The sequence below is a fragment of the Alligator mississippiensis genome, chromosome 1 (assembly GCF_030867095.1).
Source record: "Alligator mississippiensis isolate rAllMis1 chromosome 1, rAllMis1, whole genome shotgun sequence".
Classification (NCBI taxonomy): Eukaryota; Metazoa; Chordata; order Crocodylia; family Alligatoridae; genus Alligator; species Alligator mississippiensis.
The window spans coordinates 457,906,456-457,978,544 of record NC_081824.1 but is presented as its reverse complement, the minus strand read 5'-3'; the positions used below and the strand labels follow the sequence as shown (position 1 = coordinate 457,978,544).

Here is a 72,089-nt window from a genome sequence, read left to right as displayed (position 1 = left end):
TCTTCCCTGTTGCAAGTTAGGTTCATTACTTTTTGTCCCATCCTCATTATCTATGTAAAAGTAATTGTAACTGTTGTCTTTGCGGTACCCTTTTATCTAGTATCTAGGGTATTGTGGTCACCACTCGCTGTTGTCTTCTCTAGTCTAAACAAACCAGTTTCTTTCACTCATTCCTCATAAGTCATGTTTTCTAGACATCTGATCATAGGCAGATCCAGGATTTTAAAAAGTGGGAAGTGGCAGGTGGGATCAGCCTGGGGGAGACGTGTTAAGTTGGATGGGGGTAGGCAAGACAGACCTTTGGGATAAGCCTGTGGAAGGGCAGGCAGGGAGTAGGCACAGGAAGGGGGGACCTCTCACCTCTGCTGTCCCTAGCTGAGCCCAGCACCTTGTGCAGCCACTTCCTACAGGCCCCAGCTGGAGTTGAGCAGGAATGGCCCTAGAGTCCCCCCCTGTACAGGTCAGCAGAGGTCAAGGGTGGCAGTGGGTGCCCCACACGCCCCCCCCCACCTTCCTGTGCCTGCTCCCAAGGGCTTCAGCTGTAGGTGCTAGTATCACTTGAGAGTGGTTGTAGTGTCACTGGTCCTTAGCTGCTTCCCCCTGGCCCGGGGCTCCAGCTGTGGGGACTGGCAGCTCAGCTGAGGATGGGAACAGCAGATGTCGCCCTGCTTCCTGCATCTTCTCCTGGCCGGACCCTACCCACCCCAGGTGTTCCTTACTGGCCTTTGTTACAATGTGGAAGGGGGTGTGACCACACCACTACATTTCCTTGGATCTCCCCTTCCTCTGATCACTTTTATTGCTGCTCCCTGCACTCTCTCCAGCTGCAGCTTTCTGGAAGTGTGATATCCAACACTGGACACAACAATAACGCTGGAAGTGTGATGTCCAGTGTTGAACACAACACTTCAGATTAGGCCTTCCCTCATGGACATAAAATCTTAGACTTAATTGTAGATTCTATCATGGGTTTCCTCTATGGGTCAGACAATTAAAGCTACCAAAATTGTGGGTGCTTTTAGTAAGACGTGTACATCACTCCAGAATAGTGTCACAGAATGCTATAGGCCCATTCCATGTTACTTTATGAACTAGATGCTGTGTAAGTGCCTTACTGTGGTGCTGTGCAAGCACCAATATGCTCTGCATTCATGAAGAACCATGCTAATGTGGCTACATCACTTCTGGTTTAGGAAATAGCTCATGACACATATGTGATATGCCAGGTGTAGTACACCACTGTCTCATGCTGTAGTGGCACATCTCAGGGAACTCAGTGGGGAAATGCATTTTTCCAAGACAAAAATTTAAAGTTTGACATAATCATGTTCTAAATTGCTTTAGGATGACAGAAGCAAGGGACGGGGGGAGAGGTGCGTGCGGGCCGGGAGCGGTCCGAGGCCCTCGAGGGTTTTTTCTCATGTGGCGGGCTGTGGCCAGCAGCCCGGACACGGCGGGTCAGGGAAGACAGGTGGCACGCTAGAATTAGGCACGGACGCTTAGTGGTTGATTTAAGATTATTTTACTTACACCGAAGATGGTCGTGGTGCAGGCAGGAAAACTTGCTTGAGTTGCGGTTACAAAACAAAACAAAAAAGTCGAACCTGCAGAACATGAGGGTACGTCGCAATGGGGTTTCGGCAACGGGAGATGAACAAAAACCTCAGGAGTACGTCGCAATGGGGGTTTCGGCGACGGGAAGAAAAAAACTGCAGGACTTGAACCCGGGTAGAGCTCTGGATTCACTCACACGAAGTTTGCTAGGCTCCGTGGAACTTGCGCGCAGGGAAGGGTACGTCGAGGGATCAGGTGGCAACGGGGAGAGGCGAGAGGCTGATCAGACCCCTATAGCCTTCTTGAGATACACGCTGGGTCCAATAGGCTCCGCAGCACTTAGAGATCTTCACGAGACATGAAGTTCTCCTCCTGATGGTCGTGGAGTCCTCCAACTTGGGCGGAAACCACTCAAGCCTCTTATACGGCTAGCAAGCCAATCGCTAGCTGCCATGTAGGAATAATTTAGAACTGGCCAATAGTGGGGCACAAATCTGAATACAAATGGCAGGAACTCCTTGCAACGTGCATTTCCTTTCTGCAGCTAAGAAATGCACCCTGCAAAGAAAGCTACGAGTGGCGGGAAATAATTCAGCAGTGCCGAAGCACACACAAACAAAAATCACACCCTTGGGTTGTGACAAGGTGTTTATTTTGTTTTGCTTTTTTGTGGTGATATCTCTTACTGGATCCACTGTGGAATCGGGAGACAGGGGCTTTTTGGGCACAAAATGCCCTTCTTCAGGTCTGGAAACCTGTTTTTCACATATGTCTTGCACCATCACATCTGCAACAGTACTGTGACCTCCCTTCAGGATACCAGGACAGCTTTTTTCCCAGCCAAGACAGTTTGGCCAAACCAGGAATTTGATAACTATACAAATAATATGTGATAGGACCAAAAGACTGAACTTCCTGGGTCACTGCCTGGGATACTCTTTGTACAGGCTGGAGCTCAGAAGCCAGACTCCTCTTAACAGTGCAATAAATTTGGTTGAACCACTGGGGTTGCAGGAATTCCCCTGCAGTGCAGTCAGACTTGCCTTTTTCACTCCAGATAAAAAGTTAAGAAAGACCCCAAAGTTTCAACTCAAGCTCCTCATGCTACACTCAGCCTTATATAAATTCAGTACAACACACAGCACTTCCTTTTGGCCTCCTCTTATCTACCTGTGGGGTATTCCCAGGTTCTGATCCTGTCACAGAAATCTTTAGATGGCAGGTGGCGGTCTCACTCTCCCACTAGACCTCTCACTTTCTCTTCTCCTGGCTCCCTTCTGTCTGACAAAGTCCTCCATTGTCTCTTTCCCAAATCCCAGGCTTTCCTCTCCAAAAACTTGCCCTCATTCACTTCATGCCCTTTCTCTCCCCTCAAACTCTACTATCTTTTCCCCTTTCTCTAAATTCTCCCCAATACCCAAATTGTACCTGTCTTCTCCCCCTACTCTATGCCTATTCCTGAGGGATGAAGAGAGGTTGCTACTCCAGCCACTGCTCCTCCTTCACATTCCCATTAAACCCTTCCACAAGGCAGGTAGCCAAGCTAGAAGGATCTGAACTGTCTGCAAGTGGTATCTAGAGCTGCCAGCATGTTGAGGGCTGGAGGCACAGGAGAAAGGGAAGTGTTGTTCCCCATATCCTGGATGTGGACCAAAGGAGGGGTCCTTATATATTTTTTTTCCATACCTACACTCATGCTGGGAATGGGGATGCTGTCAGGTGGATCCTTATTAGTTCTCACTAGGAGGACCAGGTTACATTTCTGTGAAAAGCAATTAAAGGCATGAGTTCTTGAAATAACAAGGTTTTATACTGGTGAGCCTCCACGGGTGTGAGTGGTGTAACCTTTGGATTTAACATCAGAGCAAGTGATGTGTGAATAAGGTCTTTTTTTTTACCTTCTTTCAGGCCAACCAGTTGCTCATTGGCTTCAACTGCCTAATTTCAAATGCCCCTAAATCAACACGGGCTATTTTGTCCCTGCTGGTTGAGAGCTAAATTGGAACTGTTCAGCTAGATTCTTTGGTGCAGATCATTAGAGACATGTCTTCCAATTATCTAGCACTGTGGAAAGGAAGTGTTTTACTATGGGGCTCCTGGGAAGATACTGTTGCATATAGAACTAGAGACCTGGCTGAGAAGGCACTTTGCTATATTAATATCCTTGAATTTGAGAAAAGTTAAAAGGAAAATCACTTGTTCATTGAATTCCCATTCCCTACCCCTTGCAGTTGCTAATTCTTTTCAAAGTCTGAGAGTTCACTGGTGGGCCAGGCTGTACTTTGGTAAAAGGAATTAGTTTTTAATTTAACTGGTTGAAGTAGTTTTTTCTTATTTTATTGAAGGGGAAAAAGGCCATATGCTATATATCCTGCTGAATCATGCTGTATGTAGCATGACAAGTAACAAGTAGGGGTGCACTGATAGAAATTGCTTGGGCTGATACCGATGGCCATTTTTTAATGAACCATATTGGCTGATGCTGATCTGATTGCCGATATGCAGCTGGGAAGCTTGGAGTGCAGCATCAGGCTAGTAAGTCTGTTGTGGGTGAAAGGACGTTGGGGAGCAGATCAAGGCCCCCACAGAAAGGGAGGGAATGGGGTAGGGGCAGAGACAGGTGCTGCACAGCCAGGGTAGTATGTGGGATGGAGCCATGAGTGGCTCATCTAGAGGGCACAGGGAAGCAGCTCCCACTGCTACAAGCTCCCCAGGAGGGCATGGGGGGTATGTGCCTCCGACCTGCATGTGGGGTGAGGTTGGGTTGCCACTGTGACTTGGGACCTGGGGGTACCAGGCTCTTCCCAGTGGGGGGCTGGGTTGCACTCAGAGCAGGTGGTGGTAGAACTGGAGGAGGCTATGGGGGAGGGGGTTGCAGCTACTCTAAAATTTGCTGTAACCCCCCAACCTCTCCTCCCAGCACCTCCGCCACCTGCCCTGAGTTCATCTTGCCCCAGCCCCCTGCAAGGAAGAGCTCAGCGCAATCCCTGGCCCCAGCCTGTAGCAGCAGCCCGTAACAGCAGCCCACCCTCGCCCTGTAAATATCCAGGGGCACATGCCCCCCCATGTCATCCCAGGGTGTGCGCAGCAGTGGGAGCCACCATTTTCTCTCCATGAAGCTCTGTCCTGCACCCCACCCTGGCTATGCAGCACCTGCCCCTGCCCCTGCCCCAGACCCACTCCCTCCCTTACCACTGAGGCTTCAAATGACCCCAGCCAGGTAGGCATCGAGCCACTTCTTAAAGACCCCCAGGGTAGGAGCCAGCACCACTTCCCTTGGAAGTTGGTTCCAGATCCTAGCCGCCCTGACTGTGAAGTAGTTCTTACAGATGTCTAATCTAAATTTACTCTCCAACAACTTGTGGCCGTTATTCCTTGTTATCCCGGGGGGCGCTAGGGGAAACAAGGTCTCCCCCAAACCCTTCTGGTCCCCCCTAGTGAGTTTATAGTCGGTCACCAGGTCCCCCCTCAGCCTTCTCTTGTGAAGGCTGAACAGGTTCAGGTCCCGTAGCCTCTCATTGTAGGGCCTGCCCTGCTGTCCCTGGATCATGTGGGTGGCCCTCCTCTGGACCCTCTCAATGTTGTCCACATCCCCCTTGAAGTGGGGTGCCCAGAACTGGACACAGTACTCCAGCTGTGGTCTGACCAGTGTCGTGTAGAGGGGGAGGATCACTTCCTTGGCCCTACTTGAGATGCACCTGTGGATGCACGATAACGTCCGGTTAGCCCTGCTGACCGTGACCTCGCATTGTTGGCCCATGTTCATCTTGGAGTCAATAATGACTCCAAGATCCCTTTCTGCCTCCGTGCTCTCAAGAAGGGAATTTCGCATCTTATAAGTGTGCTGCTGGTTACTACTGCCCAAGTGCAGCACCCTGCACCTGTCAGTATTGAAACGCATCCTGTTTTTGTTAGCCCACCCCTGCAACCTATCCAGGTCTTGCTGCAGTCTTTCCCTCCCTACTAACATGCCCACCTCACCCCAAATTTTGGTATCATCAGCAAATTTGAACAGGTTGCTTTTCACCCCATTGTCCAAATCGCTGATAAAGAAATTGAACAGTGCGGGCCCAAGGAGCGAGCCCCGGGGGACTCCGCTGCCCACTTCCCCCCAGGTCGAATATGACTCATCCATCACCACCCTCTAAGTACGACTCTTCAGCCAATTTGCAATCCATCTCTCTGTGTAGACATTAATGCCACAGTCGCCTACTTTTTTAATGAGGATGGGGTGGTCAACAGTGTCAAAGGCCTTGCTTAAGTCCAGAAAGACTACATCCACGGCGACACCTGCATCCAATGCTTTTGTGACCTGATTGTAACAGGCAATCAGGTTGGTCTGACATGACCTGCCCCTAATGAAACCGTGCTGGTTGCCCTTGAGCATTATCCCCGATGCCGGCCCATCACAGATGTGCTCCTTGATGATCTTCTCAAAGAGTTTCTCCAGGATTGAGGTAAGACTGATGGGCCTATATTTGCCTGGGTCCTCCCTCCTCCCTTTATTAAAGATGGGGACCACACTGGCTATCTTCCAATCATCTGGCACCTGACCCAAGCACCACGAGCACTTGTAAAGCCATGCCAAGGGCCCAGGAATAACCCCTGCTAGCTCCCTGAACACCCTGGGGTGGAGAGCATCTGGACCTGCTGACTTGAACATGTCCAGCCCCTCCAGAAACACTTTAATCCAGTCCTCCTCAACCTTAGGTCTGGAGGCGTTCCCCTTGAGTCCGTCTTGAAACACGGTGGGGGAGTCCCAGTCCGTGCACAAGAAAACGGAGGTGAAGAATTTGTTAAAGAGGTTGCTTTCTCCTCTGGCGCAACCACCAGATTGCCCTGCGTATCTTGCAGGGGCCCCATGTTTCCCAGTGCCTTCTTCATCCTCCCTATATATTTGAAAAAGGACTTTTTATTATCTTCGATCTTGGATGCTAGTCCTAGCTCTATGTCTGCCTTAGCTTTCCTAACAGCCCCCCTACAGGCCAGAGGTATACTCCTCTTTGGAGTGGAGGTATACTCCTCTTTGGAGATAGCTCCCCCTTCCACCGGGTATATGCTGCCTTTTTGGCAACCAGGTATTCCTGGACGTCCTTGGTGAGCCAGGGGGGCTTTTGGGCACTCTTGCCCTCCTTGCTTCTTGTTGGGATTGTCACCCCTTGGGTCCTGAGTATCGTCTCCTTAAGGAATGACTACTCATCTTGGGCACTGAGTTCCCCTGCACTCAAGAATCCCAGCACATCTCCCACCAATCTCCTCAATTCTTTGAAGTTGGCCCTCTTGAAGTCTAGGGCTACCGCCTTGCTGCAGGCCCTTGACACCCTGCACTGGATGATGAATTCCAGCAAGCAATGATTGCTATCACCCAGGTGGTCAAGGACCTGGAGTCCCCTTACCAGATCATCGCTGTGGCCAGGACCAGGTCCAACAGGGTATTTCCTCTGGTGGGGCTGTGCACCTCCTGGGTTAAGTGGAGGTCCTGTATCTCGGCCAGGAACCTCCTGGAATGGTCCAACCTGGCTGACTGCTCCTTTCAGCAGATGGCTGGGTAATTTAGATCACCCATGACAACTACATCCCTTGCCTTAAGTGCCTCTGCAAGCTGGCCCGAAAATTCCTGGTCCAGCTCCTCCCCTCGGTTGGGGGGTCTGTAGTAGACCCCCACCGTTAAATCCCTCTCCCCATGACCCCCTTGTATCTTTACCCAGAGCACTTCAGCTTGCCCCTCCTCTGACCCCATTTTGCTGGCAGAGGATGTGTATTGCTCTTTGACATAGAGTGCCACACCCCCTCCCTTCCTTCCTTCTCTATCCTGCCTGTAGAGCCTATAGCCCCTAATGCTAACTGCCCAGTTGTGGGATTAATTCCACCATGTTTCTGTAAGCCCCACTATGTCTGGGTTTGAACTGGCTATTCTGAGAGTGAGTTCCTCCTGTTTGTTCTCTTCCAGGTGGCTCATAAAAAGGTTGGCACATTGTGGGGCTATTTGGGGGCCAATAGCTGGGTCCATGTTCTGGAGGAAGTGTTGGTTATTGAAAGTGAAGTTGTTGTTGTGTGTGGATGAAGTGTATAAGTTCAGTAATATCTTTAGGTCTCCACTCTGAGTTGTAATCTTGCTCTTGTAGGTACGTAAGGCAGGCATGGATGCCATCCTGGTGTGGGATGTTGTTATATAAGCTGATAACATCCATGGTGGCTAGGAGGGTGTTGCTGGGAAGGTGGTTTATGTTTTAAGTTTTCCTGGAAAGTCTGTTGTGTCTTGGACAAAACTAACTCTTTGGGTGACAAGAAGTTTTAGGATGGATTCAATGAAACCTGATATTTCCTCAGCTAGGGTTCAATGGTTGGATATTATAGATCTGCCTGGGGTCCCTTTGTGGATTTTAGAGAGCATGTAAAAAGTCTGTGGGTTGGGAGTGGGGGGTTAAAGTTCTATAGATTTTCTTGTAGTTCAGATGGAAATGATTTGATGGTAGTTTTGAGTTTTATGGGGGAAAATGAAGTAGGATCTTTCTCTAGTTTTTTGTAGTAGGTGATTCATAGATTCATAGATGTTAGGGTCGGAAGGGACCTCAATAGATCATCGAGTCCGACCCCCTGCATAGGCAGGAAAGAGTGCTGGGTCTAGATGACCCCAGCTAGATGCTTATCTAACCTCCTCTTGAAGACCCCCAGGGTAGGGGAGAGCACCACCTCCCTTGGGAGCCCGTTCCAGACCTTGGCCACTCGAACTGTGAAGAAGTTCTTCCTAATGTCCAGTCTAAATCTGCTCTCTGCTAGCTTGTGGCCATTATTTCTTGTAACCCCCGGGGGCGCCTTGGTGAATAAATACTCACCTCATTTTCTATGAAAAAATCATAGAAAATGAGGGTGGGAAGGGACGTTGGGATGTCACGTCTAGTCCAACCCCCTGCTCCAAGCAGGACCAGCCCCAACTACATCATCCCAGCCAAGGCTTTGTCTAGTTAGAGCTTCAAAACCTCCAAGGATGGAAAGTCCATAATCTCCCCAGGTAGCCTGTTCCAGTGCTTTACTACCCTCCTCAGGAGAAACTTTTCCCCTTATAGCTAACCTAAACTTCCCTTGCTGCAACTTGACCAGTTAGTTAGGAGTTAACTTTAAGCAGTTAGTTTCTTTCCCCCCAGTAAGAAAAAAGCTGTTGCTGAACCATGCTGCCGTCATGGTTAGAGATCTAATTTCTAGTTTAAACTTATGCCAACACTCCTTTACTTAAACAGCCCATCTCAGAATTGGGTTCAGAGTTTCCTTATACAGTAGCACTAATGCTTTCCTATCTACTACAAATACTTCCCCTTATTCATCCTAAGACCACATTGGCCTTTCTTATGGCTGCATCATGCCGGTGGCTCACAGTCATCTTGCGATCAGCTCTTACACTCAGGCCCTTCTCTTCAGCTATTTCCAGCCGTCAAACTCCCAGCTTTTAGCAGAAGCTCTTTTAAATCCCTGCGTGCATGATCTTACTGTTGAATTGCATCCCGTTTCTCTTACTCCCATCTGAAGTGTCATCCAGTTCTTGCATAAGATTGATCATGCCTCCAGACTTCGTGTCATCAGCAGATTGCATGAGCTCACTCCCACGCTCTGTGCCAAGTTCATTAACAAAAATTCTAAATAAGACGAGCACGGAGACCAATCTTTGATGAGCTCCTCTAGCAACCTCATTCCCGCCAGGCACTTCCCCTTGTAGAGCTGCCTGTTGTTCTTTCTCCTGCTCATCTTTATGGTTTTTGTACTTGCCCCCATCTCTGCCAGCTTAACTAATCATGTCCCAAGTGGCGCTGCCTCAGCTACTTTACTGAAGTATAGAGAGATGAGAACTCCTCGGTTTCCTTTGATAGGCCTGTCCACCTTAGAGAAATTCCCATTATTCATAAGATTGGCGTATCTGATGATGATAGTAATGTTCAGAGCCCTGACACAGATGTTCAAGTGAAACGTGTCCTGCCCAAGGGAGCTGAAAAGCAACATGTAGAGCATTTTCTTTTCCGGTGTTGAGTGCTTTTTTTGGAATTACTGGGCCAATGTCAGAGAGTTGTCTGTTGACTTATTTTATGTAGTCTTCACGGTTAAGGATAACTATAGCTCTTCTTTTATCTGCTGGTTTTATTTCTATTTGGTGGTTGGATCTTAGAGATTCTATAGCTCTTCTCTCTGAGAGGGAGAGGTTGTCAGCTACAATCAACACAAGCTACACAATAAAACAGGTGTCTCACAACTTTGCCAACCTCTCAAGTTGGCTTATGGCTCTGTCCCATTCTTCCTCAGGGTAACATTATGACTTTGTTAATTTTTATGTGATAATCATGCACAACAATGATAAGCATGACTGGGCAGAGCTCCCAGTCTCCTGCCATTACATAAACTCCTCATTAGCGACACATGTTCATTGGACCATGGCATTCTGTGTCTTGTCATTTGCTTGTGCCCCTTTGTTTCTAACTGTCCAATTTCCCTGATCAGAAATCTGACCCGCATCTGGTTTGCTAAACATGGATCTCTCTTTTCAGTGCCACTGCTGCAAGGTAGAACTTATCCCAGAATAGATATGTGGGTAAAGTGAAGCAGGTAGACAGTCCAGATTACTTCTTTCTTAGTCCTGTGTTTGAATGAAAGCCAATCCTTCATATTTTTTATGGTAGATGGATTTTGGCTAGGGTCCAATACTATTTTAACATGGGATTAAAAGATTTATAGATGCTAGGGTCAGAAGGGACCTCAATGGATCATCGAGTCCAACCCCCAGCCCATGGCAGGAAAAAGTGCTGGGGTCATGTGACCCCAGCCAGGTGCTTGTCTAGTCTCCTCTTGAAGACCCCCAAGGTAGGGGAGAGCAACACATCCCTTGGGAGCCTGTTCCAGATTCTGGCAACCCTAACTGTGAAGAAGTTCTTTCTGATGTTCAGCCTAAATCTACTCTCTATCAGCTTGTAGCTGCTGTTCCCGGTTATTCCAAGGGGTGCTCCGGTAAACAGAGCATCTCTTATTCCTGCTGCCCCCCCCAGTGAATTTCCATACTGCCACAAGTTCCCCCCTCAGTCTTCTCTTGCGGAGGCTGAAAAGGTCCAGGTCCCTCTTTCCTTACAGGGTCTTCCCTGCAGGCTTCTAACCATATGAGTGGCCCTCCTCTGGACTCTGTCAAGGTTGTCCACATCCCTCTTGAATTGAATCCACATGTATTGCAACTAGATGCGGTACTCCACCTGTGACCTGACCAGTGCCACATAGAGGGGAAGCATCACTACCCTGGACCTGTTTGTGATGCCCTACTAATGCATGACAAAGTGCAGGTAGCTCTGCTAATTACTTTGTCACATTGATGACTCATCTTCATCTTGGAGTCGACAACGACTCTGAGATCTCTTTCCACCGCTGTGCTGCTAAGAAGGTCATCCCCCAGCCTATAGGTGTCCTGGTGATTCCCTCTCCCTAGGCGAACCACCTTGCACTTGTCCTTGTTCAACTGCATCCTATTATTCCCTGCCCACTTCTCTAACCTGTCCAGGTCCGCCTGGATTCGGTTTCTTCCCATCAGTGTGTTTACTTTGTCCCATAGTTTTGTCATCAGCAAATTTGGACAGAGTGCTTTCCACGCCCTTATCCAGGTCATTGATGAAGATATTGAACAGCACTGGCCCAAGGATTGAGCCTTGCAGGACCCCACTGCCCACATCTTTCCAGGTCAATACTGACCTGCCCACCACTACTCTCTGTGTATGACTCTTAAGCCAATTTGCCATGCACATGACTGTGTAATCGTTTATGGTACAGCTGTTCAATTTGTTTATGAGAATAGGATGGGATACCATGTCAAAGGCCTTCTTAAAGTCAAAGTAGATTACATCTACCTCAACTACTGCATCTAAGCATTTAGTGACCTGGTCATAGAAAGAAACAAGGTTAGGCAGGCAGGATCTACCTGCTATGAACACATGCTGGTTGCCCTTCAGCATTATATTACCGGCTAGACTCCTACATATGCATTCTTTGATAATTTTTTCAAGGGTTTTCCCAAGGATAGAGGTGCGACTAACCAATCTATAGTTACTCAGATCCTCCTTCCTCCCCTTCTTGAAAATAGGGACCACACTGGCCCTTTTCCAGTCCTCTGGGACCTTACCTGAGCACCATGAGTGCTCAAACAGCCATGCCAGTGGCTCCCTTGGATGGAGCTCATCTGATTCCACTGACTTAAACACATCCAGCCCCTCCAAGTGTCTCTTTACCATGTCGGTGCTGACAGTAGGTGGGCTGGTGTTCCTCCTGCCTGTAATACATTTGGGAGATTTGTCCAGACCTGTGTTCAAGAATACAGAGGTAAAAAACTGATTGAAGAGCTCTGCTTTGTCCCTCCTATATGTCACCAACTGCCCTAGTTTATCTTGCAGGGGTTTTATGCTGCCCTGCACCTTCTTTTTCCTCCCTATATATTTGAAGATATAGGATGTTTTGTTGTCCTAAATTTCTGTTGCCAGCCTGAGTTTTAAACCTGCTTTGGCCTTCTTAACTGATTCCCTGCAAGTGTGAGCTAAGGAGGTATACTCCAGCTAACGCCTGTTTCCATAGCCTGTATGCCCCTTTTTTGCCCTTAGGCTTTCTTGGATTTCCTTGTTTAGCCAAGAGGGCTTCTTGGCCCCCTCAACCCCTTTTCTATGCAGTGGGATGATCTTCTGCTCCTGAAGGATTGCTTCTTTGAGGAATGACCATCTTCCTGGACCCTAATTTTGTCAATGCTCTTGAGCTTTAATGCCCCACTAACTAGTCTCCTAAATGCCCTGAAGTCAGCCTTTTTGAAGTCTAGTACTTCTGCCCTGCTGCTTACTTTTCCCACCCTTCACCAGATAGTGAATTCAATCAACGGTTACTTTGTACCTGCAGATCAGCTGTTTAAATCATCATTTATTAAACCACAACTTTTAAGTAAATCTTTCCACTTAGAATTCTTAATGAAACCATAATAAATAAACTTCATTAAAAAACAACTTTTATTGAGTGCTACCTTTTATGGAACGCTGACCCTTAGGCAAAATCCACTGCTGCAAAATCAATTTTAATGATTGAAAGCAAGCATGGACCAGCTGTTGACATTTGTGGACCACACATGTCAAGTTTTGACTTGTGGAAGATATTCTTCCTGAAGCCTGTTAGCTCTCAGAATGCTCCCCCCATTTGGCAGATTGTCCTGCCATCAGGATTGGGTAGTCAAGCTTCTGCAGAGGGATTTTTGTAGCTGTGAATGCCTTGCCAGACTGCTTTCAGTGATCTTTTTGAACATTGAGGACATGGTGGTTGTCACTTGCTCTACCCTTTACCCTCTGAAGCAGCCTCTCTCTTCCGGTGTACTTTTGACTCTAAATGGTGATTGATACTATTTTGTTTTGCAAGATCCAGAGTCACATTACATGAGGAGCAGAAGAGCTTGCCACTGTCTGTATGAGTGCCTGCAGGAAATTGCTTCTCTTGATCCATGGCAGAAATTTTCTTTGCTATGTGGGGTGTCTTCATACAGTTTTTGCTCATCTTTTCAGCTTGCACCATGCATGATGCTGAAACCATTGAATCATAGAAATTTAGGGTTAGAACGGACCTCAGGAGGTCATCTAGTCCAACCCCCTGCTCAAAGCAGGACCAGCTCCAACTACATCATCCCAGACAAGACTCTGCTTAGCTGGCTGGTTGTGGGGTGAGGCTGGGAGGAAGTGGGGAGGGTCCCTTCCTGACCAGGTGTCTATCCCCACAGCCAGGCATAGGGCACAGGGTGCCCCTGTTGTAGGGGATTCCCCCTACTTGGCACAGGTCTCCCGAGCCCTGCTCTGTCTCATTGCACATAGAAGGGGAAGGGGAAATTTCTCTCCGCTCCTGTGCAGCAGCAAAGTGAAGTGGGGCTTGGGAGAGCTGTGCCAGGTGGGGAAAAGCCCCAGCAGCAGGGGTACCATTGTGCCCAGTGCTCAGTTGTGGGGGGCAGGCACCAAGCATGCCTATGCCCATAGCTCCTAGGGTTGGGGGTACTTATCTGGGGCTGATGATTCAGCTTGGCTCCAGGTGCACAGTGGGGCAGGTGGGTGGGATGAGCTGCATGTCAACAGGGCTACTGCCCCAGTCCCTGCTAACATGCCACTGCCCCTGCTTCACTCTGGGCAGGGCTTTTAAACTCCCCACCAAATGAGGAATCAAACAACCTGATTGGTGGAGCCCCACTGTACTAGGCTGGCCCTGGAAATGCGTGGGGCTTCCTCAGTGTTTCTGGGGCTCTGCTGCCTTTGTGCTCTGTGCTTCAGGTAAGTTTTTAAAAAACTTTTTTCCCCGACTTTCGTTTCTTTCTGGGGCTTCAGGGAAAATGCTAAATTTTGGGCTTTCCCCTGAAATCCTCTGAAGCCCAAATTACAGTGCTCCCTAACATGATGTAGACATGACAGAACCAGATGACTGAAACTAAATGTAAGTATATCAGTATACTGTACCCCCACTAGTGGCAGCTGTTAATTTTAGTGACAGCAGTCTATGTGGAGTATTTACTGTTATGTCATTCCAGTTGCTCCAGATTTTCATGGGTGTCCCTGAGACTGGACGGATAACGGGTTAGATTCCAGCATTCTCCTTTTACAAATCCCTCGCCTGCCCCCACATCCTAAAACACATTTCAAAAGAAACAAAGAAACAAAGTCCTAGGCTGTGGTGAAGAAAGTGCCTTAAATGCAAATCTACCTCTTTGATTAATTTCTGCTCCAGATCCAGCACTGAAAGGAGTCTGTTTCCAATTTGATTACAGCTGAAATGAAAGTCTTATGAATACATCTAGTCCTATAACATGTCAACATTCAAGATGGCTGAACATTGACATATCCAAACAATGCCTGCTTTGGGGCTGGAAGGGACCTGATTGCAACAATGCCTGATTGCAAAGGATGAGCATAGATGAATAAATGGGACAGCAACAAGTACTCTGCCCAAATGCTGTGGCATAACTAGGAAGTTTTGTGCTCTGGGCAGCAGTGACAGCAAGGGCAGTGGTGGCAGTGACTGCCATTCTTCTGTCCCCTCTAAGACAGCACGCATGGCTGACGCCCTGCTCACTTGCTCACTTTCCTCTAGTTATGTTCCTGGTCCAATGCAAAAATCATTCTGCTAGCTTTTATGTGAAAGGTCAGAGGACAAAGTGTAGCTGGTCTAGAAGCAAAGGTTATTTTTACTTCTACTCCAGTGAAGTCCAGTTTTTGCAAAACTGACACACTTTACCCAGTACAGGTCATCCTGCTGGGTTTAGCTTGCAAATTTTCAGTCAAACCTAAATTCCAATTTCAATTTCTCGTAGACATGGGAACAACAACCTAAACAAATCTGGTAGGGAATGTTACCTCCTCAATCTGTTTTTCCTCCTTTCCTGGGTTATACTACATAGGCTACTTCTGTTTATTTGGGGGGTTTTGCCATTACATAGATGAGAATTTTAAGCTTTTATCTTTAAGTGAAAAGTCTTACTCCACTTACAGGTCCCAAAGACTGAAAATAATAATAATAATAATAATAATAATAATAAAAACTTCTACATTGCTACCAAATGTCTTGTCCACAGACAACTTTAATAGTGTTTATGTAACACACACATATAGAGGCACCAAATGAAATGAGGGCTCCACTACACTAACTAATGCACACATCTTCCTAATCTTGAAGAATTTATAGTTTAATCAGTGAAGAGGGGTGGAGGATGGGATAAAGGCAGTATCATTATTAGAATTGGCTGAATTGTTTCAGATTTTTTGTAAAATAGAGAACAGAGGAATTAACAGTTTGATCCTTTCCCACTGACGCCAAGAGTTTTGCCATAAATTGTTTGGGAACAGACTAGATTTTAAGCAATTGCACAAGGGTAGAGAACCAAGAGTTCAAGCCAGGTGTCACTAGCCCTCATCTAATACCTTTCTTAAGTGTCCTGAACAAGACCAAACTTTTCAGCAGAGTGAAGGGGAAAAAATATCATTTTTCTTTCTCCTCTTCAGCTGCTTAATGTACCAATGATATTTCTATAACAGAATCTTTCTCAGTTCAAAAATAAAAATAGGAATTGCTGTCTGTTTCCATCAGTTTTCTAGTTTAATATTTTCTGCTTTATTAGTTACAAATGAATTTCTGGTGATCAGGACTTCACTCATGTGTCTTTCTTTTACTTGTGTGTGATTTCTTTTCCCCTCCTCCCCAACCAGAGCTACATTACATTTACTGACAGTTTGTCACATAATAATCCTACAGTACTGACAATAAACTGAACTCTTTCATGGCCCAATTATCCTGCATATATTTTTGACAGATAACCAGCATCTATAATGTTCAGGGGTCAAGATAGACACAAAGCTCCTATTGTGAAAATAATTATCTATTGTGCAGCAGGGAACAATCATGTTTAAAGTTTTGTCATATTTTCTTATTTTCCCCCTTTTGGTTTTTACCATATGATTAGAAGAATAATGTCTCATTTCATGCTTTGTCTATTCAATTCATTAAGAGTGACTGATATGATTGATCTAGAACTATATTTACTAGTATTTGATTTTTTTTTTCTTTGAATATGTGCAAAGATTATTTTCCATTCATAATCAGCTATTTTCATTTCTGGGATTATCTGAGAACTGTGACTAAGTAGATCATCAAATGTGACAGAAATTCAATTGTTCCAAATCTTTGTTGTCCAAGTGAGCTTATTAAATGCTCACTCAGCCTTCTTCAAAGAATTAATAATCACAAATGGAAACTAATAATTGATTGTGCAGACATCTTATATGCCTTAAGGATTGAGTCTGATTCTGTGATCATTTATACTGGTGTAACTAAGGAGTAAATTCCAATAAAGGAAATGGAAATGCAGTGGCTCTAAGCCAATGGTTCTCAACCTTTTTGGAATCAAGGCAGCCTTCCTTGGACTCAAAACAGTCCTCCATCACTTCGTGAATTGACTGGCACCCAATTTCCAAAAATGAATTAATGTATTATGGCGCTTTTCTCCTTACATAGGGGCTCCTAACACCTTGCTACGCTCTTCAAAGTATCTGGCAGTACCCCAAGGAACCCCAGAACTGTGGTTGAGAATTACTGCTTTAAGCTATCTGACCTTCAGTAAGTTTATGACATGCAGCAGCAAGGGAATTTTTTTTTACTTGAACTGAATAAAATGGGATGAATGTAGGAACTGTAAAGTGGGCAAGGAACTGATGAAACGAGAGATGATTGTAGGTAGTGCTGAAAGGGAACTTTTGGTCTAAAGAGATGATACTTAGTGGAGATCCTCAAGGATTAGTTTTGGGATTAATCTTATTTAATGTGTTCACTAATGACCTTGGTGCAAAAAGAAGTGTGTTAATGAAATTTGCGGAGGATGCAAATTTGGGAAGCATTGTCAGTACAGAAGATCAGAATACCATGCAGGAAGGTTTGCATGACCTTGGAGGCTTCAGGCAGAAGCCAGGGTAGATTTGCACCTTATAGACTAACTAGATCAGGGCTATTTCTTTTTATAAATCCATAAGGGGTAAAAACAAGAAGCATAGCTCATTCAGTTAACCAAAAGAAAATTAAGAGGTTTCTAATAAACAGGTTATTTTTTATTTCAGTGCAAAATTTAGTTAAGGCATTTTTTTCTTCTTAATGGGCAAGGATGTACGTTACTAAGAATAGGAAGCCATTGAAGAGGGGTGGATCGGATTGTTCCTGTTATGATTTGTATTGCTTGGTTCAATTGTATGTCAGCTGTATCAGTGTGAGCACTGTTAGCCAAATTGGGGCACAATATTCCACCAAAGAGCAGACCAACACCAAACCTATTGTTCTCAGCACATCTGCATCAGCTCCCCAGGAAGTCCCAGTGAGTTTCTGGAGCAAGTTATTATGGGTTTTTAACCTATCTGTTGTCATGGTTAAGTGATTTTTATAGGACAGTATTCTATCTAGAATGATTTCTGGCTAGGGAATAGGGACCGTGATAATCACCAGTCTGTCACCTGCATAATATAGGTCATAGGCAGATAAGGTTCCTTGGGTGAATTTGATATCTTTTTTTAGACCAACCCAAATAGTTGGAGAATAGTTATTAAGCAAGCTTTCGAGTTCAAAAACCCTTCGTCAGGCTAAGGAAGAACACACACCAACTGCTGAAACTTCCTTAGCCTGATGAAGGGTTTTTGAATTCGAAAGCTTGCTTAATAACTATTCTCCAACTATTTGGGTTGGTCTAATAAAAGATATCAAATTCACCCAAGGAACCTTGTCTGCCTATGTCCTTAGACCAACACAGCTACAACCTACACCCCTGTAATATAGGTCATGGAATTCCACACAGTGGATGGAATTACTGGTCCCTAATGAGAGGCCACTCAGAAATTGTTCCTCACTATCTAATTAGATATAGCAATATCTTTCAACTTCCTCCACATTAGCCTCTCCATTCTTCAGTGAAAAAGCTTCAGGTTGTGATCATGTCAGGTCTCTGTCTTCTGTTTTTACGCTCAGCTCATCACTTTCTTAACTCAACCTTCCACCTGGTTTGTCCATTTTGTTTTCCTGTTGTAGCTTGTTGTTTCTGTGGAAAGTGAGCCTGGGGGAAGTGGGTTTCTTTGTCATATATCTGTACTGTACTGAGCATAATTTAGTCAGGGACAATCCTGCTTTGAGCAAGGGGCAGGGGTAGATGATCCCGTGAGGTCCCTTCCAGCCCTACTGTCCTTTGATCTTATAATGTAGTCCATATCTTGACTGAGGTCCCAAGGAGCACATTTGATTATATACATTAAGAATAACAACTAAGTCTAAATATCATAGAACATAAGGAATTTCCACAGTAGACCCAGGTGCTACAGGAATGGTTATTGATTATTCAGTAGTAGGGTTGGTAAATTCCTGGAGCCTAAATTCCTTGCCATATTTCTAATCATTTTTTTGGAGAAATTAAGTTGTGTGGCAGGGCACTGTTAGTGCCTGCCACTTAAAGGGCTGAGTCAAGCATCCAGCAGGTGCTTAATTGCGGTGGCCATTTTAGAACCATGGCCGTCTATATAAACAGAGCAGTTTGTCACTGGCAGCCAGGCAGGAAACATTGCTTGGCTGTGCTCCTGTATGAGAACATCTACAGGTAGGAGCAGGAGGCTCTTGGTCCTGGGCATGACCTAAAACTGCACCCTGCTGAGAGTGGATGGCCTGGTGGGGCTCCCAGTGGCACAGGAGCCTCGAGAAAAATACCAGACCAGTTACCACCCTAGTAGAAGGTGGGTCAGGGTGCCTCAATAACCCCTAGCCCCCACAACACTGTGGGTAACAGTTGGGGCCAGGCACAGCTATGGCCACCTGAGACCCACTGGGGAGGGAAGCCTTGTAGCCCCAGTGAGGGGGTGGAAGATGAGGAACCCCAGTAAGGGTAGGTTCCCAGTGAGGGGGTGGATGTGGAGCCCCAGTGAGGGGGAAATCAGAGGGCTGGGAGCCTGTGTGTGTGTGTATTTGTACAGAGTCACCCCGGATGGGGCTAGGGCCAGCTTGGCCCCTGTTGGTTAATTGGCTGGCCACTACCACAGTAAGAGTCATGGGAGAGGCCCAAAAGAAGGTATGTCTGCCACCTAACGTGTGCACTAGATAAAGCCTGTGGCCAAAGGGGCCCACTCTGAAAGGGAGCAAGGTGGTATAGGTTGTTGATGCATGAAAGAGACCCTGTGAAAGGGGGTGGACCATGAGAGACCCTAGTGAGAGGGGAGGCGGTGTGAATGTGTGTGTGTGTGTGTCTGAGGCCTGACAACGAGGGATCAGCTTGGTTCGGCTGTAGGCTGGGAACATTTGTGTCACCTGAATACCATCTGTGAGGCTTGGGCTGAGGTGTAGGGGTGGAATAGAGCCACAGATAGTGCCCCCTGGCATCGGAGCAAGAACGGGCAGCCTCCCACCTAATTAGAATCAACTAAGTAACAACAAGACGTGGCAGAAGAGTGAGGCGGGTGGTTGGCCCAGAAACAGGTGGGTGGGCCAATGGTGGACTGGCCCCAGGAAGGCCCACTCTTACAAGTTGTTTAAGAAAAAAAAAGTTTTACTCTCTTCCAGTGAGGTCTGTTTGTGCACATAAGCCAACAAGGAGTGAAAGATGAAATGCCCCCACATCCCTATTATATTAATGAAGCATTAACTTATGAAGCCAGTTGTGCTACAAAACAACTGTTCTGCGAGTGTTATCTCTTGCATTGTGGATTCTATGGCTGGTTTTCGTGGTTGCTGAGTAGAAGCTGTCTCTTCTTGTCCATGTCTTCCTTTTACCTTGTTATTCTGTAGATAGTTGCTTCTTTAAGTTCTGCTCAGGGTGTCTGAGTAGGGGAAGTATAGGAGCAATGGTGATTAGGGAAAAGGTAATTACCTGACACCTCTGCAAAGTGAAGGGGAAATAGAGGAAGTGTTGCCTCTGGTAACTGTTCAGGATTACTCTCTGGGACTTGCTTTGCGGTTAGGATAAAATGAGAAGTCAGAAGTAAATTTGGAAGATTGTGTATGTGGGGAGGGTAGGGGTAGAACTTAAGTAAAAAGCATGGAGATGCATGCTTATTGTAGGGTGCAGAATATTTGCTGGAGGAGACAGATTTTTGGAGGAAGGATTTTTCCATCATTTTAGAGGCACAAGAAAATGTTAAACTCTAATTATGCAGTCAGATCGGATAACTAATCTATAGTTACTCTACTTTAATTGGCTTACCTTGACTTTCTCTGGGAATATATTTCCCAAAGTACTGTATAATGAGGGAACATAACTAAATTGTTCTTTTCAAAGAAGAAACTGGCTCTACGTGAAATAAGGAAAGCCAGCTGACAGATCTGATTTTCTCTCATCTTAACTATATGATTCGTTTAAGATTTTTCCTATACTGCTGAAGATGAATTAATGACCATGTTCTTGAAAGGTTGTGAATAATGGCAATAATCACTATACCATTTCTACAGTATCTGTATGGCAATAAGATCATAAGAGGGGCCTAATTAAACAGAGTTGACTTGTTTGGAAGTCTTTAGTCACCAAAAGGAGGTAATAACCTGAGGCAAGGCTTTTAAACTTGTGTCTGGACAATGTATAAAGAAAGGTGAATCTTCAGAATTTTTCTTATACAAAAAGTAACTAACATTTCACCCTATTTGCAGAAGATAATACATCAAATCAGAGGGAAAATGAAAGAAAACTACCACATTCAAAAAGGGTGGATGCAAACAAATTGGAAGACAGGTTGCAAACAAAACATAATGGGCTATAAATATCTCAGTGCTTGGACTGGGTTTGCTACAGCATTATAGATTGGAAGAAGGGACCACTGTGACTGTCTAGTCTGACTTTCTGTAGGAGATACATCACAGGACTTTTCAGTATTATTATTTGTTTGAACCACATCATCTCTTTTAGATAAAAATCCAGTTTTCATTTGATACCCGCCAGTGATTGAACAATCCACCACAAACCTTGATAAGCTGTTCCAATGGTTAATTATATTCATACTTAATGTGCACCTTATTTCTAGTATGAATTTGTTTTTATATTAGTTATTGGACCTCATTATAACTGTTAGAGTATTATCAATTTTTATGTCTCCCCTGTAAGTACTTATATACTGTGAATGTAACAGGGCACCAGTTTCAGGCCTTGTTACGGTCCAGACCAGGGGTAGACAATTCTTTTGGTTGGAGGGCCACTTTATGAGTTTTGTGAGTTGTCAAGGGCTGCTAGGGTAGCCCTGCCCCTTGACAAGTGCCCCACCCCCTGGTCATCATCTTGGGACCAGAAGTCCTGCCCCTAAACCCTGACTTTTGCTACCAGAAATATGTCCCCTTGTCCCCAGAAGTACTTCTTTTGGGAAGGGGGTGTGCTAACTTGGAACCAGAAAAAAACAAATTGTATACTAAAAATTAAAATGTTATTATAGATGTTTAATTTTTAGTATATATTTCAAAACAGTATTTTTGTCCTGATTTCTGTGTGCTTGCATCATGTATATAGAGGTAATTACATAATAGCTCAAAATGAAGTCTTACTCTTGTATATTGTGGGGGGGGGCGTGTATGGAGGGGCATGGGGTGAGGTGTGGGTGAGTGGGTATGGGGTTTGTGGGGGGTTGTAGATGTGTATGTGAGTTGTAGGGGAGAGTGTTGGTGTATGTGTTCGGATGTGTGTGTAGGTTGCAGTTAGGTGTGAAGGGTGTGGATGTGGGGGTGGGTATGGGGTTTCTGGGGGCTGTGGGTGGGAGAGTGTATGTAGGGTGTGTGGTGGGATGTAAGTGGGCTGTGGGGAAGGGTGTGAGGGTGTGTGTGGATGTGGGTCGGTATGGAGGGTTTGTGGGGGGAGTGTTTGTGGGAATGTGTGGGTGTCAGTGGGTATGGGGCTTGTGGGGGGCTGTGGTTGTGTGTGTGTGGGGGTTGTAGGGTGTGTGGAGAGGGAAGGTGGCTGGGGGTGTGTGGGGTGTGTGTGGATTGTGCAGGGGGGGTGTGGTCCAGCCCCTGGTCCAGACTGTCATGATGGACCAAAGCCCAGAAAAACTTACTGCCAGACCCTGGGATGGTGGTGCACTTACTGGAGCTGCACAGCTGGCTACCGGAGGATGAACTGTGATCCCGCTGGTCTGTGTGGGCTGCACGGGGTCATGGGCATCTGGAGCCAGCTCCTGTTGTCCAACAGGAGTTACACCAGAAACCAAAAGGGGCTGCTGGCATAATTGAAACCCGCCCCCCCACCCCAGAGAGGGGAAGCATGAGGAGAGGTGGGCTCATGCAAACCACACAGAGGTGCAGAGGCAGTGCTGGGAGCTGGTATGGTAAGCCAGAGCCAGGGACAAAGTCAGACCCTGGAAGGACAAACTCCTTCACTAGAGAAGCAGAACAGAATGCTGCATGTCGCAGGGCACCTTAGTGCCTGCTCCTAAGAGAGGAGAAACTGCCAGGGAGAGAGCCCTGGCAGAACCAAGTGAGCACAGCTGTGGGTTGCCGGAGCAACTAAGGGGAGCCAGCTGCCTGTAGGGGGCAGGGCCTGGCCCTTATAAAGCCCAGGGCCAAAGCCAGGCTGGCAGTTTTCTGCCAGCAGCTGGAGAGGTAGGAGCTCCCTCGGCCGAGATATGGGAAGGAGCCTAAGTCGCAAGTACAGCTCATGATAGCCCTGGAGGCTTGAGCTAGGATGATGGGTTATGGCCATGCGGCTTGCATTTGTGTTACAGCCTAGGGGCTTGTGGTTTTGCTTTGTGTTTGTGTTATTACTCCTGGAGGCTTGGGTGAGGCTGTAGGGGTTGGAGGAGGCCTCAATCACAGGGACCCCAGAGAGTGTGGGGTGCCCTAGCGCCAGGAGGGCGCATTATTGTTCATAGCGCCAGGGAAGGCGCAGCTCGCACGCCAGTGTATGAGCAGCTGGTGGCGAGGAGCGTGGCCAGTGGGTCGCGGGCGCAACCCGTAGGTTGCAGACGGGGACCTAGGCCCCGGATTGCATGTGGGGGAACATAGACCCCGAAGGCGCAGCTCGCATGCCACTGCGCGAGCAGCTGGCGGCGAGGAGCGCTGCCAGTGGGTCGCGGGCGCAACCCGTAGGTTGCGGACGGGGACCGAGACCCCGGATTGCGTGCGGGGGAACATAGCCCCCCAGCCCCAGGAAAGGGGCGGTATTACTGAGTAGCCCTGTGTGGGCACGGCAAGCCCCGGAGAGGGGGAACACCCTTGTACGTTATTGAGTAGCCCAGTGTGGGCGCGGTGAGCCCCCAGAGAGGGGGAACGCCATCGTGTTTTACTGAGTAGCCCAGTGTGGGCGCACGGGCATAGCGAGCCCGGCCGCAGGCTAGTGCGGCAATACCCTTCAGACCAAGGCAGGGCGCTGCGGTTGCCCCTGAGAAGACAGGGAGTAGCAGCGCGGGGAGCCAGAGTCAGGGAGGGTATCCGTGTGGTTGGCCCATAGGACCGGAGGCCCGCTAGAGAGTCCCGGAGCGGAACCACACCGGCAGGGGAGGCTCAGAGTGGGCCAGATGAGAGTCCCAGCAAGAGGCTGGGCATGAGAGAGGGAGCCCAGGGTGGGCCGCAGTAGAGAGACAGACCAGACAACGTCCTTTACATCTGCGAGGCTTGGGGCGTGGTATCAGGGGAGGTAGGAGCCACGCATAGCCCTAAAGGCTAGGGCGCTTGGGTAGTGCCCATTGTACGGGGAGACCCACGAGGGGTCCAGGAGCTGACAGGCCCGAGGAAACACAAGGCAGCCTCCCTACTACATATTCGATCAAGACGTGGCGGGCGAGAATGGAGGGTGCCCTCGGGCCGGAGTAGCGCGGTGAGAGGGCCTCAAGGAGATCACGGCCCTCCGTGAGGACCCCGCCGTGACACTGCAGTATTCAGTACCTGGATCACTGAGTAAAAAATTTGAGTGCTTGGGCACAAGGACAATGGATTTGGTAAATTGCTTCAGGGGCCAGCAAGGGAAGTGATTCATCCAGAACAGGCTTAAGGGGGAAAGGGATCATGGTGAACTCCCCTATGATTAAATGTAAGTAAGGACTGAGGGATAACTAACAAGTTAATTAATAAAATGCAAAATAATTGATTAATTGTCATCTGATTAGCCTGTTAGCTGATGGGTGATAAGCCCATTAGTTGATGGAATGTAGGTCTTTTTGCAAACATTTCTGCACAAACTTAACTTTTTGTGGTGGCCTATCCCCATGGCAATAGATGGGACTAATCCAATAAGCACAGTTCTGCTCATGTTTAGTTCTTTGCATGATAAGAGCTTCAGTAGGTCAGGCTTCCTAGTTGCTATGTGGAAACAAAGACCTGAACCATTAGGCTGGAACAATACTACAGACAAGTAAAGAACAGTTGAAACAGGCAAAACTAGTCATGCAAAAGAGTAAGGGAAGAGGGCTGTTATCACTGTGCAGTTGGACAGAGATATCAAGTGGATTTCTGGAGTGGTCTGTCTTGGGTCCAGTATTGCTTAACATCTTTATTAATGGTTTGGATGATGGGATTGAGTACACACTTAGCAAATTTGCAGGTGATGCCAACTTGGGTGCCCTTGCTCTGGAGGGTAGGGCGAGGATTCAGAAAGACCTGGATAAACTAGAGGAATGATCTGCAATCAACCAGATGAAATTCAACAAGAACAAGTGCTAAATCCTGTACTTGGGGATGCAATAATTTAATGACAAAATGCAGACTAGGGAATGATTAGCTAGGCTGCAGTATTGCAGAGAAGGACCTGGGTGTTACAGTAGACCATAAGCTGAATGTGAGTCAACAGTCTGTTCTTGCTGCAATAAGGAAAGAAACCCAAACAAACCCCAAAGCACAATCCACTCTGCCAGTATGTAGTTGGCTTTTTTTTTTTAGCAGAAATGTCACCTGCAATTCAAGGGAAGTTACTCATCTGCTCTATTCAGTACAGGTGAGGCCTCATCTGAAGTATGTGTCCAGTTTAAGAAAAATGTGGGCAGATTATAAAGAGTCCAATGGAGGGTGTCAAATATGATTGTAGGCCTGGGAAGCAAGATTTATGAGGAAAGGCTGAAAGAATGAGGGTTATTCAGTTTGAAGAAGAGAAGACTGAGGGGGGATTTGATAAAACTCTTTAAATACTTGAAGGGCAATTATAGAGAGGACGGAGATATGCTATTCTCTGTGGCTGTAGGGGATGGGACTAGGAGCAATGGTCTCAAGCAGCAGGAAGGGCATTTTAGCATGTAGATTAGGAGGAACTTTCTGATTGAGAGGGTGGTCAAGCATTGGAACAAGCTACCTAGAGAAATTGCAGAATCTCCTTCCATGGCTATTTTGAAGAGTAGGTTAGACTAGGGTTGACAAGCCAGTCAATTGTCCAGGCAATATTTTTGACCAGTCGAAGATTATAGCAATATTAAAAAAAAATTTTTTTTTTAGCTTTCTTGATAGAAATATGATTTTTATTGGTTTTTTTTTTTGGACACATTTCTTAATGGAAAATTTGTACTTTTTTGTGTATTATTTGGATCTATTGGCCCTTTTTCTTTTACAATTTTTGACAAATATTTAATTGGCCAATTGGCTAAACTTCATTTGACTGATCAAATACCCAACCCTAGGTTACACAGATATTTGGGTGGGAAGGCTTAGTCCTGAATGATCCTGGCCTTGAGCAAAGAGCTGGATGAAATTGCTTTATGAGGTCCCTGTGAGCCCTATTTTCTTTTTTAAACTATGATCTTACCTGTGGATTACAGAGAAGTTAGCAAAAGGCCGTACTTCTGCATAAAGAAGCAACCTGACAAGATACTACTAAGGGGAGAATTGGAAGAATTATTTTGCTGACTTTGCCTTAATGAAATTAATCTACACCTCTGACCTCATTCCACCTCTAACCTCATTCTCACCACAGATGATGACAAAAAACACAAATGCAAAAACCAGCTGGACATCTTGCAGTGGATAACATCTTACCTTGACTGTTTTAAGAAGAAAATTACAGTAAAATCCTTAAGGAACACAACCATCATAACCTCATATAATTCCTAAAATCCAACAACAAAGTAGTGATTAAACCAGCAGAAAGGGGAGGATCTATAATCATTCTCAAAACCCATTGCTTATGTAATGCTTACTAGTAATCTTTCTGACACTGACTATTGTAAGGAACTTGAGGCATGTCTCACATCAGTATTCACCCTTGAACCCACAGAGATGACTTAATTCCTTCCAGAGATGATCTAATCCCTTCCTGGCTAGGTTCACAAAAAGAAAACACACATAGGCCACATCTATATGTGCAATTAGCATGCAGCAATAAATTCCAGTGCAGTTTGTGCCAGAGTTTATTGCTCCTGGGTGTAGTGTTTGCATGTGTACCTGGGACCACCGTACGTTGAGCCAGAGTGGAATAGCGCTGGCTGGCAGGGGCCCCAGGGGCTGCTCCAGTCTGGTTCAGTGTACTGCAGAGGGGTTGGCTGGAGCATAAGGGTGCTTCAATCCCTGCACTGAAGCACCCTTGTGCCTCAGCCAGCACTGTCAATGTCTACACGTGCCTTTTGCTGCACGTAACTACTACGCTGTAATTAGTTTGCTGTGCTCTAATAAGGGTGCATGGATAGACAGTGATGCTTTATGCAAATTACTTCTCTCCCACTCCAGAAACATTTTACATACTCCCCAAAATACACAAACAAGGAAACCCTGGGAGACCTATTTTGTCCTAGACAATGGAGTTAAAAAAGTTCTTCTTATACCTGGTATTTAGTTTAGGCCGTGTCTGTTTTTTGGTTTTTGTTTATTTTTCCCCCCAGACGTGCCCCAAATCTCATTTAACATCTCTTCTAACTCTACAGTTGGTCTAATAAAAGATATTACCCATCAAACCTTGCTTCTTTCTTTTATATTAGCAATATGTCCTTCCTCTTTCCTCCACACCCTCAATTAATCAGCAATCAGGATTTAGCTTCTGATCCTGTTAATTAAGGGTGACTAAAATTTATTCCTAAGGAAACCCTTCCATGTATATGACAAGACATCACTGCCAGGAAGTAACTGTGATTAAAGATAATGCTAGTTTCTTAGCAACCGTTGAGAGGTCCCTATTCTAATTAAAACTATGCAGTTGCTTGAAAGCCTTATTAGTACATAGTACTTAAAGGTCAATTAAGCTAATTTAAAAAATGATGGTATGAGTAATTTGTCAAATTCTGGCTCTGCATACTTTTAATGTTAAAAATTATCTGGGCTTTTTATTTTGTTTTATCAATAAGAAGATTAAAAAATACTAAAACCAAACACAGGGCAAACATAAATAATGGAGGATGCCAGTCTGCTTTGATTGGAGCCCACTGAGTCTGTTCCTTGGGACTCCCGCAGCCTGGATGGAAAATGGGCAGTGAAACACCCAGAACCAGTCTATCCTGCTTTACCGGCAGGCAACGTAAGGGCAGGTAGATGCAGGAGGGAAGAAATTGTGCACAAATCTCTTTGTCTTGCCAGGTTTCATTTCTACATCTTTTAAATTTGTCTGCTAAACCACCCTTCCCTAGAAAGACACCAAACTCATCTTAATGGCTTTCAAATATATGGAATGATCAATTTGCAAACCAGCAGTATGATACATACAGGAGAACTCCGGTTACAGCAGGATCCCCAAATAGACACTTTTATAGCACATGGAGTCATTGGATATGGATGGATCTCACACAAGTTTCATTGCAGAGTGGGTGCTTATCACTTTCAGGATAGGCATATAAAATTTTGCTAGACTATTGTATTGCAGGGGCCTTCAAATGGCATTGTTACACTGTCTCCCATGTTATTTTCCTAGTTAGACACCTGAGGTGCCGTCTCTGATGCACGGGGTTATTTTATTAATGTTGATTACATAAGTTGTTTGGGTAGAGGTTGTTGAACAGGCTGGAGGAAAGTTTTCTATCTGACTTTGGTTCCTGACTGGTGGATGCATAATTATCCTTGAGGAACTGAGCATTGGTGTTGGACTGAAATTCTTGAAAAAGGTTTGTTCTGAATACTGCTTGTGACCACGTGCATTGTTCCAGAACTGGTGCATGTGTTTTACTTGGAGCAAGTTGCACTTGACTTATGTTACCAGGGGGGGTGTAACAAATCCCTGGCCTTGTCTTCAGGTGACCACGGAGCACTAGGTCCTCTCCCTACTGCCCTGCTTTATATTCTTAGGACTTTGACCAGGTCTTGTTCATAGCAAACTCCTCTTTTTCTAGCAAATTTAAATCTAATCAGCACCCTGATAGGAAATCACAGCTTAGTGGATAACTTCATGAGCTCTTAGGGTACTCTGGGTTTCAAAAAGAAATGAGGTCTGCCATCCTGGTAGGAACAGAGGGCCTGGTCCCATAGAGTGGGTGCTGTGGGAGGGGCCGACAGAAACCCTTGATTCTGATTGTGTTCCAGCCAGGTGCAATGTGACGTCAGAGTGGCTAAAGTGTCTCTTTCTAACTCTAGAGATGTGAGTTTGAGGCCTATTGTGGACTTATGCAAAAGGCTGCCCCCAGTTAACCCAGCTGTAATTGGATTCTTAGTCATCTGGGCTTGGGAAGAAAGGCATCTAGGCATGGTGCTAGCCATACAACTCCTGCATGTGCTGTTGGCTCCAGAAACTGGCATGACTTGACCATACTAGGTGCATGGGTTGCTAGACTCAGAAGAAACTTTGATCTTGACACTGTCTGGGAACACTTACTGGTGTGGGGGTATTTTCTATGGATCATTTCTACCATTGATATAAAGTAGGATAAAAGAGGATTCTTAGGTTGGGGTAATTCCTGAGATCTCACGTCACTAGTGTTGATAAGGCATACAAACTCATGGCCCTTTTAATGACCGTGATGATAGGTGGTCATCCATTTTACCAAGCCATTGACATAATTCGCATCAGTCCAGAACTTTAAGTGATATTAAGGAATAAAAAGAAGGAAAACTCTGTTGATTTAACTGCGGAGATCTATCAACAGGAGTCAGGAGCGTCTGTGGGTATGTGCCTCCTGGCCCTGAAAGAGAGAGCTGCGTGAATCAATTTCTGACTATGCCTTATCTTAACTGTTTCTCCAGGACTCTTGTTGCCTGGGACAGAGACACATACTTAGAGGACGTAGAGTAAAAGGAATCTGACTGTGCCTGAAATAGTGTATCTGAGATTCCATTAGCAAAGAAAATGAAGAGTATAGGTAGAACAAGTGAATATTAAGCATTATACGTCAATTAAAATATTAAGAGAATTTAATAAGCTATTCCTTGTACTTAAAGTTTTATATACATATATAACATATAGTTGTATGTATTGTGAGAGTCAGTAAAGGATTAATGACAACTTGGAATTAAGGAAAGATGGAATATTGGAAAAGTGTTTCTCATTTTGGCTACCTAAAACCCCTCAGTAGATTTTTCTGTTAGACATCCCAATTCTAGATGTGAATTTCCCATGACTTTGGATCCCAAGCCAGACTTTGGGTCAAAGCAACAAATCTGAACTTCTCAACTTGACTAGTGTCCCATTCCAGCTGGCTTCTAAACCTCCTTTTGGTGTTTACCGTGTGTTCTTCAGCAGCCTCATTCCAGAGCTGGCTGCAGTGTAGAGTTAAGTGAAGTGACCTCTTTGAGTAGGACCCTATACACTATACAGTATTGCAGAAGTTTTGCCTGAGTGAAAGTTGTGAAAGTGGGTCCATTGTAGAGACCTGTGCGGGTCTGATTTTAAAAGCCTGCTTCCGAACCGCACCCAATATTATACAACTGGACCCAAGACTGAGACCCACATTAGCAACAGCTTCCTACCCATGGACCAACCCAACCTGCTTTAGGCAAACCCACAATCCAACAGAAACTCTGTTCAAGTGCTGACAGATATGTTAAAAAAACACACGCTTCCCTGGAAGCAGCAGCAGCACATTAATTCAACCCAGCTCCACCATGTCTGTATAGATTGGGTGCTTCAGCAAGGCTTTTTGATTTAATCAGCTGTTAGATAAAAGCACCAGGAAAGCCCTGCTAAAACACCCGATCTATATAGACATTTGGCATGCTGGGTCAAACTAATCTACTGTCTCTTCTAGGCATGTGTACTTTGGGCTTAGAGCGGGAGTGTGCTGAGTATAAAGTAAAGCACAATTTTTTTTTTCTGTCTGTAAGCAGCCATACAATGTTAAAGCACAGAAGAAGCAGCACATCAGTGTTCAAAATGGCTAAGGAGGAAATCAAACAAAAGATAGGTCGTAGTTTGGGACACTTTCTTCCTTCTTTGTTTGGTCTCATTTGCTCTGTTTCTTATTGTAAAGAGCATTTTTTTTCATGTGTCAGCAGCCAGTGGTGAGGCTTACATTCTGACCTGAGTCTAACCTAATATTTTTTTCAGTCCAGCAACCAAACTGCAAAATGTGAAGTAGTTCACATTCCCCCCTGAACCTGACCCACTTTGGGGGGCCACCTATGGGTACCTGACCTAGTGCAGAACTCTAGTCTATTGTTTGTAAAGCACTTTGAAATTATGTGATCTGAAAAAAATGTTGTAGATTATCTACTCTCTTCGTCAGCTATGGGACAGTGATAATGGGAATGTCAGTAGCTGTCTAGGGCAGAGTGCAATCTGATGAATGAACTGTCTTGAGTCAGGGAATTGTAGTTAATATGGTTTTTATTTCTGGTAATGAGAAGTACAGAGACCATTACAGAAATATTGAAATAAGTAGCTTTCAACCTGACCTTTTACCTAAATCTTCTTTAAATATCATGCAGAATCAAAACTGTACATTATTCCAATAAGAGGCCTCATAGCTGATGAACTGTCCATGAAGGAGATGGGCTCCCTCAGTTTCCTAGCTAATAAGAAAAGTGAGATCTTGGGAGGAAGCACCCTGTAGGAACAGATTTTTAAAGTACACTCCATAGGTTTTGCCTTTTGGTATATAGATATTTGTTTTGTATATCAGTACCTAAAATATCTACATCCATCAGGTTGCCTAATGTTCTACTACAGTTGCAACTTGCCTATAAATGCTTTGGTTTTAGGAAATTGGCATAGGAATATTGGTCTAGAAGGAATCTCCTAGGTCACAGAGTCCAGTTCTCCATAATCAGCTCATACAACCCCTTTCATAAGAACATGATTAGTGTTACATCTGTGAGTTATCCACCTGAGTTCAGGAGCAGTTTGTGTTGATTCAGATGCTTTCCAGCAAATTTCCATTATAAAAACTGAATCAGGATGAGACTTCCACATGCATTTTTACAATATAACACAAGTTGAAAGTAGCTTTTTCAGTCCCCAGGATTCTGAAGGTATCAGAGTTGGAAAAACAAAGGGGGTATGCAGTCCAGGGAACCTTTTGAAGGAAATGGCCAAGAATTAGACCCTGAGTTGCATAGGCACCGACTCCGCTCTGGGGCTCTAGCACCCATTGAAAAAAATTAGCGGGTGCTCAGCAATCATGGAGCCATGCTTGCAGCTGTTTAAAAAAAAAAAAAAAGTGCTTTACTGGAAGAAGCAGCACATTACTTCAACCTGGCTCTGAAGCACCTGTAAAGATTGGCCACTTTAGCAGGGCTTTTGGCATTTTTTGCTAAAGCTGATTCAATTAGCTATTAAGTAAAAGCCCCACTAAAATGCCTGCTCTTTACAGATGCTGGGTTGAGGTAATGCACTGCTTCTTCTGGGCATGTGCATGGCAGGGGAATGGACGGAGCTAAGATTAAAGTTCGGGCGGGGGGCTATGTCTGCAAACACCCACCAGCAAAAAACAAAGTTGGCGCCTATGCTGAGCTGAGCCAATGACCACTAGACATAACAAACAGTGAGGTCATTGACCTTTACAGTGGCCCCAGTGCAAATCCATAACATGTACAGGACATCTTAGATAGAGAGAAGACATGAGATCTGAATCGTTTCCCATTGTTCTTAGCTCAGGGTGCATAAGAAGGTCAGTGTCTGCCTTAACCCAAGTACTTGGTAGTCAGCCTCGGGGGACCTGCAAATGCTCCCTTAGTTCCCACTCCCTTTTAATAGAGACAGTTTTCAACCAAATAGGAACAGATTTGCTGAGGCTGCTAGGGAAAAATGCTACTGGATACCAGTATATTATAGTCATTCTTGATTATATCACTTTGTACCCAGAGGCAATTCTGTAACGCTTCATGAAAGTAATGCCCATTTAATCTCATCTCAGCAGGATCTTTGGCAAAATGGAGCAGGATCAGTTTTATGACTCAGCTCATGAATTATGTAGCCATTTGAAAGTGAAGGTCACTTGAACATCAAGTGTAGCATTCTTAAATTGATGGTCAGGAAGAATGTATTAACCAGAACATAAAAAGGAAGTTAGAAAAGTCTGTGGCCTAAATCTTCTCCTTCTTTCCTAACCCTACTTGTGGAGCCTAATGCCTCTGAGCTCTTGTGAAAAAACTGTTTTCATTCTGTGTTTGGCCTCCATGGACACGCCAGTGGTAACTCAGTCTCACAAGAAAGATTCATTAGTCTACTTAGATGATAATCATTTATGATTGAGGAACTCATCAAAGACACTATAAATTCATAGATTGTAAGGCCAGAAGGGACTTTGGAAGATCATCGGGTCCAGCCCCCTGTACCAAACAGGAAAGATAACTGGGATCACCTGACCATACCCCATGTGTGCAGTGCAGGGGTGGGGGTGCGGTCTGTGGGCCCATGGCTCACTCTTGTGTGGCCCCTGCTGTTGCAGCTTGTGTGGCACATGGCCCTTGGCCACTGAAGAGTTATAAGTCTTTAACAAATTCTGTCCCCCATGCATAAGTTAGCCGGGGGGAAACTGCAGTATGCAACAGTATTACAACATAAACACAGTTAAAACCAGAAATACAACAAGAACCCCTGTAATCCATCAGTGTGTAGTGGATAGTATAGTGCAGATAGTATAGTAAATAAAATATAGTGTACAGTCATTTGACCCTTTTCATAAATCTAATTCATATTTTAAAGCATTTAATTTCAGAACAAACAAATATCTGGGGAAAATATATAGTTGTAGATATTGGGCCTGATTTTGCTATTACTTATACTTGCTGCAGATCAAGACTGACTTGATAATAAATCCATTGGTTCACAGTGTAAATATCCTACTTTGCACAAAGCAATAAAATATGTTTATCTGGTCATCATAATCCTTGTACATTCCACCCTTATTTTGGTATTCTGGTCCATCTTTTCAGTCGCTCTTTTTTTCTATTGGCCTTGTGAGAAGTCTACTTAACTGAAATTTCCGAGTGTCGTCTTATCTATACCTACATAAGTGTGGTGATGCCTAGTTTATTCACAGTGGGTGCGTCTACATGTTCATTAATGTGCCATAGCTACTGCACATTAAGTTTAGTACTTGTATAATTAAGTACTAAATCAATGCACAATAACGGGCACTACTGTGCATTAGTGCTGGCGCACACTTATTTATTGATGCTACTGCGCAGTACCTTACTACTACTGCACAGTATTGTATTAGCACTGTTTTTGGCATGACACTCTACTGCACAGGACTATTAGGCTGCTGTGCATTTAGCATCTTGTGTAGATGTGCCCAACGAGGTCTACTGTGGTTAATGCTTTAGCAAAGTCTAAGCCTTTGTCTGAGACATATATGCACTAGTTGTTGATTGTATTAATTTCCAGCAAGATCTACAGCTAGCTTTTTCAAAAGTCTGAAGAAAGGACCCTGGAGTTTGACTGGAAATCACTTAATTAGAGACAGCACTGGTATGTGTTCATGCTGGTTTTGCTCTGCTAAGACTACTGTGTGCTGTAGCTGCTACAGCTTCTGGGTGGTCCCTTTAGTCAACCCAGAGATGTTTGTTCAGGCAACATAAGGAAAAAAAAATATGGTGAATGAACCCCTTTAAAGGAGAAACCTGGTTTCATAGTTTCATAGTTGGTAGGGTCGGAAGGGACCTGAGGAGATCACCTACAGGTTTGTGACCAGGAAAATTTACTGAGGTTAATTGAGGAGGTTTTTGCCAGAAGAGAAGGTTTTAATGAATGGTTGGAGAGCTTGAGTTACTCTCTTGGTGGCACCGGGTCAGGTGGCAGGAAAGGAACCTGGGCTAGTGAAAGAATGGTACCTAGAGTATGGAGGTTTGGGGTTTTCTTCTAAGTAAGAGAGGTCTGGGGAAATTTCTTAGGGTGAAGATGCAGAAGAAAGACCAGGATAGGCAGGAGAAAGACATCTAGGAGTCAACTACTTCTTCTACTGTGGGCTGCTATGGAGGAAGCCAGGCTCAAGGGGAATGACCCTGCAAGGCAGGATCCTGGAAACATAAGAAACAAAATCAAAGTTAACTATGCAGGATCTGTAGGGGTGGCAGTGAGCCAACATTACTTAGCTTGTGTTGGAATCATTCGGAAGGAACTAGAACAGATATAAGACCTCAGATGGGTCTGATAACTTCGAAGTTCCTTTGTGCATTTTGAAAGGTGGTAAAATATTTTCTTTAGGATGAAGGACAGTAATGTCTTCAAGGTGGGGTGGGGTGGGGGTGGTATACAGAGGGAAGAGAGGTGGAGGGAGGATGGAAAGCATGAGAAAGTACCTGGTTGAACCATTGCATCAGCCTGACAACATGAAGGGGTGTCCTAGCATGGTGAATGACAAAAATGCCATGAAGGGGGATCTTGGGATGAGGCACTGTCCCCCAAGTGACCCAAGTCATCTGGCTAGCTTAATCTAGTATTAAAAAAATCAATGACACAATAATGACTGGTAGCCCATGTGACTTATGTCCCTTGTAACTTTCTTTCTTTTGTGTAAATCTTGAGAGACTCCACTGTCTCTAGTGGACTGGCATCAGGCTTGCACTGATATGATTGAGACTGGACTCCAGCTCAGGAAGTCATCGCATCTACTGGGTATATTGTCGCTGGACCTAATATTTCACTAAGAATGTGAGTATGAAAAACAAATTTTAATAGAGCCAAAATTTTCTTTCTTGGCTAGTTCTGGCAGTAAGAGCTAAATCCTATTTTCATGTAATTTGATTGGGTCAGGATTTGGTGCTGAAAGCTTAAAAAGAGCTTTCTTTCCAGTGAGAATGGTTTATCTATACCTTTGATTTCTGTAGGGTTTTTTTTTAATGTGTAGCTCTTGGTTTGACACCAGCTCAGACTGGGAGGCCAAAGTAGCTAGATTTCCTCTAGGAAGATGGTTTTTCAATTCATCTTCTGTTACATTTAAAACTTATCTGTGGAAAATAACTTCTTTTGATTAGTGTTCTGGAGACGCTCTCCTTTCAGCCTTAATGTCAGGAATGAATCTGCTTGGACTTAAGCCCCACACGTTATTGTAATGCACCATGCAAAATGTTTTTTGAATTATTATAGACCAAAAAGCTATAGACTGATTCTGCAGAAAGGCTATTGGAAATCTAATTAGAACACATTAGTGCTTTTTGGATTTTGAATAAACAGCAAGAGAATGTTCACTGCACTTTATTTAACACACAAATATATTTGAAAGGCAAGTGGAAAAACTTTCCAGATATTGGATAAGCAATGAATTTCTACATTTTGCATAGTGTATTCTCATAGTTTACCCAATACCCCTCATACAAATAGGGAGTACTCTCAGAGAGGAGCATAGCAAAAAATGAATATGTTGCTATTTAGTTGTCCTTACACTTCATCATGGAGCTCTTCTAGATTACTTGCTTTCGTTTGCAGTCAGCACAACAGTAACATTTTTTATGAGTAGTATTTGCTGAGCTTATTGATAGCACTATCTCAGCAGGGATTCTGCAGTGCCTTTTAGTTTTCATTATGTGGCTAAGGGAGCAGTAAAATTACATCTGGAAGCTATTTTACTTCAAATTTAAACTGAGACACACAGGAAATGGAATAGACACTACTGTAAAGGAATCAAGCAAGTAGTAAGGAGAAAAACAAAACAGAATAGAATAAGGCATCTTTTGCTTCTCAAATTAACTTGCATTAAAAAAAAGAAAAAGAAAAAACATACCTTCCTTTTACGTAATACCTCCAGTAAAGGTGCAGAAAATATCAGAATTGTACTGAATGTTGTCACACAGAGTGACTTTATTTTTTCTTCAGTACATGGATACCCCAAAAAGTAATTCCAATGATTATGTGGAGAAGGCAACCTCTATCTATATCAATGGAAAAGGAAGAGCTCTATTAGTGGTGAGTGATATCTTAAATATTTAAGTCACAAATCTATAGGAATATCACAAATAATTGTTGGACATCAAATAATTAACCTGTTCTTCCTGTATTAATAAATGAAAAGGATGGAGGGAAGGAGAATGTTTGGTGAGGCCCACTGTCTTTACTGGAGGCTTCCACTGATGTGTTTGAAACTAGACTTCAGCTCAGGCAGTCATTTCATCTATTTGGTATATTGTCTTTGGACCTAACATTTCACCAAAAATGTGAACATGAAAATCAAAGTTTAATGGAGCCAGGCATTTCTTTCTTGACTAGTTCTGGCAGTAAGGGCTAAATCCTGTTTTCCTGGAATTTGACTGGGTCAGGATTCGGTCCTGAAAATTTAAAACTTTCTTTCCAGTAAAAATTGTTTAGCTGTAAGATAACATAGGAGAAACTTGCAATATAATGCCTATTTTTGTTCAAACCATTTAGAAATACCTCTTGCCTTCTGAATTGCAGCATAGTGCCATTAGAAAGTTCCAAGCAGCAGGCAAGCTGCCTGAAATGCAGTTGCTCCTCGCTGCCTCTGCAAAACTAAGTATTGGTTTATACAAGCTTGTACACACAGACCTTTCAGCTGCACATGTGCATGCAAATTTGTGCAGATAAATGTGGAGTTGGCCATGGCTCACCCCTTGTGCAAGTAAGTAGGTTAGAAAAGGGATTAAAATATTCCATCTATGTAAGTGGATGTGACATTTAAAATACATAAAGAATCAGCCAATGTATGGAAATAGCACATACAATATGATGGACTGGCTCAAAGAGACTGGTTCACAGGTACTTAAACATCTATTTAAGTCCCATTAACTTCAAAAAAATTAAGCATGTGCTTAAGTGCCTTGTTGACTTGAGCCTAAAGATTCAAACTTCCATTTTTCAGGAATCATAGAAAAATAGGGTTGGAAGGGACCTCAGGAGGTCATCTAGTCCAACCCTCTGCTCAAAGCAGGGCTATCCTCAGCTAGATCATCTGAGCCAAAGCTTTGTCTAGCTGGGTTTTGAAAGTCTCCAAGGATGGAGCTTCTATCACCTCTCTAGGTAATTTGTTGAGCATGCCATCTTTCAGATTGTGAATTAAGCCATTGAACAAAACTGGCCCCAGGGCCAAACCCTGGGGCACTTTATTTAATGCCCACTGCCAACTAGACACTGAGCCATTGATTACTACTCTCTGAGCCTGATGCTCCAGCCAGTTTTCTATCCACCTTGCAGTGCACTGATCCAGCCCATACTTCCTCAGCTTGCCTGCAAGAATCTTGTGAGAGACTGTATCAAAAGCCTTGCTAAAATCGAGGTATACTACATACACCTGTCTCCCTGCATGCATCTCGTCAAAGAAGGCAATCAGGTTGGTAAGGCATGAAGGCATGACTTGCCCTTGGTGAATCCATTCTGAAAGTTTCTAATCACTTTTTCTCCTCCAAGTGCTTAGAAATAGATTCCTTGAGGATCTGCTTCATGATTTTACTAGAGACTGAGGTGAGGCTGACTGGTCCCTGGATCCTCCTTTTTCCCTTTTTAAAATTTGGGCACTGTTTGCTTTTTTTCTAATCACCCAGGACCTCTCCTGATTGCCATGAGTTTTTGAGGATGATTGCCAATGACTCTGCAATCATATCAGCCAGCTTCCTCAGGAGCATCCCATCTAGCCCTAACACTAAGGCAACCCACTGGGGCTAGAATGTCCAACCTTTCAATCCCCAGCTTATGATACAAACTGGCTAGTTCATCTTTGAGAGATTCATTATCAGTTCATCTGTGAGGCTATTTTAAAAATCTGAACAGACTACTCTGGACTCTAAAAGAACAAAAATGTTATATCTAAGAGATGCAGGTGTAGGTGCTTCATCATTTTTGAACTCTAGTTGTAATTTAAAGCCATGGGGTTTTTTAGCTCTTAGGCAAGTGGATGTTGCCTTTGTGCTGCCATAAAATATGTTGCCATTCATGCCCTTTGTCATACCACAAACTCCCAAATTTGTGGCCATGACAAAGGATAGTATTTGTTTGTGCCGTTGTTTTGTAGCAGACATCTGTTTGTTTTAAGGTGAGAGCATGCAGGCTGTTTGGAGCTGCCTGCTTTCTCCAGTCACTCCAGACAGCAGCTCCTGGGGCTTCAGGTATCAGATTCTGCACATCCTGGCAATTCTCCTGTAGGATCAGGACCCTGAAGCCCTGGGAGTGCCTGTGCAGGCTTCCCCACCTGCAGAGGCACACTTCAAATAAGAATTCCTGGTTGCCCCTCTGCAAGTGGGGAAGCCTGGGGTTCCCCCATTTGCTGTGATATGCCCTGAGTGGTGTCCCACAGGATCTGGCCCCTGACACTCCTGGGAGCAGCAGGAAGTTGACCCTGTGGGGCATTTTTTGACAGGTGACATTTTTTGCCCAAAAAAGCAGATCAGCTGTGCTTGGACAATGCTGATCTGCTTCATTTGACGATGTCTGTTTATAGCCTCAGAGACTGAACTATTTCTGGGGATGGCTTTAAGAACTGCTGCTTGGTGCTGTGTGATAAATGACTTGTTTTCTGAATTCAGTGAAGGCCTTACAAAAAAGACACAACAAACTAAATTAGATGTATAAGGGACAGTAGCTGTCATTGGTAAACATCTATGCTTGTCACTTAAGATTCTACTTCTTAAAAGTTAATGATTGAACCCTTTAGAAGGCCCCTTGGTTGTTTTTTTATTTAATTCTCCTTCAGCACTTATTCTCATAAATACAGAGTTTTATCTTCATCCATCTTCATAAATACTGCAAGCCCCATTTAGATTTATTGTTTGGTAGTTGTCGTTCGTTACACTATATGATAAATTTGCCGACTTGGTCAATTACCAGTCCAATTTCCAAGGCTAAATTGATTTTTAATATTTTTGTTTTCAGGGCTGATCAATACATTTACATATGTAAAATACATTGTTTATAGCCTTCCCAAGTATAATTCATCCTTTTACAATTTATTACAATGAACAGTATTGTTTCATTCCTTCCTGTAATTCACACCAAATTTATCATTTCAGCTGTGTTACTATGGTAGATGGCCAAAACCGGAATCCCATTGTATTAGGCATTATACACTCACATAGTGAAAGAAGTTCTGGGTCCAGAATATTTTGTTTCCACAATAACAGGGCAGACAAAATGGAAACTGCCATTCATAAAGGTGAGTTGTCAGCTGGCTGGTGGCAGGAGCAAGAAGACAACACAATCATTGAAGTCTTTGGACCTGGCAGATGTAACCACAGTCCTTCATTTAAGAGAGTTGTAAGAAACTGGTAAGCTCCTATATGGAAGAATAATGGTCTCCATCTCTAACACCAGCGCATGCTACCACCTAAAACAAAGGCTCACGTGGGACCACTCAGGAATTTCAACTACTTGGTAGAAAAGAAGAGGAGTTCTTTTTAGTGGAGGAGCGTGTGACTGAAAGAGAACAAAGCAGGAAAAACACCAAAGGTAGAGAAATACTGGAAAGCTCAGTGCAGTCTGAAGAAATACTGAGGGAGGCAAGGATTTCTTAGGGTGATATCTTTTATTGGACCAGCTATGTAGTTGGGATAAAGTTAGACAAGCTTTCGAATGTAAGACATTCTTCCTCAGGTCTATGATTACGTAGTTGGTCTAAAAAAAGATATGACCCTAAGAAATTCTTGCCTGTCACATAATTTCTGGACTACCAAAGCTGCAGTATCAATCTTACACTACCGAAATACAAAGAGGACAGTCTTGAAAGAAGCCAGAAGACAGCAACAAAGAGAAAGAGAGGCCTTATTGGTTTGTTGTGGGAGAAAAGCTGTTCATATATTCATATTCCAATTTTCTTTATTCAGTTATTACATTTTCAAGCAGACACCTTCAAGCTTTCTGTCCTGAGGGCCCCTCTACACATGCAGGTAAAGGCACAATGGGATCTAGTGCGTGATCCATATTACACCTCCTGCCATGCCACGCATGTGTGGCAGGAGGCATGACTGTGGGATTGTGCATTAGATCCCATTATGCCTTATTGCCAGGGGAAGCCAGATCCTGTGTTCTCTGTGCACCAGCAAGAAGGAAGCTCCTGTGGCTGGGAACCCCCTCAACTGTGGAGCTGGGAGATCCAGCTTTTTTGATCTCAGAGTCCCGGTGGTATGGGACGCCCCAGGGGCTAGGAGATGGCTGCTGCCACTGTCTCCCAGCCCTAAGGGTGTGTAAAACCCACAGGGCTGGGAGATAGTAGTTGCCAGTCTCCCAGCCCCAGTGTAGGCCTGGCAAGTCCTGTTTGGCCAGAGTAATACCATGATGGCACAAGCATATGTGACTAAGCTGAGCAGATATTGGGTTGCTGTGCGGGGTTGGTGTTTTGCACTCTAAAGAAAACAAGGATGTGGACATTGATTGGATGCAGAGTTAGGTTAACCAAATATGGAATGGCATATGTAACTAACAACATGCAGCTTGATGTATAAAGTTGTATAGCTGCAAGGAATTGGATTACTTGAGACTCTACTGAGCGACTTTGACCATTGTGAATCCACAAGGAAATTGCAATGCCTGGCCAACTGACCCAACTTCTCTCAAGGCTATGTGAGCATTATACTTATAGCTTTACTTTTTATTTAGTGAATGCAAATCCTCCTAGCCAAGCAATAGCCTCTTCATTAGCTGAGTTTAAAGTTATTAATCTACCTCTTAGTTTGTAGAGGGGACGCTCCTCAGTGATGTGTGGCATTGTTTGTTTCTCTCCACAAGTGCACTTATAGCTGTAAATGAGTTAGTGCTTAAGCATATCTCAATAAAGCTTTCGATGTATGGTTGGAATAAGCTCATTGATCATTAATCTCACTTTCCACCCCAGCTAAAATGTAAAGTAACACTAGAGGTGTGTGAAACTACTGGGGCTGAGAGACTACGACAGCTGTGCCCCGCAGCTGCTGGGAGCCAGCTGGGTCATGGCATTGGGAGGCACACTGCCAGGCCCCAGAGTCTGCAACTGTGGGACTCTGGGTCCTGGCAGCCATGAGGAGCTACTGGGGCTCAGGGTCAGCAGCTACTGGGGCTGAGAGACCTCTCAGTTGCAGGACTTCCAGCCCCATGGAGCATAGTGCACCCCTGAAGATGGGCACCCAGCCAGCTCCACATGCAAATTAAAGCTGGATACCAGCTATAAGGCTAGTACACATTTTCAAGATCTAGCTTTATAGCGGGTTGGGTCTTTTTATGGTGAAATATGTACTTTGCACATATAGTTGGTTTCAGTTAATTTCACAATTAACCAGCTAATTGCACAATACTTTTACTTGCAGAGGGGATCTGAGTCTTGGGAGGCGCTCTATGTGAATATTTGCATGGTCATGTTATTTATTGTTCTTCAGATGTTCTCTTTTAAAGCCTTTCTTGCTATGAAGCCTGAAAATAACTTGATGGTGATGATGTTGATCAGCACTGTTTCCTTTTACTTTCCCACTTGTTTGTATCCAAATGTCTTTTGTTTGATACTTAGAAGTAGAACTTTTTGCATAACAGATTTTCCAGTTTGAAGGCCAAGCCAAAAATCATTTTATTTTAGTTTTAGCAAAATGTTTTAATGAGGCAATTTTCAATATAAAATAAAAAATGTTTAATTCTGAACAAGTTGAAGTACACACACTAATTTTCTGCAAGATGTTTTTTCCCTTCCAACTAAAACTCTTGATTGAATTTGACATGAATTGATGTATAGCTCTTGTCCCCTGAAACAACTACTACTACTTTTTCTTTTTCCTTATCCTTTTTTCAGTGAATAAGCTGCTTTTTGTAAGGAGTTGTCCAAAAGGAAGTGTAAAGTTTTTTGGGCTGGGAACTGTTAGTGCTGTATGATTACCACATCCAGCACAGTGAGGTCCTAGGCCATAACTATGGCTTTAACATAATATGTTAATGCTGCTACTACTAGTTAAATGAATTATTCTTAGTTGTGGTTGGTAGAGAATGGAGTAGAAAGTATCAAGAAACAGGGACATTTTTGTAGGTCTTTCTGTAGCATCTTGGCAGTGTATGTCAAGCAAGAGTGAGCCTTATGCTGCAAGCAAGCATAGGGCATATTCAGGGGCAGATCCAGAAGGTCCAGTAGCATGGTCACTATTGTAATATAATAAAAGCCTCCGTCTGTCTGTCTATCCGTAACACTTTTGCCCAACTGCACATGTGCTGATTGGCTGCGCAGCCAGGCGGGTGCAGGCTGGGCCAGCTGAATTCAAACAGAAGCCCCTCTGCCGGCACCACCACCTCCTCCTCAAACCTCTGGTGTGGAGGCTCCGTCTGCCCCACCTCCAGAGAGGCAAAAAAGAAAATTAAAAAATGGCACAAGCACTTTACAAGTGGCAGGGCTAGCTGAGAAAAGGTGGGAGCCCCTCCATCGGTGCTGCCTCCAGCTCAAACCTCTGGTGCGGTGGCTCCCTCCACCCCACCTCCACAGAAGCAAAAAAAAAAAAATGGTATGAGCAATTTACATGTATTGGGGCCAGCTCAGGAAAGGTGGGACCCCCCTGTCCACAATCCCTCCGCCCCACCTCCATACATTAGAAATAAAGAATTCTAATATAATAAAAGGCTTGGCCTGGAGTGTTACAGACAGACAAAGAAACTGGAGGCAGCAGAGGTAGTCGGGGGGCCAAGGACCAGGGCAGGCTGTCAGGGGTGTGGTGTGGTGCGCTGCCTGCTGAGGGGTGCTCCCTGCCATGGGGCATGGTGCACTGCCGGTCCTACAGTGTGGCACACCATGCCATGCCCGCTCCCCTCCCTCTATTCCTCCCTTCTGCACCTTCCTCTCCCTGCAGCCTGTTGTTGGGAGACACGGCGTGGACCTAGACCACAGCTGGCAGGGAGCAGGAAGTGGTGGGGAGGGAGAGAAGGGGAGCAGGCACGGCGCAGTGTGTGGTTCCACGGCAGTGCACCCCGCCCTGCTCCACCACGTCATGCCCCCGACTGCCTGCTCCCAATCACTGCCTGCTCCCTGGCTCCCAATCAGTTCTTCCCATGGAGGGGGAGCAGGGTGGGGGGTGGTTTCATGTGGCCGGAAACTGAGCACAGGGTGCAGGGTGGTAGTTACAACCGCCATATACAAACTTCTTCCCCTATCCCTTCCTGGGAGGTGGTGCAGGGTGGAGCAGCGGTAGTTGGGGGTGTGCACAAGGCTGGATGTGGGAGGAGCCGGGGGCGGGAGGGGCACATGCCCCCCTTGGCTTTCCTGTGCCACACCCCTGGACGAGTCACTGGGCTCTGATTGTCCCACAGCCTGGCCCAGCTGGGACCCCATTCACAGTGACTGGGTCCTACCAGTCCTGGTCTTGGGGCAATTGGAGCCTGGCGGCTCCTCCAGGGCTGTGGCGCAGGGAAGCCATGGGGTGGACCATGGCCCCACAATCTGTGAATGGGCCAGGGCAGCTGCAGTTGTGAGCTACGCTCAACCTCTGCTCTGTGCCTCACTGCTGCTGCTTAGACACTGGTGCGGCGCACTGCCATGTGAGTCCCGCTGAGGGGCTAGGCAGTGAGGCACATGGCATCTTTGCCCCATGCACAGATTGCAGGGCCACATCCCCCCCCACTTGGCACCCCCATGCCACTCCCCTGCATGAGCTACGGGGCTCCAACTGCCCCACAACCCAGATCAGCTGGGGCCCCAGTCACTGTGAATGGGGCCCCAGCTGGGCTGGGTCATGGGACAGTTGGAGCCCAGTGGCTCCTTCAGAGGCACTGCAAGGGGGAAGAGGGGGAACAGGCCTAGAGCCAAAGTGGGGGGGACAGGGGGACAACAGGCCCGGGCCTGAACTGGTGTTGGGGGAGGGGGGACTGGATGCAGGCCTGTGTCCTGTGTCCCTGCCCGCTTGTCATTCTTGACGGGCAATTTGCTAGTTGACACCATAAATCACTAAAACTGTTTGAGAAGAAGAATGATGAACCACAAATGCTGACAAATTAATAAAATACCTTCAAAAATAAACTTTCCAGAGTTTAACTGTTTGACCTAAAGGCTTTAAAAATTTCAGAAGGGGAAAACGTTTCCTCAACTCTCTGTCAGCAATCTCTATGTACTGAATATTCCTGTGAATTTTGTTTTGTTGTTTTTGCTTTTTTATTGAGATCTATTCAATATTTTTCAGCAAACCAGTACCCCAAGTACATGTCAATAATGGAAGCAATTTCTGTTTGTGTTAATGAAAATGTCTCTCTTACACAGACTAGCATGCCCCGTTTTCACCTTTTACAACTTCAAAAGAAATTGGTATTAGCTTTTCATTGTTACCAGGCAAGTGCTACTTTACTAGAACTGGAGGGAGGACTCGTGTGTAAAATAAAACTAAATTTAATGCATGAATTCCATCTAATTAAGCATTTTTATGCTTTAATAGTTGAATTTCCTAGCCATTTTTCATTTCCATATGCAAACCATATTTAGAATATTGATACACACTTTTCCCAAATAGATTCAATGTAATCTCTTCTTTCCAGAATGTTGATAACTCTCAAACTAATTGAGAACATTTGCATAATGCCAAAAGCCAGCAAAGTTTTCACATGAAATAGTGGGAGATTTATTTATCTTGCCTGGATAACCTAATTAATGAAGCCAATGTGTAGTACTTGGCATTAACATACAATACAGTATGTATTAGTCTGATTGTACAAAGAATGATGGAAAATTATTAGTAATGGAGTGAGTGCTTTAGATAATATTTTTCCTCTTTTCAGTCAAAATACATTATATTAGAAGCTTAATTCAGCAGCACATTAGAGGAGAACAGCACAATACATGAAAGAAGCATTTACAATAAACTAAAATACAGTGGCATATATCATAAAGATATAGGTTCATTATAGGATTATATAACTATCTCTCAGGGGGAAGGCATTGGAGGGCATTTGTAGTCGGACACTTTCGGTTCCAATCTGCTTTCTTGTAATGAGGTTTTATTGTCAATGAAAAAGCCTGTCCCGTACAGCTATCTACCTCCACACTGGATATTCCACAAGAGCTATTCCCCACTATTCGGTACTGGTGAGGCCACATCTAGAATACCATGTCCAGTTTTGGGCTACCCACTGTAGAAAGGATGTAGACAAATTGGAAAGAGTCCGGTGGAGGGCAATGAAAATGGTTAGGGGGCTGGGGCACATGATTTCTGAGGAGAGGCTGAGGGAACTGGGCTTATTTAGCCCAAAGAAGAGAAGATTGAGTGGGGATTTAATAGCAGCCTTCAACTACCTGAAGGGGGCTTCAAAAGAGGATGGAGCTGGACTGTTCTCGGTGGTGGCAGATGACACAACAAGAAGCAATAGTCTCAATGCAGCCACTTTCTTATGTGGAGGGTACTGAAGCATTGGGAAAGGCTACCCAAAGAGGTTTTGGAATCTCCATCCTTGGAGGTTTTTAAGACCCAGGTAGACAAAGCTTTGGCTGGGATGATCTGGTTGGGGCTGGTCCTGCTTGGAGCAGGGGGTTGAACTAGATGACCTCCTGTGGTCCCTTCCAAACCTTGGGGCAAAACAAGAAATTTAAATAGTTTCCTATCAGATGGATCAAACTCGTGAATGGCAATGAGTTCTGGAGAACATCTAGTTTGTTCTGGCAAAAGAATTTTCTTTCATGTAGAAATGTAAATCTGTTCTCTAAATAGAATAAATTATGCTGAAAAAAGTGTTTTTCTTTTTTTGCCTATGTAACAGCACCTCTGCCTCCTCTTCACCATCATAATTATGGCAGAAATACTTTTAAAATGTAAACTGAACCTAAGTATTTTGGACTCTACTTTCTCATCTGAACAACAGGAATAATAATACTCTCCCTTAAAAACTTTTTTAAAACTCCAAGATCAAGGGCCGAGAAGGGTTATTGAGGAGCAAAATAGTAATATTAGGGTGTGGACATTCAAACACTTTATGGGGACTAACTGCATATGGGTGCGCCTATACAAGATGCTATGTTGCCAGCAATGCACCATGCTGATGTAGCATTGGCAGACACAAACTGTGATGCAGCAGCTATGTCACTGTAGCAATGTGCTCCCTCGCTATAGCATGTTGCTACAGGAACATAGCCGCTAAAAATAACTGTGTGGTGCCAGCATGGAGTAGTACAGGTTGTTACTGCATTGTCATTTAGTACTTCTAAAAGGAAGTACTAATGTAACAAGAAGCCCCTTCTTGGTAGCACCCCTCATTTTGTGCATTTTTTTTTTCTTTCTGAGTATTGGAAGAGACCTAGCACACTCATTGCATGGGTGTTGCAAGGCTCAGAGCAAGCTAGAAAGCTGAAGCGGCTTTCTATAGGAGAAACTTAGAAACTATATCTACATATCAATTAAGCTCAGTGTCACTAAAGAAAACAAAAAACCTAAAATAACCACTTCTTCAAAGACTAAATATATCCTGGTGCTAACCTAACTCACTTACTATCCCCAGTAGCCTTTGATCCTCACTACCTCACCTTGCATTTTTATAAATTTCTCACAGTGCATTTTTATATTTCATGTGTCTCATCTTTACCATGGCATTTTGTATTTGATATTTTATACTTTTAAACCCTTAAGGAATATACTGCCTGTAGAATGAAGTCGCATCCTGGACGCCATTGTTAAAAAGTGATGAAATCTGCTATATTGGGCTTGTCCCCCTTGAGTGAATGTGAGTATGTATGATGATCCATTAAATGACAAAGCAAGAGCCTCTGGCTGTTAATTGACACTAGCCTAGCCAGAGAAACTTGCCATCACAAAACTCTACTCTATAAGCCATTTTAGGCTGATCAAGCAAAGAAAGTGATTCCTGGAACTGAGCACCCACCCTATTGACTATTCCTGCAACCCGTAACAATACCATTGTTTAAGTAATCAAAATCACAAACTGACTCCTGAAACTGCACATACCAGCAGGCAGAGACTCCTGTGTGTGACTGACGGCTGTCATGCACTACTCAAGATCCACGTGGGACAGCGACCTCTGGATTCAGCAGCCAAGATGTTGCTGGGGGAATCACACAAGTCTGCCAGAAAGGGATAAAAGGCAGTGAAGTGTGACCGTCGGGGCACCCTCCCATCCAACACCTGACCTACCGAGATATAAGGACAAGGAGGTGACCTTCTTCTGGGGAAGACATCTCCTTGAAGGAAGCTGACCATTAAGAGCAGACTCCAGGGCCTTGGGTAGGTAGATATACTGACACCAGTGCTCTCACAATCACTACAGCAGCTACTATACACTATTACAGACAACTTGCCAAGAGAGCACACTTCCTGCGCCCATCAATAATGAGAATGTTACTCACTCATTTACATGGCAGTAGGAAATTTTTCAAGCAGCTTGTTTCAGAATTACTGAAAGCAAGATATTGAGGATGGTACTCAGCTAATCAGTAAGAAAGTATTTTGTTTAGTGTCAGGAGAATGGCCCCTTCCTGCAATGATCTGTGTTTGGTGCAAACTGTAGAAAGCATTCCTGGGAAATACAGCTGTCCTACCAACAAATTTGATGGGTTTGTAATAGGAAATTAGTGTTCATATTTTAGACCAAACTGTCTAATTCACCAGCTTTTCCAAGTCTTCTATTTTCCAGCCACACCTTTATCTTATACTAGAAAATGGCTAACTTGCACCATTGCTGTGTAACAAGGTGATATAACCGCATACAAAATTTAATCAGAGATGCTTTCATACACGCACACAAAAATACACATAACATGTATGTGTATATACACATATACATACACAGAATGCATATTTATACATGTCTGTGTGTATGCATGCTTTTTTATCTGACAAAAGAATAATAAATAGAGGGGGAATATACACTGATTTTGATGTAACCATGACTTCATGCCTAGAATTTGTTTCTAAGTTGGCTTGGGTTTCTTCTTGCTGCCAAAAGAAAGGGCTGATGGGGGTTCTCAGAGACAATAGCACTCTGTCCATAAAGGGAGAGGTGAATGGGATATTGTGAGACAAGTAGATGGAAATGACTCACGGTTTCACTACAGAGGGGCCAGTTCATATCAGCAGGAACACAAGACAGCTAAATGATCTGTGGAATGTAAAACATCCTTATTTTTCCCAAGTGCTAACTAATGGCAAACAGGACTCTGAGGAGCTTCACTGTCTGTGATACGTTATGAACTGAAATGATTTCTCTGGGGTTATCTTGTTTCCATTAGAAACCCTGTTGTGTAGAGTAGGCTGAGAACTATAGTGAGGAAATTATAGAAGCCTGCATGAAACTTGGAAGAAAAACACAAGTTATAGGAGGAAAGGAGTTCTGAGGAGCATAAATAAATTCATCTGTATGAACATGGGTGAATGGTGGCTGAAGTTTTCTCCTCATTTTGTTAGCCAATACATGGTACATGAAATAGGCATGATGTGTGTTATCTCAACACAAAAATCCACTACCCTGTCAGTCTTTACAAGAGTTTGCACCACAGTCTGTGAAAGTTCTGTTCACTACCGTCACGTTCAGCGTGTCATTTTAATGCATGTCCGCCCACCAATCTGTCTGACATGTAGGCCATGGTTTCTATTATCTGAAATGGCACGCGGACATTAATTTTCCATCTGCTAAGTGCACAAGTTTGTTTAATGACACAAAGCAGTCTGCCTGCCAACACTGCAGAGCTTGACTTCTTGCGCATAGATCCATGAAAAGAACAGATTTCTTTCTCTTCTAAATAATGCATCCATCAGTTTTTACAAAGGGCTATGCATTGGATAAGATAGAGGGCATGCAAAGCCAGTTTGTAAAGGCACCATTTATCAAAGCATGCACCATTTTTCCTGCCTGGGCTGCAATATTCATGCTCCCTTTCTGTTTGTTGACATAGATCTATTTATCTAGGACATCATTTGGGCCTATTATGTTAGAGGCGGCAAGGTCATCTTCTACAATAATGGCATGTAAATAACTTGTCCTGAAAAGGCCCCTTTGATACTGTTGGTCTCATTACTGCTGCTTTCTAAGCTTTTTCAGAAGATGTGATTAATGGTTCAGAATGTAATGTAAGCCAGTGTATGCTCTATGGCAGGGAGGCATGTACAAGTAGTAGTACAGTGCTGTATTTGCCCATCAGCAGCTATTCGGAGAGAAGCTGTTTTTATATTTGCAAAACTCTTGGGAGTCAAATGTCATGGCTGGTATTCTAAATACTGATTCCCACAGCACCTGGAAGTAAATGAAGGATATGTGCTGTGGAGAGATGGGAAGGGAATGAGTCAAGTGCAAAGGTGTTTTTTTTTCCCTTTTTGTTTTGAGGCAGGTTGGACTATCTGTTCGAGCAAGCAGGAGATTGTATATTGGATTTCTTTGGCTCTGTTTCATGCTCTTCCCTTGATTACTCAAAAGACTTAAGCATGGAGAGGTTAAGTGACACTTCCAACTACATACTGACATGAAAAGCAAATGACTGCAGAGTCTTCCACCCTTCTTCAGGCCACGTAACACAAATTATGCTTGTCACTTGGACAAAAGGGCTAGGTACAGACATTCAAAAAGCCTGAGGTGGAATCAGTCTAAGTTATGCTGGGTTTTGTAAGTGGTGTAGCTTAGATCAGTAGTGAATAGACAGACTACACGTTCACTTTTTTTCCTGCAAATTTTAGACCAGGTTCCAGCATGTGTCACTGCTAGTTGTCCCTGGAGAACGCCTGTACCATGTGCCCTCTGCTGCGTGGCAGGTTACCCAGAGTGGGGTGGGGGAGGTTGGGTCCAGCACTGTTCTGGCCCCGGCACCCTTATCTGGGGTCCTGTGGGCCTCCAGGGGCTGCAGCAGTGGTGATCCTGCTGCTTAGAGCCTGGCCAGCAGCCGGAGCATGGCTCCAGCTAGCCAAGCTCTAATTTTGAGTGGTATGTGTGGCTCCCATGCGTGCTCCTCTTCTTTTTTTTTTTTTGTTTGCACAGGTTTTTTTGACCCCTGGATATCCAGGGGTCAACCCTGTCCTGCACTACTTCCTTGCCATGTGTAGAACAGCTAAATATGCAGTATATGGCACCACATACTGTACAGCCACACTCGTCTGGATGAGGCTTGGAAGTCCATTCTAGGCCTACTTCTCTATGATTGTATGATGCAGTTGGGCAGGGGAACTGACTAATTCTACTGACCCTTCTTTGCTCTGAAGGCAGACACCTAACCCCTGCTGGCACCTTGAAGTTGATGCAGAAGGAAATTATATATTGCTCATTCTTCCTTCCTGGATAAGCTGTAAAAAGTGCTGAAGAGCATCTCCCCAGGGAATCCTTCTCTGTGGGGGATTGTTTCTGTGCCTCTGGTGTGTGACATGGCAGGTTCAGGGAGATGGCTTGGTTGCTGCATTTCCCATCTCTTTTGATACAACTCTGTTAGAAGAACAGGCCTCAGAGTTGTGTTGGTAGTTCTTTTAGGTGCCTTTCAGGCATGAGCACCTAAGTACATATACAGGCAGTCCTTGGACTTATGACACAATTGGTTCCTGAAAATCACGTATTAAGTTGAAATGTTGTAACTCAGAACCGATTTTCCCATACGAAACAATGTTATAAATGGGGGATTGGTTCCTGAACCAAGGCTCAATACCCTATTGTCACCAAAAATAACTGTAACCCAGAATTTTGTACTCAATCAATTACAGATAGGTAATATGGCTACATTAATGCATTTATATTGTAAATAGCAATCATGTTGATTTGGAAGGACTTCTTTGAGGTGACATGGATGGACTTTTTGAAAGGCTCTTGGTTGGACTTTTTGAAGGGTTCTTGGCTGGAGTCTTCTCGGGAGTCTTGGCTGCAGGTTTTTCTGGAGTCTTGTCTGCTTTCTTAAAGAAAGTGTCCAAGGAAGTTTGGACAGATGTTCTTCAGGGAGATGGGTGATGCAGCGAACTTGTTCACTGGCATGGTGTCGCATAGGACTAAGTGTCATGAAGTTGAAACTGATGTCAGAAACTTGAAACAGGGGGTCAATTTATAAACATCCTAAGTGCTGTTCGTTGTAACTCGAAATGTCTTAAGTCGAGGACTGCCTGTATACAAATATGAAAATGCATCAGTAACTACTTGTTTGTTTGTAAATGAGTCAGCATCACAGAACTGTTGCCAATTCTCATTTTTTTTTAAATGTGAGTCTCAATAACTCCCCCATTCCCCAACCCTTGGTTTAAATCCACCACAGAAATCATACAAGTATGAGAGACCCTCTCTTTGAGAAGGAACATGATACCTCTTCCAATAGATTTAAAAATGTTACAAAGAGGACAGTATCCACATCTAGTAGGGCTAGGAATAAAAGATATTATCTTAATTTGCAGCAAATAAGATTTAGGATGGATATTGGGGGGGAAAAATGTTTCTGACTAGAGAAACACTGAAGAAGCTACATAGGAAGAATGGGGCTTCCCTTTCTTTGGAGGTTTTTAACATCTGCCAGGGACAGTTAAGGTATATTGAATCCTGCTTCAGAGCAGGGAGACATTTGATGACCTCTGGAGACCCCTTCCTATTCTGTTTCAACCTCTTACAGTGACAAAAAAAGCCTGAAAACCTAAACTCCACAAGGAACTCCAAAGGGGGCAAATCAAAAGAACCCAAATTTTATTTTTAAAATCCCATGATTTGAGGTAGGCAGTACAACAAAAACACTTAAAATTTAATAGAAAGTGTACAAGAGGCAGCAGTTACCAATCAGGCATCTGAAACAAATAAGAAGAATACTTTCTTGTCCAGAATAGTTTGATACATGACACTTTCTTCCTTAGCTACCTGCTTTATCTATGCACTAAGCCTGTAGCGTTGTGGTCCACCTCTTCTTCTCCCTCTCCCCTCACCATGGATATGCAGATAACATTAGTCTTTCAGAAATGTCCCCATATTCCCAGGCTGCCAGGTTATTTTAAATACAGATAGCTTCTGTATGGTCCTTGCCAAAGGTGGTTTTCTACAGAAATGGAAATTTAGGAGAATATTCTGAGATTAAAATAATTTTTATAAGTGACTCAGGGATGCTGAAAAATCTTCTGTGCTGCCTCTGACCTCTCCCATGATGTATTCATTAATCTCTCTGAATGTGCCAGAGGATCAGTGAACTGCTTCTTCTGTTTGACTGCCCTGGGTGGCATTTCTTAGGAAAAAGTGAAGATTGGCTAGAGGATATGACTGGAATTTAAACAACCCTTTGCTGTACCAAAGTGCTATTTAAGTTTCAGAAGAAAAAATACTTCAACTTGGTTCAGATTTTCAAAATATAGTATCAAGAATACTTGGAAGAACACTATTGCTTGAGACCTTGAACTGAGAGGGAAATCTACTATAATGTGTGGAACTCATCTTTGTATGTAAGTGTTTAAAAACAAAAAGCATTTAATTTCCCTATGAAATGAAGACAATACCAAGATCACCTGTGTCTGAAATAGGCTCAGCCCCAGTGAAGTCACTCAGACAAATAGCAAATGTAACCCAGAACCTTTAATGGAATATATTGCCAGTTCTTGCCCTACACTGAGTTGTGCCTTAAAATATTTCTTCCTAGGTCTGAACTGTTAGCGTATAAAACTGTTAGTATGCCAAGCATACCAACAAAGCTCCTCCTCTACTCCAGAGCGGAGTCAGGAGTGGACTTAATTGGGAACTACAGTTGCAGCGCCCCCAATTGTTCATTTTCAAACTGGGGGCAGAGCCCCAGAAGGGGATATAAGCAGTTGCATGCCAACCACATGGTGCAGTCAGTGACAGACAAAGAAGGAAGAGGTCCCAGGGCCCAGAAGAGCGGGGAGAGCTGCCAACCAGGTGTATCCAGCTATCCAGAAGAGCCCCAAAAATTCCACCACTGGACAGAAGCGGTGGGGAGTGTGGGCGTTGCTGCACAGAGGGTCCACGAGGGACCGGGACCCTTGGAGCTGCAGTGAGGTGGCTCAGGTCTCCAACCCTGGCACAAGGCCGGGCTGTGGTGCAGGCATCGCTGTGCAGAGGGTCCAACTCTGGGAGCCGCAATGAAGTGGCTTGGGTCTCCCACCCTGGCATGAAGTGTGAGTGAGACATGCCGCTCCCCTGAGGCCTGGACTGAGCCCTCCCTTGGAGAAACATTAGTCAGGACAGGGAGCTTATGAACACTGCCCCACCCGGCTGCTTGGGACATGTAGGTCAGTGGGGTAATGGATCTCCCACCAGGGGGTGACACTCGGGAAAGGTAGCCTCAATAAAGAGGCAGGAGGAAGAGATCCCCTAGAGAAGGGGAACCACTAGAGAACTCTTGCGTCTCATATTTTGGAGTGTTTATTGATTGTTTGATACACACTGTGCATTTTCGGAGTGCTTATAACTGTTAACTGTACGCCTTGTATTTTAGCGTGCCATTTATTGTTGTACTTACCTGTTCATATTGTTTGGGACCATTATGCTTACCTGTTTGTTTTTGGGTGTGTATATAGTAATAGTTATATGTAGTTACTACCTGTAAATACTCTCTTTAGTTCACTACCTTTTTATATACCTATATTAAATTTGTACCTGGTTAAGACATCACTTTACAACTCTATGTCTAATATACTGAAGGGAAAAGAGGGCACATCTACACGCGTGCTTGAATGCACAGTAGACTATTTGACTGCGCATTAGTGTAATGTCACAGGTTTTTATGTGACGCTTTAATATGGAGTAAAATAATCTACTGTACATTAAGCATCACTAAAAAAGCATGCAAATATGCTACTGCACGCTAGTGCAGCCTAATGTGCATCCATTTAATACCTCACACTGGAAGTACGAAATGTAATGAGCATTAGAAAAGGCGCATTAATGCATGTGTAGATGTGCTAAGGGAATTGCATTCTGGGTCTAATGTACTTACAGAAAGTGGGTTCTAATCTGGGTCATAACATTACTGAGCAATCAGAAAAAGTGATAAATTCAGTCTGTAGAACCAAATACATTGACTACAATGCAAAAATTTAGGAAAGCTGTTCAATTAAATGCTGGCAGTGTGAGAAGTAATGGTCTGGGAAAAGAAGGTTTATTATAAATATTACATCGGCCAGGACAACACATAACAAGCGTATAATGAAAACCTCTTTCCTAGCTTGAGAAATGGGGTGGGAAAACCAAGCTGAATGTTCAGAGCTTGAAGGCTTAGATACACAGTTGAACATAACCTGGTACGATGTGTAGCAATGGCTTGATATTGCAGCAAAGTAGGTTTACACTGCATATCAGGAAAAAACGTCTTCACTGTTAGGACAGCGAGGCAGTGCAATAGACTGCATAGGAACATTCATCACTCAAAGACCATGCTCCCCATGCTCACCAGTGGGATAATGAGGCAGAGCTTCATAACCAGCTTGATAATGAAAGAAGATACAAGGAACTGGGATAAGTTTATGGAAGGGATAGGATGATAGAAAAGGGCATTTTGACACTTCAGTCAGGTGCGATGCATGGATATGTGTACATGGTCTCAAGCACAAGAATGGATGGTGTTTGCATATCTCATGCCTCAGGTCAGGCAGGGAAATCATTTTTCACCCAGTCAGATTGGCGGGTACTGTGTGGTTTTTGCCTTCCTCCGGAGCAGGGAACTTGGTCCTCTTGCTTGGGTCTCCTGAGCATATTTAACACTTATTTCCTGTCCTCACAGTGGTAGAATATTAACAGTGCCCTCATCTTCCTGCTTACCTGTGGCAGGTTATGGTTTTTGATATTTTGGGCCATTGTTTCTGGCAGTTGTACAAGAGGGTTGTTCACAGTTTTATTCAGAAGGGGTTAGACTTACAGTTGTCTAGGATGGCTTAGATACAGATGATCTGGCTTTGAGGAGGGGGTTGGACTAGATGACTCCCTAAGGTCCCTTTCAGACCTACTTTTCTATGATTCTATGAACAATGGGAGTTTGGTTACTGAATACATAATAGGATCTGTGAAAGACACAGAGATAATTGACAGTGATTTAAATGGAACTGTAACTAGACTGTGGGTGTGTCTACATGAGACACTTAATGCGCAGTAGCATAATAACACTGTGCAGTAGCGTGCTGGGCAAAAGCTATGCTAAGGCGCTAGTGTGCAGTAGTATTAGGCTACTGCATAGTAAGCATCACAAAAACCTATGCGCTGGTACTACTGTGCAGTAACTGTAGTTACTGCACATTTACTTAGTACTTTATTAAGAAAATATTAAATTAAATGTGCAGTAACTAGTGCACATTAATGGATGTGTAGATGCACCCTGTAAATATTTTAAAAGCTAGAGGATAAGGGACTCCACACTAAACTAATTGGCCTCAGATGGAAAGAATCACTGGACAATATGCACTCATCTGCACATTAGGAACATTTGGTTTGAAAAGGGACCTTAAGCAAGTGTCTTAGTAGTGAGGCAGTAGATGAGCAAAGGATTGATTTTGATTTCATTATAGCCAGTAACTGCATAGTCCGTTTCACTAAAGGTACTTACCTAGCAATTAGTCTGTGTGCATTTCGTTTAAAGATGTGAATCACAAGAAGCAAGATATCCCCAAGCAATTGGTTCACAAGACCAAAAGTTGTTCTACCTCTTGGGCCAGAAACCATTGTAATATCTATATACTGTGGTAGCTATACAGAAAATAAAAGATGGAAAATTGCTAAAACCCCTCTAGAGACCCAGAGTAACCATCAGTGAGGAGAAAATGTTCATTGGCAAAAAAAATGGAATCTGTGTTAAACTTGATAACTCCTAGTACAGTCTTGTAAGCTACTCTTCCTATTGAAGACAGTTTATCTTTGGACTTGTTAATATTTCAAAACCACTTCCCAGATTGAGTGAGAAAAATGAACCATTTCAGTGGCTAGCAGGGTATAATTTAGCATTTCTGTAGCTAAAAGAAGCTCTTGTTTCTGCTCTTGTCTTGGCTTACCTGTGATTGAAAACTCCTTTTCATACTGGAAATCGATGCTTATGGTTTGGGGGCAGCATTGACACAAAAACACAAAGGATTTGAGAAATCAGTGGTTTACCAAACCTGAGACAGAGCTTTGACAGATGGCTGGAACAACCTCAGTGCTAGGATTTTCCAGTTGTGTCCACAGCTTTGTTTAGACAGGCTTGTTGGGAGTTTAAATGGAAATATGTTGCTTCATAGGACTCTTCCCATATTTTACAGAATTGCGTTCATGGTCTTGGTTCATATTTTGAAATGGTGATATGGAGTTGCAGAAATGGACTTTACAATAAGTGAAAGATTCCCAAAGAGAAGACTACAGAATCAAAATTGTGTGACTGGAAAATCATTTGGGATGTGCAGCAATCTTGGAATGCAGGAGGTTTTCGCAATATAACAGGAAAGGCTCTTGGTCAAAGTAGGAAGGCTAGAGTTTAAAGTTGTGATATTGTATGGGGTGGGAGGGATATAATCAGTGGATGATGCAAGTAGGTATCAGCTGCTGTTGCCAAACAAATAAGGAAGCTGAGAAAATTTCTATTGGGGGCAATGCAGGTGGGAAGTAGAAAACTGATGCAAGAAATATGATGCTTTCTTTGCAAAGGAAGTCCCTCTATAGTAGGTTGGGATCCTATGCACTAGTATCTTGAAGAGGCACCAAGGGAGAATATTAATGTGTTTGGGCCTTTGCAAGAGACTGGCAAACTATTTACTGGTAGATGTGGCTGATTTTACAAAATGATGTGCACCTTACCCAGTAAGAAAACAAAGGCTGTGACAGAAGAAGAGATTCTAGTAAGTGATCTGCATAAAGATAAAAGTAGAAACTTTTAATCCAACGTATCGTAGTAAAGCATGCATTATCCTGGATCACCCACACTTTGAGGTAGTAGAAAAGCTCAAACAAGTCTATTAGGTTTTAGATGACTATCTTTGCAGAATAGTACCAAAGAATTGGAGACTACCATATCCTATTTTAATGGCCTATAGAACGGTGGTTCACGTATGTCTGTATTAGCTGTGTCTGAGCTAAAAACTTCTGTAAATTTTGCAAGCTTCTAGTATGGAGGTCTTGGAATTTGAACAGTTTGGAGTAGGTAGAAACCCTTTATTCTGAAACTGAAAAAGCTCAAGCCTTTCCTATAGAACATGTAGGAAAATGGAAGGCATTGTTGATTACAAGGTCACATGGGGTAGTTTTTACAAAAATAAAAAAAGGATCTGGTCTATTTGCTTAGTCATATCAAGGATAAGACATGAGTCCTCATCAGCTTAAATCTAGGAGAGACCATATGTAGCATTCATCCAAATAAGTGGTGTGCATGACACAGCTGGGTCCCATGAGTAATTACCCTTAAGGACCACATAAGGGAGGTATCAGGGATGGGAATTCAGTAAAACCAACCTGGACAGTCAATGTAACAGTAAGAGCTAGGCTGAAAACATTGCCACAGAAGTGCATCTGCTCATTAGAACGGAACAGAGAGAATCTGCCTCAAGCAACCAATTCCTTGCAAATAAGAGATGTTTCTCAGAGGCAGATTGAGAGAGAGGGAGAGGGAATGAATGAAACTCAAGCAAAGACTGAGACTCCAAAGAAGTTTGGATAGGAGTGAAGTTGTGTGGCTTGGTGAGGTGGAGCAGAAGCCAGGAGAGAGAACACAAGTGCTTAATGCAGACAAAACTCCCATTGACTTCATTACTGTTACTTCCATGAGAAGTATAGATGATTGATTATAGTGCTTTGAGGGCCAAATACATGAAAGTCTCTTCTTATAAAGCTTGCAATGTAGGCTTTAGACTTTTTGTCTACACTTAGGATTTACTGCAGCTATAGCTATACCTTACATTTAGTGTAGCGTCGGCTGGAAGGTAAGCTGAGATGCTCTTTGCACTTGTAGAACTGAAAATACTACAATACAGGTAATGCTTTTGCCTGTCTGCCTTCTGCTGTGCTCCAGTTTTGCCAATGCTTGCATTTCACACAGATTCCCAGTTTAGGCAAAAGGCGCACGTGGGGGCAGCATGTGCTGCCCAATACCAGAGCTACACTCCAGCTGCCAGCCATGCTCCAAGTAGCAGGATTGTCACTGCTGCAACCCCAGGAGACTCCCAGGACCCCAGGTAAGGCTTCTGGAGCCAGCTCAGTGCTGGCCCCAGCCTCCCCTATCCCACCCAGCGTAACCTGCCATGCATGGGTGACTGGTACCTCCTGAGTCTGAGGGAGGGCACCAGCAGGGCATGCCCATGTGTGCGGGGGGAGGTCCCCCAGTGGCCGGTCATCAAACGCACTGGTGGCACAGTGGCAGAAGTGCCTATTGGCAGAGCCAACTTTAGGGGGAGCACAAGCTCTCTCTGTGCCCCCCTACCAATCAGAGCGCTTGCTGTCGGGAGGGCCCCAATGCTCTTAAGGGGGGGGGGCACATGCCCCACTGTGCTCCCCCTAAATGTCACCTATGCTGCCATGTGCCAGAGGCCAAATGGCACTGCTGTTCCCCAGGGACAAGTAGAAATGGCACAGGGTGTACTGCTGCTTCTTGTTCCCAGAGAAAGAAACATCCATACTTGGGTGGATGTGGCCTGTGAGAGTAAAACAAGCACTTTTAGGACCTGGGGTTTAAGTTAAGGACACAAAAAGAGAAAAAGAATAGAGGGGAGAGCCTGAGGAAATGTAAGGGTAAAGGCTTTAAGGCCACCTGGATACTTGGAAGATTGTGGCATAGTAAATATAAGCTTTCAACATCTCTTTTATTACAGGGATAGCAAAACTGACAGCAATCTCTAGTGTACTTACAATAGCAGTGGCTATTACGAGGGTTTTTCTTTTTGCTATTAGGCAGAGTGGAATGTCTCCCAAGCACATTTGTGCTATCTTTTAATAAAACCAGCTTTAAAAAATAGCCATTTATTCCTATGGTTCCAAAATAATATAATTTTGCTACCAGTATATCAAGTTATAATGCACTGATAATCTGCCTCCCACTAGTATAGTTCAGAATGGAACAAAGCAATTCAACAAAGGTTAAAAAAGTAAAAAACACACTCATACATCTATTGGTACTGCTCATGTTTTTCTTGTCCTTTCACCAAAGGACAAGAAAGTTGGGAGACTAAAGTTGGGGTTTTTTTATGAATTAAATGTTAATTTAACATTGTGAAGGCACCTCGGCTGGAACATGGTAGTGGCTCATTGTGCTCAGTCATATTGCAGAAAAGTTTAGGATGGGTCCTAAAGAAGAATAAAAGTCAACTTCAAAGCACTGGAGTGGAAGATTTTAGAGAAACTCACTCTAGACATTGGAATTTGTTCAGGTTCATTAGGCCTAAGTTGTTTACCTCTCACAAAATTATGCTGCAAAACTGTATAAAACCACAGGGCCCCAGGGTGTGGAGTGGAGGGAGGCATTTTAATTAGAGCCTATCTCAGGAGCCAGTGTAATTAAAATGCTCATAGAGTCTTATGTATTCAGCATCCCACACTTCAAAATGGCCGCAGGGATCTTTAACTAAAGCTCATTCAACAAACTTTAGTTAACGTGCCCCTTTCACCATTTTGAAATGTGGGGCACCGAATACACGTGATGCCAAGACTGCTGGATGGTTTAATTAAAATGCTCTAGCAGACCCAATTAGTCTAATTAGAACATGTCGGAGCAGGCATCTGGCACGTGTATAGGTGCCCACAGTTGGGCAGGACGTACACTAGCATCAGTGGCTCCTCTGATGCATTCTGTGGCCAAGTTCTCGAAGGGTATCCTCTAACACTACTAGTGCTTCTTTCTTCACTGTCCTTCATTTTCCTTAAAGGACTCCCATCTGAGTAATGACCAGGTTTAGTGCTGCCTTGTCTGTGCTAAGCGAGGAGATCACAGGTGGAAGCTGCAGATAACATTTTTCATTTTAAACAAGAAAATAGGTCCTTCAGCACAGATGATCTCTGGGTACTGCTGTAGAAAAAAACCCATTATTTATCTGGAAAGTCTACTTTATGAATGTATTATTCCTCACAGGATTATTCAGGTAATTTTGGTTTTTTGTTTTCAAATCAGTCTCTTAATTTTAACCTATAAAAGAGGGCACAACTAGGTCTATTCTGCTTCAATAACAACAGACTCTGCCTCCATCATAAATCCATTTCCCCCCTGTAATGATGCTGAATGAGCTTGTAAACTCCCTTAAGATCATAAAGCAGGAGCACCTGGTGTCTGAACTGGTAGTTTAGAGAAAAGCACAACTGTGGAAATAAACTAAGTTCCATAAAAAAGATGCCTTTCCCTTAAGGAACAAATTAGATAAGAATGGGAAAGCAGGGCTGGAAGGGACCTCACAAGGCGCTTAAGGCAAGATCATCCTTGACTAAACCATCCCAGCCAAGTATCTGTCTAATCTGCTCTTGAAAACTTCCAAAGATGGAGATTCCACAATTTCATTAGCTAGCATGTTCCAATGATTGACCACCCTCATAGTCAGAAAGTTTCTCATAATCTCCATCCTAAATTTCCTCTGTTGTAGCTTGAGTCTGTTTTCCTAGTTCTGTCCCCTGTGGGCACAGAGAAAAGCCCATCTTCATCCTCTCTGTAATTGTTCTTCAAGTATTTGAAGACTGTTATCAAAATTGGACGCAGTGCTCCAGGAGAGGCCTCATCAGTGCTGAATAAAGAAGAATCATTTCCTTCCTTTGATTTGCAAAAGCCACTCCTGTTAATACAACCCAGGATGCCATTAGCTGCTTTTGCAAGAAGAGCATACTGTTGGATCATATTCTGTAACCCCCCAGCCCCCAATCCTTCCCTTCAGTATTACAGCCTAGCCAGCCTTTTCCCTCTTTATATTTGTGCACACAATTATTTCACCCAGGTGTAGGACTTTACACTTGTCCTTCTTGAATCTCATCTGATTGATTTGTGTATCATTTTTCCAATCTGTTCAGGTCATTCTGGATCCAAGCCCTACCCTCTAAAGTATCTACAGCTCCACTCAACTTGGTGTTGTCTGAAAATTTGATAACTATGAACTCAGTCCCATAAGTCAAATAACTAATGAAGTTATTAACTACTACTAGCCCCAGGACAGACCCCTGGGGAACTTGTTTGATACCTTCTCTCAGCTAGGCATTAAACCACTGTTGACTAGTCATTGAGCATGATAATCCAATCAGTTATGTATCTACCTTACAGAACTTTTATCTAGTCTTTATTTTCTTAGCTTGTTAATGAAGATATTGTGGGAGATACAGATTGCTGTTTTCTGGCATTCTACTAGCTGGCATACTCTATTAACTGGTACCATGCCACCACTGCTGTGTCACCACCATCCACCACTCCACACCACCACCGCTACTGCATGCAACCACCTTGTGCTGCCACTGTGCCACTGCCATCCACCACCCAGTGATGCTGCCACATGCAAGTCATATGCAACACCCACCAAGCCGCTGCTGCTGCCATCCACTGTCCCGGCCGCCACCATGTGCAATTCTCCCCCCCACCCAGTTCTGGTATTTTTAGATAACTGCATTTTTACATTTCTACCACGTGGCATTCCTCATTCATGCCGGATAATGGAGATTTTACTGTAGTGTCAAAAGCCTTGTTAAAGTCAAAGTATATCACATCCACTGCTCTCCCTCATCCACAGTCTGTCACCTTATCATGGAAAAAATTCAGTTTGGTCAGGCATGACTTGCTCTAGGTGAATCTATGTATCTCATCTTGATTACATTGTTTTCCTCTAGATGTTTCACACTGGATTCCTTGAGGACCTGCTCCATGATCTTTCCAGGTATAGAGGTCATGCTGACTGGTCTGTAGTTCCCTAGGTCCTCTTTCTTCCTGTTCTTAAAGAAGGGCACTATATTTGCCCTTTTCCAGTCATCCGGGACCTCTCCTGACCTTCCTGAGTTTTCAGAGGGGTTAGCTTATGGCTTTGAAATCACCTCAGTCAGTTCCTTCAGTACTCTAGGATGCAGCCCATCTTGCCCTGCCAACTTGAAAGCATCTAGCTTCTCTAAGCACACCCTGATCTGTTTTGCTATTACTCTATGTAATTTGTTTCCTGCCCTATTTCTGCTGCCAACTGCTCTTGTCATCTGTTAGCTACCCCTATTTGTGAAAACTGAAGTAAAAAAAAAGGCATTAAATACTTGAGTCTTCTCTGTATCATATGTCACTAGATTACTTTCTGCATTCCCTAAGGGATCTATGTTTTCTGTTGTCTCTTACTTTTGACATACTTGTAGAATCCCTTTGTATTGCCTTTATGTCCCTTACCACCTGCTTCTCAAATTGTGCCTTGGCCTTTTCAGTTTTCTTCCTGCATGCTTGTGTGATGCTCTTATAGTCTTCCCTAGTATTCTGACTTTTTATAACATTCCTTTTTGAGTTTCTACTCCTTGGAGAGACTGCTGTCTAGTCAGGCTGGTCTCCTGTTGCGCTTCCTATTCTTCCATCACATCAGGATAGCTGATGTGTGCAGCTTGCTCCTGTGTCCTTTAGAGAACTTCCTTGAAATACATCCAGCTCTTGGACTCCTTTTCTGCTCAGACTTGCCTCCTAAGGGATCCTGCCCACCAGTTACCTGAGTTTGTTAAAGTCTGCTGTCCTGAAGTTCAGTGTCCTTATTCTAGCCCTCTCCTTCTTTCCTTCCCTTAGGATCTTGAGCTCCATCATTTTGTGGTCAGTCATCCAAATTATTTTCCACATTCACATTCTCAACCCATTCCTTCCTGTTTGTTAGAGATAAGTAGAGACAAGCTTCCCCACTAGTTGGCTTCTCTGCCATCTCTATCAAAAAGTGATCCACACCACACCCTATGAACATGCTGGATTGCCTGTGCACTGGTGTGTTTCCATCCAAGAAGACCGTCTGATGATTAAAGTCCCACATGAGAACTAAGTTGTGCAATTTTGAACTTGCATCAGTTGTTTGCAGAAGGCCTCATCCACCTCTTGGTTTGGAGTTCCAGCATGACATCCCCACTGCTGCTCTCCCCTCTAACCTTTACCCAGAGGCTTTAAACAGGCCTACCTTCCACTTCGTACTGCAGAACTACTTAAAAGAAGCCACTTAAAGTTAATATATTTGTTACAGTAGGGCCTATGGACCAATCAAGAATAGGGTTCTTATGAAGGAGTAAACAATCTCTCCCTCCCCTTAAAAAGATAAGGCAGACATGGGACTGGGGAATGGATTATAGCTCACAAGTCAAGTCAAGTCAGTCCCAACTGCTGGGGCACCTTAGATGCTGTGCATCATTGGTGATTCTTCGGGCAAAGTGACCTGGCGATGCCCATCTCCTCTCCAGGCATGGATGGCCATTGACTCACAGGCAGCTCATGCAGCCTTTTGACAGGTCTTGTTTGTAGTCCTGCTAGTGTCCACACACGCTCCTCACCCAGGCTAGCTCAGGTTGGGGTGCTGGTTTAGTCGCCAACAACCTGACTGTGGTACAGGCTGTATTGGCTTACATGCTACTAGACAGCAGAACAAGAGAGGCCTGGCCTGACAGGTCAAGCTAACAGGCAAAACAAATATGACAGCTATGACCAGACATTAGCGCCATAGATTTTATTTATTTATTTATTTATTGTGCAGGGTTTAATCAGCAGCGATAAATAAAATGAAATGAGGAATGAGGGTTTGCTGGGGGGGGCAGGGTTGGGAGGGAAGGAAGGAAGAAAGCATGAGGAGTGGGTAGAAAGATGAAGTGAAGAAACTGTGGAGAAGGGACTGGAGGAGACAGCCAACTGACACAGGGAAGGGAAAGTCCATATACAAAATCAGAGCTAGAAGCCTGATGACATCCTAGGTATCCTATTTCACCTGCGGTGTCTCTTTTCTTCTCTCTCTGGCTTGTTCCTGAAGTCCACATGCTTTGGGGCACAAAGATGCTACATTGTTTCTACTGCTTTCAGGACAGAAGTCTGGGTTGTCCTATACAAATCTCAATCTAGAAAGCATTTCTAGTGCCCATTGGCTTTAGCAGCCTTTACAGAACTGTTATGTTGTAGAGCTGGTCAGGAACCAAGCACTGAATTTGGATGTGGGTCTCCCACTTCCCAAGTGAGGGTCTCAGCCCCAGGCTATTGGCTTTCTGGGTAGTGAGCCTGGGTCTCTTCTTCCTGGGGCAGCTATCCCAAGTTGCAAAAGTATTACATATTCATTGGTCTGTACCGAGGCTAAGTTTATAGCCCAGTGGGTGGGGTACTCCTTTAGGATGTACAAGACCCAGATACAAGCCCTTATTTCTTTCAGATTCCAAGTGAGTGCCCTAATCAGCGAGTGATAGAGTCAAGTTTTGGTTGTTCCCTCAGCCTGTTGGATTTGCAAAATTTAGGTTATAGTCTAACAAAGGGAAGTGTTCTTGCAAGAGTTGCAGTAGCTGCATTGTTGCAAGTGGTCCAGGACATCTGTAGCAAAACCCCCAGTTTTTCTTTTTTTTATTTATTTTAAAATGCATTCCCTCCCCTTCCCCAACCATTTCTGACTTTTTCTTCTCCCTCTCTATTCCCTATAGATAAGTATAAGTGAGCTCAGACTTAGGATAAGCTTTAACATTTTTATTTTGGTAGCTAGTTTTTGGTTGTCGATATCCACTGTTGTATATTGTATTATTATCATTTTCGTATTGATTTTTATTGTTTCATATGGATATTGGATGGTTTAGGCCTGTGTTTTTAAGTGAACCAAAGTCATGTCAAGTTTCCATTTTATATGTCAAGCCTCCATCTTGTGTCCTCTGCCTGGGCATCCCATGTTGCAACTGTATGAGTCACGTACCCTTCCCATGTAAATTGGTTCCTGGATGAATGAGAATGATTGGGAATGATTGAAATACAATGGTAGCAGGCCTCTACTGAATGGCCTGTAATGACTGGGCCATCACCTCGCATTGATTCATCCAGGAACCATGGACTTCACCCAGGAACAGAGACAAAAACCTAGCATTTGAAAGACAAAAGACCCTGCAGAACCAGCAACTCTACCTTTGTACCCCCCCATTATAGACACTCAAAACTGCACATCCCTGCATGGAGCACACATGCTTAGTATGCCAAGGGCTACCCTTGCCTGGGCAAGCCTCCTGTCACTAGGGTCACACAAGGTCTGCCCCTATAAAAAGGGGCAGTTTAGACAGACCCAGTGGGACGCCCTCTCCATCTGGACCAGCACCATGCCACACCACCTATTCACCCAAAGGCCCTGCTGGCAACCCCCCTCTGGACAACACCTACTGGACAAGGACCCCTTTCCAGCCTGGATAGATAGCTATCACCCCCCACCCGCTCTTCAACCAAGGACTTGGACTCTGCTTCTCTTCCCTACCCAGACTCCAGCCCTTCCACTGCGCCTCTCTAACCCCTGCTGCCATTGTGTGTGTGTGGGTGGGGGGTGGTGCAAGGGAACCAATAAGACATTGTGTCACCATCTCCCCTGTTCAATAAAACCACTGTCATTTGCAGCCCTGAGTTGGGTCATGTTTGTCCCTTTCCTATCTTAAATCCCAGTCCCTTCCCTATCTTAAATTCCAGCCTCATTCTCTCTATCTCTCTCAGCTCTAGCCCCCACCCCTCTCCACTAGTTTCACCATCTCCTCTCAATTCCTACTGCCTTTTCCCTGTGACTTTCTGCTGCCTTTCTCTGCTTTCCCACTGCACCTGCTACCTTTCAGTCTCTCCTGCTGCTTTTCCTGTGATTTTCTGCTGTCCATCTCTCTGTTTTCAGGCTTCCCCTGCACCTTCTGTAGTCATCCCCCCCTCGCAGATTCCCAGCTCCTTGTGGCTGTCCTGCAGCTTTCTCCAGCAGCTGGAGCCTTTCTCCAGCTCCCAGCACCTACTGCCACTCCCTGCAACTTCTCTAGCTGCCCCAGAGCCATTCTCTGGCTCCCCACACCCAGAGCCCCTCTTTAACACCCACACTTTCCCTTAGTCCCATTTTCCCACCTACCTTTTAAGCTCCCCCGTAGCTTTGGCTCCAGTCCCAGCCTCTGTGCCGGCATCGCTCCTCTGTTCTGTAGGCTTTGGGCATTGTCTTTTAATCAATTAAGATCAATTAAACTAAAGTTACCCCTGAGCCTCAGTTCTTCAGCTCAGACCCCTCTAGTTTACCAGTTCTAATCCCAGTTCTGGCAACTTTCACTCCCTGCACTTTAACTCTCTCTCTCTCACCTGAACCTTCCCCCAAGTATCCCAGGCACCCCAAGCACACACATACACACTGTACCATCCAAGTTAGGAGCTTACCTGTGTGTATGTGTAGGTGGGTTGTATGTGTGTGATCTGGTGTGTGTGTGTGTATGTGTATGTATATATATGTGTGTGTATAGATGTATGTGTGTATGTATGTATGTATGTATATAGATAGATATATAGATATGTCTATAGATATACCTATAGATAAATATGGCATTGTGTGCATGATATATGAATTAGTGATCTGTGTCTAACTTCTGGGGTGTATAGTGTATGTGCTTGAATTGGTGATAGGTATGCATGTGCCTAGGCTGGTTTGGATGTGTATGTGCCTGAGCTGGTAGTGTGCATGTGTATGTACCTAATTGATTTGTGTGTTTGTATATGTGCAATTGTGTCACACCCTCCTGTCTAACAGTGCAATATTGAGATCCTGAAAGTTGGCCTGACTCCACAGGGCAACACATCAAGGGCCTGTTGAAGTAGCAGATGCCATAAAAATGTTAATTATTTCAGTCATATCTCAACCTGAAAGTAGAGAGAGAGAACCTAAGAGTGAAAGATGATGTTTACAAAATGTGCTGCTTCATAGTAGGTGATTTGCTTTGCCCCTCTAGGTTATGTTCTTGTGATGATAGCTGAGCATATGAATAGATGAACTAGTTACTGTGAGGTAAAAGGGGGAAGTTACTACTTCTCAGCTGCTCTGTAGTCACTGCTAGTATGTACACTCCTACCCTGTGTTCAATGAAAGTTAAGCCATGAAGTTAAGCCCTCAATGAAAGATGAATAAGCTGCTGCAGGGTCAGAGTATCAACATGAGCAGTTACCCTGAAGCAGGTGATGTACTTTAAGTTCACACCCTCTTTTACTGTGAGATAAAGATTTCATCCACCCATACTCTTAAGGTCTCTTATATTTGAATAGCCTGAACCTATACTCACACAAATAGTCTTAACTTAAGTGAGTAGTCCTCAATTCATTTAATGCTGATCATAAATGGACTACCCACTTAAGAGCAGAACTTTTACAAATCAATATAGGGTACAGTTTGACTTGATATCACTATATAGTCATACTGACAACTTCTCATATAATTACTGTAATTCTGAAAGTGTAGTAACTGTTTGTTTTACAGATTATGTAAATTTGGAAACAATACTATTCCAGAATTAGAAGAGTCCAATATCATCACTGGGTCCCACAAGGGAAATTATACTGGTACTGTAGTGGTATAATGATACCTGTATATTCTTACTGCTTGTCATTTCTGTGTAGATAAGAATGTGGATGCAGATATATATGGATCCTGTTTGGTTTTACAATAAAAGTCATTAGATTGCACAGATTTGATTGTGTTTCAATTTCTTGCTTCCATTTGGCAGTAATAAAAGTAGACCTGAGTTAACCCAGTAGACTGAATTGTGAACAATATTGTTTGTGTTTTACAGAATACAAGTCAGTTTGAATATCTAATGTACTAAAACATGCTGACAAGACCTGAGAAATTCCGACTGTGTTCTTTCCATGAGACTACTTATTTAAACACCATCTTTTTACTACACTTTTAAGGTTCATCCTAATGGAAATAATAATACTGAGTGAGTCTATAGCACTTCAGAGCCCGGAACAAACATTAACTAATATATTATACAGCATCCAAAGAACTATAATACTAACTGTCAAGGCAATGATACCAACAAATGCAAAGCCATGTATGCGGTTTTCAATAGATTATACAATAAGCAGAGATTCATAGCTCAATAAAATGCAGTTCTGTTTGTCACTGTACTTAATGTTTGCATTATTCTGCTTCAGGCACCTGTGATGCTATGTTTAAAGTGTTAATTAGTATGTAGCAGATGCTGGTCCTTTGCCAAAGTAAGCTTGCTTTGTACTGTACATCGGAATATAATGATGCCAACTTTGGGTTGTTGCTGATTGTTTTTCTATAGAACATCTGCAAGTCTTCTGAGGACTGAATGTTTTTATGGTCATCCTCTGATATTCAGCATGTTTTCACGCTAACTGCTGACAAGATGGCAGAAAATACCTGACATTTCACCTTTGGGGGATGTCACTAGTTCACTGTCACTTTAAATTACCTTTTAGGTGGGTCAAAATGCTACAGAAACAGAAGAATGTGTTGATGACCTTGTTGAAGTGCTAGAAGGGGTCATTTGAAAACAGTGAATTCTTTGGGCCTATGTGCTAACTTCTGGTCCTGAAGGACTGTTTGTTGGTGCTGAGGGCTCTTAAGCAGTGGCTTTCATTTAAATGAGAATCGGTGCACTTCAACATTTTTGATTCTTCCTATGAAGCTCTAATCTATTAGCATGGCAGTTACCTGGCCCCAAATGCAAAATCACAGTTTCAATGGCTGCAGGTGAAGTGATTCATCACATGGTGAAATTGCAAAATATGTAGCTTCTTTTCGTGCAGGTAACTGAAGCTCTTCAAGCCTTGTGGTTTCATTTGTACTGTGGGTTCAGTTCGCTGAGGCAGGAGCCATTTTTACAAAAGAGTTTTTTTTAAACTTTTGCCAGCAGCATACATGCACACTGCCCTCAGACTCTATCTCCCACTCTGTCCAACTCCTCCTAGGTCTTAAAGGCATACAGTCATCACATGCACTGTTATAATAGTCTAAACCAGACTATCCAGTAAAAGCATGACCATTGAAGCTATATTCTCAGCTGAGAAACTTTAGGCCACGGGTGGGCAATTATTTTGGCCTGTGGGCTACTTAATGCATTTTGGTGAACTGTCAAGGGCTGCACACATAATCTTCCAGAAGCTATCATTTTAATAAATTATAGATAATAAACAAAACATGTATTAAAACTCAAACATCTACTGTTACAGATTTTAATTTTATTTTAAAATATTTTTGTCTTGATTTATTTTTTTGAGTAGTGTATATAAATGTTATTGCATAATAGATTAAAATAAAGTCTTACTCTTGTATGTTGTATGTGGGGGTTATGTGTGTGTTTGCAGGGAATAGATGGGTGTGTGTATGGGGGGGAGAGGGCTGTGGGGGTATGTGCAGCAGAACTCCCCTGGGTGGTGCAGGTGTAGGTGTGGTCCACCCACACTCCTATCCAGTTCGCAACTCTGTATGGGGTCAAGTCCTGCCCACTGCCACCTGAGGAAGCCTACACCATGCTCCCACCTGCACCCACTCCACTGAGAGCCCTGGCCCAAGCCCCAGCTCTGGAAAGCATGCATAGTGCTGCTGCTGCAGCTGCTTGGGTACTGTTCAGCTCCCCACATCTCCAGCGGCTCCTTCTCCTGGTGGTAGCTGTGGGGACATGTGCCAGACACCACATGCCCAGCCAGGCAGGGGGAAGCTGTAGCCAGGTGGCTCCTGCCCCAGAGTACAGGGTTCCAGCTCCCAGCTGCCTTCTGACAGAGTGGGTAGCTTGGTACGATGAGCAGCCACCTGCGGGTGGCCAAGCAGGTGGAAGGCGAACTGGAGCTGGAGCTGGAGCCTCATGTGCTGGGGCAGGAGCTGCCTGACTGCAGCTTCCTTCCCCACTCTTCCCCTCGCACCCCCACCTGGCTGGGCACATGGTGCCTGGTTACGCATCCTCACGGCTGCTGCCCTTGCCAGTGCTACCTCCATCCTGGAGCAGTGCAGCAGGGGAAGGAGGAGGAAGAACTTGTGGAGGAGGGGGGAGCCAAGCAGTACCTGGGTGGCTGCAGCAGCAGTGCTCTGTGAGTGAGCTGGAGCTGGGACTGGGCCAGTGCCATCGGCAGGCAAGGTGCAGGTGTGGGAAGAAGCTCAGCATAGGCTGCCCTGGGCAAAAGCAGGCAAGACTCAGTCCCATGCAGAGTTGCAGGGGCAGCTATGGGCTGGATACAATCAATTGGCAGGCTGAATCCAGCCCACAGGCTATATTTTGCCCACACCTGCTTTAAGCTATCGAAGGAGGTAGAGAGCCTTTCTCAGTTCTTAGCACTGCTGTATTGCTATATAGCAATGTCCTATCTGCCGTGTCATGTAGTGCTTTTCATTCCAAATGACCTGAAAGTATCACATGAATTTCAAGTAATACATGTACTTATGAATGGACCATTCCATCTGCTGCTGGAAAAAAACATGCTACAACATGCGTAAGCTTTTAGCAGTGAAGAGCAACCTGTATGGTACTTCAGGACAACATGTGATTAGAATATCCAGCAGGAACTGCTTGCTCTTGAGAAAATGGTCATGTACATTTAAAGATAAGAGGAACTCAGCATTTGGATTTTACTACTGACTTAGAAGATGAAACCTTCCATAAGTCCTGTTCTCCCAGCATGGTGTGAGACATTGATTTAAGGCCATGTATTCACCTGGAACCATGTCAGTACCTTGGCTGGTGAGTGTTGAAGAGCCTGGCACACTTACCTTGCATGTCCCAGACCCAGAAATGGATGCAGTGTCACTGCCTTAGAGAACTGGTGGGTGCATGCCAATAAGCTCCTTGCCTTGGGCATACTTGTGGCATGTGCCTGGTGTTGGTCCATGGCAGCTACATTATGTCCACAGTGGGAGTTAGTATACTTAAAGTAGGTGTGCCATGCCTCTCTGCAGTGCTCCTTGCCCTGTTCTGGAGATGGTGTAGCCATACCTTGAGTCATCACTGCCATGTGAAGACTGATCTAGGAGCACAAATGACACTTTTTCTTCTTTTGCAAAATAAAATTTCATCAGTATGGTCAATGTCCAACAAAAGGGCCAATCAGTAAATCTGAATTCCACATTATGTTAGCAATTGGCTTGATTGTGTTGCTAGTATTCATGGTGATTTTGTTTTGTTATAGAATCGAGGCATTTAATCTGTTGAATGTTCTGGTAAAATATGTACACTGATGAAACAATAATTGGAGTGACAGAAAATCATTATAGTGACATTTTGTGTTTGCAGCTGGACGTTGAAATCCAGATTTTTTTGAAGAACGATTCCATTAGATTCCACTGAATTGTGACATTATTCTTATGAAGCCCCAATATACCTTTTTCAATGAAGATGACCTTCAAATTCTCTTTTGTATTCCCAGCATGATTTTTCAAGGAACAGGTTCCATTTTTGATCTATTGCAGGGGTGTTGCTATAATTTACATTTGAAACGGCACATTGGTGCCATGGAACAACATAACTCCTTTGAAATTAACAATCTGGATGTTGTTCATTAAAAACCAGCAGATGTCATAGTTTCCCTAGAAAGAGTCAGTCTCTCCATTTCTGGAAATTTGTAACAGTCCCTCAGGAATTTCTCAGGAACATTTCATATAGAAATAATTTCATGTACTTTAATTTACATTCTAGCAACATAATCTAATCATCTAATCTTTTTGCTTCTCTTACTTTTAGGATGAAGGTTTTAAAAATATATCTTAGAAAATGTAAATATCTTTTCTAGTTTACCTACTGTGACATCCTGAACACAGTGATGTGACATTCATTACCCCAGGGCTTTGTGGCACGGTATAATTTTTTTATTGACATATAGAAACAGTTTCTGAGCTTCTCTCCTGTTGTCACTCAGAAGGCGATTACAGTTACCTTCTGTTCTGTCTTTCATGACTCCAAACTGATCATTACATGTATTAATATTTGCAAGAGGCAGTGCTGATGGCTCTTAGTAAGTACCTATAAAAGGAAAGCTTAAATAATAGCTGCACTATAGATGATAACAGTGTAGTACCAGATACCAGCTTGGTCACATAGGCATCTGTACTTAATGTAGTTAAGTACTGACTAT

At 44.0% G+C, this 72,089-nt stretch overlaps 1 long non-coding RNA gene across 1 annotated transcript; it reads left to right on the top strand.

Annotated features, from left to right (window-relative positions):
- The first annotated feature begins 34,858 nt into the window (after positions 1-34,858).
- Positions 34,859-41,826, top strand: LOC132250290 (uncharacterized). Its single transcript, XR_009461966.1, has 3 exons — positions 34,859-34,981; positions 36,143-36,232; positions 39,283-41,826. It is a non-coding gene; the product is annotated as an uncharacterized LOC132250290 (long non-coding RNA).
- The last annotated feature ends 30,263 nt before the right edge of the window (positions 41,827-72,089 follow it).